The sequence below is a fragment of the Panicum hallii genome, chromosome 4, assembly GCF_002211085.1.
Source record: "Panicum hallii strain FIL2 chromosome 4, PHallii_v3.1, whole genome shotgun sequence".
In the NCBI taxonomy this organism is placed as follows: Eukaryota; Viridiplantae; Streptophyta; class Magnoliopsida; order Poales; family Poaceae; genus Panicum; species Panicum hallii.
This window is the reverse complement of record NC_038045.1, coordinates 26,650,486-26,722,574: the sequence shown is the minus strand read 5'-3', so window position 1 is coordinate 26,722,574 and position 72,089 is coordinate 26,650,486. Positions and strand designations below refer to the sequence as shown.

Sequence of the window (72,089 nt, the reverse complement as noted above, 5' to 3'; positions counted from 1 at the left end):
AACACGCCATTCATCTCACAAATATCTGAATGGACGAGTTCTAGAGGTGCCAAATGTCTCTTCTCTGCCACCTTGTGAGGTTTTCGAGGTTGCTTAGATTGCACACAACTATGGCACTTAGAACCTTTGATTATGGAAAAATTCAGAATTAAAGTCATGGTGGAAAGTTGAAACATATAGCCAAAATTCAGATGACATAAACGCGAGTGCCAAACAGATGCATCGCTCTCATTTATACCATCAGAAATTAAGTTCACGGACTTGTTACAATAATCTAAAACTGAAAAACGGAACAAGCCTCCGCACTCATAGCCTTTACCGATAAATTGTCCACACTTAGACACTACAAATTTATTGGACTCGATCACTACTTTAAAACCATCCCTACATAAAAGGGAGCCACTAACTAGATTCTTGCCGATAGTAGGAACATGCTACATGTTCTTCAGCTGCACGATCTTTCCCCAAGTAAGTTTCAGATCGACCGTGCCAACACCACGAACAGTAGCATGCGACCCATTACCCATCATCGCTGTAGAATCTCGAGCAGTCTGGTAAGAAGAAAACAAGGTAGAATTAGAACACACATGAACATTTGCACCAGTATCAAGCCACCAACTAGTAGATTGAAATATTAAAAAACCGAAGATAAAGAATTATACCCACTGGTTTCCACTCCAACCATGGTGACCGTGTTCGTAGTCTTCTGCTCAGGTGAAGGCTTCTTTCCTTTGCGGTGTGGGCACTTCTTTGCCTAATGATCGGTAGATCCACACAAAAAACAGCCTTGACCTTCCTTGAATTTCTTCTTCTTGAAAGTAGTGGTAGGCTGCGGCTTGGTCTTCTTTCCCTTGCCCTTGCCTTTGCCGTGAGACTTTTGCACCATGTTGGCACTAGTCTGGCCCTCAGCAGCCTTAGATCGCCCATCCTTAGCCTGAGCTTTTTCCTCAACATCAAGGGATGCTATCAGATCAGATACTGATATCTCCATCCTCTTATGTTTGAGAGTGGTGGCAAAAGTCCCTCCATGAAGGAGGCAACTTAGCAATAATGCCACCAGCCACAAACTTGTCGGGTAGGTTGATCTTGAGGTGCTCAAGCTCCTTAGCCATGCACTGTATCTCATGAGCCTGCTCGACTACAGATTTCCCATCGTTGTAGTCATGGTACTCCTCCATGATGTACAGCTCAGCGCTAGCATCTGTGCCGCCATAGTCGGCCTCCAGGGCGTCCCATAACTTTTTAGCGTCTGTGTGATGAAGGTACACATCCTGTAGGCGATCTACAAGTGCACCGATCATAGCGCCCACACAAAAGTGTGTTGGCCTCTGTAAAGGCCTTCTTCTGTTCAGGGGTAAGAGTCCCCTCAGGTTTGCCCTTAGACACCCACAGCATGTTCATGGCAGAGAGCCACAGAATCACTCTCGTTTGCCATCTCTTAAAGTGCTCGCCAAAGAACTTCTCGGGCCTCAGAGCATCAACAAATCCAGCCATGAAACTGAAGTTCCTACGATAAGGTTTTTGGATTGATGGAATAAATCAGAATTTCAGTTTTAAAATAATTTGAAAATAAATCATGACCATGACGATAATTGCGTACAGAAAATGAATAGATCTAAACATGCTCATAATGTAATTTAAGATTAAAATATTGTAGCAGCAAGATCAACCCTAACCAAATCATACTAGGTATTAAAGGCATTGTTAGGGATAGAAAACCGTACGTTTCTTGTCTGACCGGAATAACCAGGCAAAGAAGACGACGGCGACGATTAGCACCTCTACGCGCTTGACGATGCCGAGTCACGCCCCACTGACGAGGTAGACGAGCCGTGGTGACGAAAATGTAGAGGATGGTGATGTGGAAGCGTTTGAGCAGTCGCGCAGAGCGCTTCCCAATAACCTTATTCGCTCTCTCCCAGTGCAGGATCACTGAGGACGAGGTTCCGGAGACTTGCTCTCCCGATCGCCGGTGCACGCCGACAAACGGGATGAAGTAGCGTACGCGGCGGCGCAGCAGGCATGTTGAGGCGTGTTGTGCGTTGTAGGTTTTTCTATATCCCTCTTCTATTCTGTGCCGGCACCCATGCGTATTTATAAGGAGAACCGCTAGGGTTTTTGACATCCCAAAAACCTAGTCGGTTACGATTTCCAAAAATTCCACGTGTGATATCCGTAACAGATTCAAAGTGGCAAAAGGAAGCCGCCGGGAACAATCGGCTTTCTACAGCCGATTTCGGGACCTTTCACGCGCACGTCGCGCGCCCTTCGTCCGAGACCGGAGAGCCGATCATGGGGAACAATCGGCTCTTTCGCCCGAGACTGGATAGCCGATCATGGAGAACAATCGGCTCTTTATAGCCGCAATAGAATACAAATCTGCAAAAGAAAGCCGATTTCCCGCAAGAGTTGGACCCGGATTTTGGCAGACCATTCACTCGCGCGCCCGCGCCCTAAGCCCGAAGCCCGAGCCCGAGCCCGAGCCCAAGCCCAGCCCAGCGAGGCGAGCGAGCGCGCGCGTGTTCTTCCTTCTTCCTCTCACCCACACTTGCAAGAGCATGGAGAGCATCCAGCTATTTAAGTTAGGTTCCCTCCACCTCCATTAGCAAGGTGGGACTAACTTGTTACCATGCACCTATGCACTAATGGGCCTTTGAGATTTTATAGGAATTATTTGGATTTACATGGGCTAGGCCCAAATATTCCAACACAATGTGATCCCTTCTTGCATTGTTATTTGCCAAAGACCTAAGAAAGCAACAAGAAATCTAGAAACAATAATGTAGTTAGCTGACATCAACCAAAGACACAACAAAAGCACTCTAGCCTTTTGCAACTGCTACTTCGTACCAATCATTATCTCCTAATCAAGAACTGAGATCTAGGTCACATGTGTTGGAATTGTGGCCTATACTAGGCCCATACGTGGCTGGTGATTAGGTGGCCTAATTCCATATAGGAAGCCAAGGTGGTGTAGTAGAAGTGGCATGTGGGACTTTAGTCCCATATTGCTCACTTAGGTGGACATATACCAACATATGTGTGGGGCTTTGTGAGCCTCTACACATGTGAGACAAAGAGATGAAGGATGCTATGCTATGAACACACACAAGCCACACGCGCACGCGTTACGCGTTATTATCGTGTGACTTGTGACTTGTGATGATGCGCGATCGCGTCATGTCGTGTTATAGCAGCAGTTTAATTTTGCCTTTTGTTTTGTTGGTCAATTTCTACCACACCTAGACTGCCACGTCAACCGGGAGTAGTGGGCGCACGTTCCGTGCGTGGACTCCAGTCGGTTGCCGTAGAGAGGTCCTAGGGGGCGGTTCCTAGGATTTAGGCAGATCGAATCTGAGAGGCAGCTGACCCCCCTCTATATATGGGAGACGTCCTGTATACGGAGAGGTCACCGGTGACTCGCATTTGACTCTCTCTCTCTTTCTCTGCGCCGCCGCTTTCAGCCCTGCCGTCCCTTCGTCCGCCGTACAGCGGATCGAGGGAGAGCGGTGTCTCTGAACCGGCGCCAGGGATCTGAGGACCTGTACGGGTGCTGGCGAATCAGGTTTCTGGGAAGTGTGCTCGCACGTCCGCTCGCGTCCTTCCTCTTCATTGACAGTTTCTTCACTGCATCCACGCGGGATCCACTGTAAGTTAATCTGGTGTTCTGTGCAATTCTTTTATGATGACCTCGTGGCTATATCTCGTGTCTGTTTATGTTCGATGTATAGTTTTACATGAATTCATCCTGATCTGTGTAGTACTAGGGCTATTCATGTTAACCGCTAGTAGATGTATGTTCTCTCGTATGCTGCTTTGGTTGTACAAATTAACCTTAAACCCTATTAATTTTCTAACATTCCAGAAACTTGAGATAATTAACATGGCTGGGTTTTCGGATGCACTGAAACATGAGCGATTTGCTGGGGGTGACAACTTTAAAAGAAGGCAGACTAGGGTTAAGTTCTGGCTCATGAGCATGAAGATCTGGTGGGTGATCTCACCAGTTCTTCCTCTGTCTGAGGAGCAGAACCGCGCATTCGTGTTAGATAACTCAACTTGTGTTGGCTGCATCTTGTCTCTATTGTCTGATCAACTATGTGATATTTATATGAAATATGATGTGGCATGTGAAATATGGGAGGCCCTGGACCGCAAATATGCGAAATCAGATGCTGGAAGGGAACTCTATGTTAATGACCAGTACCATGAGTACAGAATGGTTGATGACCGTTCTGTAGTGGAACAAGCTCATGAGATCCAGCTTCTGGTGGGGGAACTTGCGCATTTTGATTGCGTCTTGCCTAACAAGTTCGTGGTTGGTGGCATCATTGCCAAACTTCCTCCATCTTGGAGGAGTTTTGCCACGAGCCTCAAGCACAAGAAGGAGGTCATGACTGTTGAAAGTCTGATCGCTTCTCTTGACGTTGAGGAGAAGGCAAGAGCAAAGGACATGCCTCATTCTATTCCATCGGATAGAGGCCTCTCTAATGCCAATGTAGTTGAAAGCAAATCTGGTGGTGGAAACAAAAACAAGAACTGGAAGCCAAAAGCCAAGCAGAATACTGACTTTAAGAAGAAGAAGAAGAAGAACCTTGCGGACCTCACTTGCTTTGTCTGTGGTGAGCCTGGGCACATTGCCAGGAAATGCCACAATAGAAAAGGCAAGAAAGGTGGTGGTCAGAAAACTGCAAACATGACTGTTGGCGAGGTTGGAAATTCTGGGTATGTTCTAGAAATTCTTCTAGCATGTCAAGCCACCGATTGGTGGTTAGACACAGGAGCTAATGTTCATGTCTGTTCTAACTTTAATTTGTTCTCTTCTTATCAGGCTACCGATAGTTCCTCCGTCGTGATGGGGAATGGTTCACGGGCTGCTGTACACGGAGTAGGAAGAGTCGATTTGAAGTTAACTTTCGGAAAGACTCTTTCTTTGAAGAATGTGCAGCATGTTCCAGGAATAAGCAGGAACCTCATCTGTGGTTCACTTTTATGTTGTGATGGTCATAAGTTGGTCTTTGAGTCGAACAAGTTTATTGTTTCAAAATTTGGTATGTTTATTGGCAAAGGTTATGACAGTGGCGGTCTGTTCCATCTTTCAGTGATTGAAGATTGTAATAATGTGACAAACTCTATTTCTATTTCTGACATGAATGTTGGGGAGGCTGCTGTTTGGCACTCTCGTTTGTGTCACATTAATTTCGATCGTATTATCCGTTTATCCAAACTTAATTTGATTCCTAAAATTCCTGTTGTTAGGAGATCAAAGTGCCATGCTTGTGTGCAAGCTAAGCAACCACGCAAACCTTTTAAAAGCATGGAAGAGAAGAGCTTAGCACCTCTTGATCTCATTCACACGGATCTGTGTGAAATGAATGGAATTTTAACTAGAGCAGGAAAGAAGTATTTCATATCGTTTATTGATGATGCTACTAGATTTTGTCAGCTCTATCTTGTTAAAATGAAATATGAGGCACTTAATTGTTTTAAAATCTATAAGGCAGAGTTAGAAAACCAACTAGAAAAGAAAATTAAACGGGTAAGGTCCGATAGAGGAGGAGAGTATCTTTCTAACGATTTCGGTGAATTTTGTGCGGAGCATGGCATCATCCATGAGACAACGGCACCCTATTCGCCCCCATGAAATGGAGTGGCTGAACGGAAAAACCGAACTTTGACGGACTTGGTTAATGCCATGTTGGATAGTTCAGGATTACCTAAGCCATGGTGGCGCGAAGCCATTTTGACCGCATGTTTTGTTCTAAACCGAGTTCCATCAGCTAAGGGTGAAGTAACCCCTTATGAAGGATGGAAAGGAAGAAAGCCTGCTCTTGGTTTTTTGCGTGCATGGGGCTGTTTAGCCAAAGTTAATGTGCCTGCATGCAAGAAACGAAAATTGGTACCAAAAACCGTTGATTGTGTCTTTCTAGGATATGCGCACAATAGTGCAGCCTATAGATTTTTGGTGATTAAATCTGAATTTCCAGATGTGCATGTTAACACCGTGACTGAATTTCGTGATGCCACATTTTTCGAGGATAGAGTAGAAACACGTAGCCAAACATCTACTGGTTTTTACTCCTAAACCTTTTCCAATTTCTGCACCTCCTGTTTACACCGAATAACCTATTGAGGATAACAGTACAGATGCTCCCCGGAGGAGCAAGAGACAAAGGACTGAGAAATCCTTTGGTGATGACTTCACTATCTATCTTGTCGATGATACACCTAAAACACTTGCAGAGGCATATGCATCACCAGATGCAGAGCACTAGAAGGAGGCAGTCCGTAGTGCAATGGAGTCCATTTTATCACCAGATGCAGAGCACTGGAAGGAGGAAGTCTGTTGGGTGTACGCCTGTGGGATGTAAGTGGATATTCAAGAAGAAAATGAAACCAGATGGTACTGTTGATAAATACAAGGCTAGGCTTGTTGCTAAGGGGTTTACCCAAAAGGAAGGTGAGGATTTTTACGATACCTACTCACCTGTTGCTAGGTTAACCACAATTCGTGTGCTAGTTGCACTTGCTGCGTGTCATGATCTACTCATCCATCAAATGGATGTAAAGACGGCTTTCCTTAATGGTGAGCTCGATGAAGAGATCTATATGAAGCAACCAGATGGATTTGTGGTACCTGGACATGAGAACAAGGTGTGTAGACTAAGAAAATTCTTGTATGGCGTTAAGCAGGCGCCAAAGCAATGGCATGAGAAGTTCGATAGAACTTTAACGTCAGCAGGCTTTGTGGTGAATGAAGGCGACACTTGTGTGTACTATCGGTTTAGTGGGGGTAAGGGAATATTGTGTTTGTATGTCGATGACATATTGATCTTTGGAACTAGTTTAGATGTGATAAATGATGTGAAATCATTTTTATCAAATAATTTTGACATGAAGGATTTGGGAGAGGCAGATGTTATTTTAAACATAAAATTGATTTAAGGGCAAGAATGAGATTACACTGAAACAATCTCATTATGTGGAGAACATTCTGAATCGCTTTGGATATTCATATTCTAAAGCCTCTCCAACACCATATGATCCTAGTCTAAAGCTTCGCAAGAACAGAGGACAAGGAATTGATCAGTTGAGATGCTCCCAAATTATCGGTTCCCTCATGTATCTCACGGGTGCAACCAGGCCTGATATCTCATTTGCTGTGAGCAAACTAAGCAAATTTACTTCCAACCCAGGAAGTGATCACTGGTATGCACTAGAACGTGTAATGAGATACTTGAAAGGGACCTCGACATATGGACTTCACTATACTAGGTACCCCGCCGTACTAGAAGGGTATAGTGATTCCAACTGGATCTCAGATGCAGATGAGATCAAGGCCACAAGTGGATATATATTCACTATTGGTGGGACTGCAGTTTCATGGAGGTCTCGCAAGCAGACTATTTTAACAAAGTCTACTATGGAGGCGGAACTTGTAGCGCTTGAGTCAGCCACTACTGAGGCAGAGTGGTTGAAAGAGCTCTTGATGGACTTGCCGATGGTCGCTAAACCGGTACCGGCCATTCTATTGCATTGTGATAATCAAAGCGTGATTACTATTGTTGGCAATGGAAAAGAAAATTTGAAGTTCTCAAGACATGTGAAACGACGAATCAAATCATTAAGACATTTGAGAAATACTGGTGAGATTGCCGTAAAGTATATTAATACTACTCGAAACCTGGCAAACCCTTTTACAAAGGGATTAGCACATGCTGTGATTGATGAATCATCAAGGGAAATGGGATTAAAACCCACATGATGTTATCATACAGTGGCAACCCAATCTATGTGATCGGAGATCTCGTGAAGTAGATTTTGGGAAAAACAAGCTGTTATGTATAACTGGAGAGTATATTTTATTTACTCATTTCCTCTAAAAGATGTGTACTCTCAGTACTGCATGGGAGGTTGATATTATATCTTAATGTATTCTGAGGCCTATAAAGGCAAGATACCGTCCTGCAGGGTATACTTGTAAGAATACACCTATATAAGTTTGACTATGAGGTCACAGTCAATGAGATTTGGGTAATCTCAAATAAGCTCATGAAAAGACACGGGAGCATGATTGTAATGCTCCAACCAGAGGCTTAGCTTTAGGCGGCCTAGTATCAGCGACGCTTATAGGTGAAGCGTACTTACACAAGACTAGCAATTCAAGGCTATGTCCATTGCAAAGTTGTGAGTATGTGAATCCTGTAATGCTAGGTGTAGCTCAACCCGTAACGGGTTTGCACTGAAAAGCTGGTATATGAAAGCGCAGAAATTGAGTTAATTGGAGACCTTGGCTTTGGTGGGGATTGTTGGAATTGTGGCCTATACTAGGCCCATACGTGGCTGGTGATTGGGTGGCCAATTCCATATAGGAAGCCAAGGTGGTGTAGTAGAAGTGGCATGTGGGACTTTAGTCCTACATTGCTCACTTAGGTGGACATATACCAATATATATATATGGGGCTTTGTGAGCCTCTACACATATGAGACAAAGGGATGAAGGATGCTATGCTATCAACACACACAAGCCACACACGTGCGCATTACGCGTTATTATCGCGTGACTTGTGACTTGTGACTTGGGACGATGCGCGATCGCATCGTGTCATGTTATACCAGCAGTTTAATTTTGCCTTTTGTTTTGTTGGTCAATTTCTACCACACTGTCACACCCGATTTATAAGAACATAAACCGAGCAATCATATATGCGCCAGGATCAAGTCACGCATATATACAACAGATTATCAAGATATCACAACACATGTCACGAATAAAAGCGTATAAATTATAAAATGAATATTTTTATTACAACTGAATCAAGAATCAGTTCAAGGAATACGGAAGCGTAAAATAAATACATGAAGAGTAGGGCGCCACAGGGACGTCAACTGGGAGACAACGCCTAGAAATTGTCGAGTCTGCCGATATAGTCCTCCACGTCGCCTGGTACTGAGCAGCAGTCGAAGATATCCCAAAGAGAACAGAAGAGAGGAAGAGGCAAGTGTGAGTACACAATTTGTACTCAACAAGTATAACACGAGTATGAGGCTCTAGGCTAGCTGACTCACCTGCATTAGCTTTTAGTCTTGGCAAATTTTATTAAAACTATTTACTATAAGTGGATGAATTACCATAAACCCATGTTGCATAAGAAATTAATCATTATTAATTAAGAACTACTGAGAACCATCCAAACCAAAACCACCCAGGGAATCTCCCTAATCAAAGGTTGATAACCCCACTAATCAGACGGAGGATCTGGGCCGCTCTTGACTGTGAGCACAGCTGATATATCAGTTTTACACTCTCGAGAGGTTGCACAACTTTACCCACAAGTCGTGAGCTATGCTAGTTGTTCATCACACTTCCTTAGGTGAGATGGCTAGCAAGCACACTACGAGACCGTTACAAAGGATCACATTAGTAAGGTGTAACCGCTAAGGTTTCTGGATCAGCAACGATGGGGCCCACCTCCGGGGGTACAAGACACACAGCACAGACCAAGCCGGAGGAGCAGGGACCATTGAAGCTTACCACCCCTCTTGCCCACGCAGGTAAGTTACTCCCGAACCAAAATGACCTAATTAGTAAGTCAAGACCGTCCCATTCCAGTCTTGTGGTTGCGCGGTTGTCCCAGGTTGTCGCTCTATGAACCGGTCCTTATGGAGAGTGGCCAACCAAGCACTAAGCACCGTGCTGGCCCCCTAAACCAAGTTTCTAACAAAACATCTTTTACGGAGACGTGAGCCACTCAAGCACACAGCACAGAGGGCCACGCTCAGGATTAAGTTGCATAAGACCATTAATCAAATTTAATTAAAAAGGACCAAGTTTGTTATAGCGCAGCAACCTAGCACAACTAACCAACAATGCAACCCAAGGATATAAATATAAGGATAAAGGTGGCTAGGAAATCCTTATAGGCATACAGAATTAAAATGCAGTATGAAATTGTATTTAAAAGTGATAGAATGTTCATATTATACTTGCCTTCCTCGTACTCTCCCGGCTACTGCTCGAACTACTCGGAAGATGGCTGCTCCTGGTACTCGTCCAAAGGCTTCGCATCTACTCACGATCATCAAGCATAGTCCACACATACACACATGCACAAACCATAGCAAACTATAAGAAAACAGTACACCAATATAGTAGAATAGCACACAAAACTGGTCTAGAACTATTCTACGCGTTACAACGATCGCGTGGACATAAAGAACACCTAAAACGGAGCTAATACGCGGAAACTATGCTTGAAACAAGATCCAGGGACCTATTTGTAAGAAAACTGGAGGTTCTAAGGGGTTCTGTGCAAAAACCGAGGGCCTAAACATAAATAAAGGGTAGACATAGGGGCTAGCACATGAAAACCCAAGGCTTGGACGGCGGGTTCAAAAACTGGAAAGCTCAGGGGTCTAAACGAGTAAAATAGGGCCTGATTGTAAATATCTTTGAACTACACAGGAGCGCGGGTTGATTCCCAGAAAACCCGAGGACTCTTTAGCAAAACGGCAAGGCCGAACCGGTATGCTCTGATTAGAGCCGTTGGATCGGGATCTGGCGGCTCGGGTCTAATCTGGATCTAGATCTAATCTCATTCGCTGGATTTGAAACCGACGGCTCGGATCTAATCTGATCCGTGAACCGGTACGCGTAACGCTCGGCCGCTGGATCGCGATCGAAGGGCTCTGATCGAAGGGTGCGCGGAGTGTAATCTTACGCGTCCATCACAGATCGGTGCCTCGCCGGCGCTTCGTCGTATCAGGTGATCTGGGCCGTCGGTGGGTCTTTTGGCCTGCGGTTTGGCCGTAGAGCACGAGCGCGGAATGGATAATCCATTGGTGGGCTCAGGAAGGGGCGACATAAGCCGGAGGGAAAGGCTCGCGGGGAGAGGCGGCTCGGGCGACGGACATCACCGGCGTGCGCGCGTTCCGGCCTCGGGTGGTGCCTATGATCTACGACATCTGGCGCATCGTGACCAGGGGGGCGCGTGGTGCTCACCTAGGGGTTGTGAAGGCCGGAGCTGTGGCGGACGGAGGAGAACGACGATGACCGGCGGCGGAAGGGCTCGGCTCTCGCGGAGGAAGGTGATGCCGGGGTGCCCCAGGCGTCTAGACCCCACGGTCGGGCTCGGGGTTGACCTGTGAAGCTGGCAGAGGGGTCAGGGAGGCGTGGGGCTCACCGGCGGTGAGTAATTTCGGCGGCGGTGGACTTACTCGCGGCGGTGTTCCAGGAAAAATTCGGACCGAGGAACGGGCCGAGGTCGCGGGTGAAAGGCACTGGAGCTCCTGGGTGGTGAGGCGGTGCTGATGCGCAAGCTCTCGCGGGCCGTGGCGCGGTGGAACGGCGTGCCCACGGTGGCGCCGAGGAGGTGGTGCGGCGGCCAAGCAGCTGCCGTGCTGGGGCGTCGGTGGTGGCTGCGGGGTTAGGGTTAGGGTTCAGAGAGGGTCGGAGCTGCTCTTTGTAGGGCGGCGACGGTCCCTTTGACTTGCGGGCCCAAGGCGAGGGAGCTCGCTGGAGATCTCGGGGCCGTTGCGCCGGAGAAGAAAGGGGAAGGGGGAAAGGGCGCTGACACGCGGGCCCGGCCTGGCAGAGAAAGAAAGGAGAGGAGAGCGCTTGGGGTGGCCGGCTGAGGGAGGGAGTGGGCCGGCGCGGCCCACGCGGGGGAAGGGAAAGGGAAAGGAGTGCTGGGCCTCGGGGGAAACTTGGGCCAGGGGAAGAGAGAGAGCCCGTGAGAGAGGGAGGGAGAGGGTTTTGGGCTGCCTTCTCTTATTCCTTCTCCTTTCCTTTTCTTTTTCTATACTCTAAGCATTCAAACAAATGTAGTTGAATTCAAATAAGTTTGAATTCAAACCCTACAACTCAACACAAATAAAATAATGCTCCAGCATGAATGCACAAGCAAGTTGATCCTATGATAAATTTTAATTACTTGCGTTATAAAATTACTTTAAATGCGAGATAAATTAGAGAAAACCCTGGAAATTTTATTTAAGCCCAAATAAATTCCTTAAAATTTGGGGAATTTACATTAGGGTGTTACACACACCTAGACTACCACGTCAACCGGGAGTGTGGGCGCACGTTCCGTGCATTGGCTCCAGTTGGTTGCAATAGAGAGGTCCCAGGGGGCGGTTCCTGGGATTTAGGCGGATCGAATCTGAGAGGCAGCTGAGCCGCCTCTATATATGGGATACGTCAATACGGAGAGGTCACCAATGACTCGCATCTGACTCTCTCTCTCTCTCTCTCTCTCTCTCTCTCTCTCTCTCTTTCTCTGCGCCACCGCTTTCAGCCCTGCCGTCCCTTCGTCGGCCGTACAGCGGATCGAGGGAGAGCGGTGTCTTCGAACCGGCGCCGGCGATCTAAGGACCTATATGGGTGCCGGCGAATCAGGTTTCTGGGAAGTGTGCTCGCACGTCCGCTCGCATCCTTCCTCTTCATCGACGGTTTCTTCGCAGCATCCACGCGGGATCCGGTGTTCCCTACAATTCTTTTATGATGATCTCGTGGCTAGATCTGGTGTTTGTTTATGTTAGATGTATAGTTTTACATAAATTCATCCAGATCTGTGTAGTACTAGGGCTATTCATGTTTCTCTCGTATGCTGCTCTGGTTGTACAAATTAATCTTAAACCCTGTTAATTTTCTAACAACATGCATAGTCATCAAGCCACCACATCGGGAATTACATAATCACAAGCAAAACCGAAAGTACATTTCTCTTTGGTGGAGAATTTTGGCCTAGACTATGCGATTCAACCGAGATCACCACGCTCTGTTCGGTGACAAGATAACTGCTCTAATGTGTATTTTTTAGGGTCAACGGGAGGGGAGAGGATCCCCCACCTGAATTTCATTGCATTTTGGCCCCTGACGACCGAACGATGAAAGTAGTTTTACATCCAGAGGTTTAACATAATTGTTACATTGCTGATAAAAACAGTGAGCACCACGAGTCGCTTATGTCAAATGCTACTTTTTACATTTCGCATCATGTCAAATTACATCCAACTATACGTACCATATCAATTATATCCATATGAAAGTTGAAGATCATACGAAGCAGGCAAGCTAAACTTACCCTTACCCCTTACAATGTGACTTATGTTCTAGTCATGGCTTCATCACTACCTGTCTTGCAGTGCTCTTCACTAATGGTCTAAGTAAGAAGCAGGAAAACTAGCAGAGAAACTTGTAGTTACTTGACACCAACCAAAGATACCACAAAGCACTAACTCAACATATGATAAACTTCAGAAATAAAAACCTATACTCTCAGATCTAGCCCACATAGATTTCATAGAAAAGACAACATACGGTAAACTTCAGAAATAAAAACCTATATATATATAGTCTTAGAAATTGGATTTAGACCACCTGTCTTTGTGTAACACCCTAATTTTGAAATTAGAAACTTAAATAAATTTTTCTAAGAATTCCCTTAGGACCCATAAGGTTTTATTTCCTCATTTCGATTTTAGTGCATTTACCGTGAATTAATAGCTATTTAATAAACTATAAAAAGAAATATAAGGGACTATAGATTTTGTGCATTTCATGCCCATTGCATTGTTTTATTGATTGTCTTCCATTTGAATTTAGGTTTCAAATTCAAATGCATTTGAAAAGCATTTCTTTTTCCCTCTCTTTTCCTAGTTGGGCGGGCCCACCTTTCTTTTTCTTTTTCTTCTTTCTTTTCCTCCTTGCGGCCAAGCCCAGCCAACTCTCTCTTCTCTCCCGCACGGCCCAACCAGGTGGCCTTTCTTTCCTTCTTTCCTTTCCTCCGCGCGGCTAGCAACGCTCCCCGGCCCAGGTCGCACCACGCGGCCCGCCTTCCTCTCCTCCCCCTCCTTCTCTCACTGACGGGCGGGGTCCACCCGTCAGGGTCATCCCCGACCTCAGGCGCGAGTCCAGCTCGGACTCGCACCCGAGTCTGGTGGACCTCCGCCGCGTGGGGCCACGGGCCCGCACGCCCAGGTGCCTGGCGCGCCCCTATTTAAACACCCCGTGCCCTAGCTCCTCGTCCCCAAGCCGCAACCGCCGCCTCTGCTCGGGAAAACCCTAGCATCCCGAGCCCTCCACCGCCGCCATTGCCGAGCTTTGGGAGCTCGACGCGCCGCCGTTCTGCCGCTTCCCACCGACGAATAAACGCTCCAGGAGCTTCGCATTGGGGTGAGGAAACTCGCCCGCCGCTTCTCCCACTCTCCCTTGCTTCCCCGCGGCCGCGCGACCCGTCGTCGATCCTGAGCTGCCGCGCCGCCCCTATGGCTGATCCCGCCGCCCCCAAAGCCACTAGATCGGTTACTTGTGACGCCCGTTATCTCCCAGTGCAAACCGCACTCAAAACCGAGGCCGGGAGCGCGTTTACGCGTTTTTCCTAGCGATGCGCCGCCGCTCATCGCCGCTTGCCGCCGCACCGACCTGCCGCCGGCGCTTAGTGCCGCCGCCCCGCGCCGACCTTGCGTTCCAGCCGTCAGATCTAGATCCAACGGGTTAGATCTAATCTAACCCGAGTCAATAGAGTCCGGTACCGATCAACCCAAGGTTAATTTGCGCTTTAGCCCCTGAATTTTGTTGAAATCAACCCGCAGCCCACAGTAATTCAAAAGTATTCACAATAGATCCTTTTTCTTCTGTTTAGGCCCCTGACTTATTCAAAAATAAAATCCGCAGTCCTAGATCCTTCTATTTTACAATCTAACCCCTAGGTCTAAGGTTTAATTATGATCTAGCCCTCGGTTTCTTCGGTCAGAGCCCTTTTAATTTCAAATCTTCTACAAATAAGCCCCTAGAATCATATTTTAGCCCTAATTTCTCCGTTTTGACTCCGTTTACATCGATTCTTGCGCTCACGTGATCCTTACGATATATGCAGTAGTTTTATCCCATTATTTTGCTCTGTTTACATTGATTGGTGTACTATTTCTTATTTATTGTATATGTTGCTTGTATGTACTCGTGTGTTACGATAGACGGTACGCAGTTCGACGGTCTGCAAGAGCCGAGCTTTGAAGATGTTCCCGAGCAGCAGCAGTTCGTTGATGAAGGCAAGTGGTCCTTGATCATACTTCAGTACCAATAACTTTATAAACACACACATTTACTTTATATGCATGCATGTGTTTAGAATATGATGTATCCCAAACTAAGGATGTGCCTAGTTTTTATTGAACTTCCTTGATTAAACCTGGGGTTATTATTTTTATGTTGTAGATACGCTAGTTGCTTTTACTTAGATTTTTGGTTGGATAACCTGGAAATCATGTTACATTGGTTTACAGATGTTATGGAATACATTATTGATGATAATTAAGATCATTGCATTAATTGGAACATGGAGAACCACCAGGAAAACAGTGCAACCACAATACTACATGGCTCTGGTCTTGGCTAACTAATTAGAAACTTTAGCTTATGATAATCTTACCGAAAGGGCAAGAGGGGTTGCATCGTCGAGGTCAAATGCTCGACAAGCCGCTAGATTAGCGGCGCATAAACCATGTTCGTCAACCAAGTTTGTAATGCGCCAGTCCCCGATTCCAAGAGTAAGAGTAGTCCCCTATGCTATGGTAATTCTGGACCCACAGCAGGAACAACAGCCTGTGGCTCGGTCCTCTTGAGGCATATTGATATATGTGGTCCTTGGCTAAGGCGTTACCTCATTAGGGAGGGTTATGACCGCTTTGCTTGAAATCTTAGCGGATTGTCATAAGTTAGAGAATCTTGATAAAGGCCTCGTAGTGAATCCCTGCCACTCACCTTGGAAGTGTTTAAGCGCCTTGCAAACCCAGGCATCAAGGGAAATACGAATTGTGGGTAATGTGTACAACCTCTGCAGAGTGAAAACTGATATATCAGCCGTGCTCACGGTTAAGAGCGGCTTGGACACTCACATGACAACTGAACTTAAAGATGATCTAAATTGATGTTCTTTATTTATACATGCTGTTGATTATTTATTATGGATATTTGTTTAAGGGATCACGAAAAGAGAACTAAAAGACTATAAAGACTATCAGAGTTATACAGCTTATCCTGAAAACGAAGACTCCAAACTCCACAGGCAATCGACCGGGGTTTGCATAGGCCTAGAACTCAGCATCATCTTCAAAAGATTTTCACATCACTTTCTCCTCTGAGTAGCAATTATAACAAGCGTGAGTACACTTATGTTTGGTACTCAGCAAGTGTTGGGAATTTATGACATGAAGGCCAAAATCAAGGAAAGGCTGACTGGCTTACTGCGATAAGCAATTTTAGTTGGTCAAATTTTATTAGCCCCTGATTACTAAGGTATAAGTTCATACCAAAACCCACATTAAAAGAGATAGGAGAGATACAGCATAATCATAACCATAACCATCAACATGGTCCACGATTTAATTCATCTTCAAGTTCAATTAATCATGTGAGGGTCCAAGCCGCTCGTAACCGTGAGCACGACTGATATATCAATTTTCACTCTGCAGAGGTTGTACACTTTACCTACAATTCGTGCTTCCCAATTTGCCCGAGGTAGCTAGCCTCTTGAACACTTCCGAGGCGAGTGGCAAGAGATTCACTATGAGACCTTTACAAAGATTCCCTAACTTGCAATGATCCGCTAAGGTTTCAGGACGCAGTGGTCATAACCCTCCCTAATGAGGCGGTACCTTAGCCAAGGACCATAAACAAAGCCTCCAAGAGGACCGGGCTATACCCCATCAACGCGCTCCCCTCTTACCCTTTCGGTAAGATCATCACAAGCTAAAGTTTCTAATTAATTAGTCAAGACCAGAGCCATATAGTATTGTGGTTGCACTATTTTCCTGGGTGGTTCTCCATGTTCCGATTAAAGTATATGATCTTATGATTAACAACACAAAGAGTATGAACATGGATAAAATAGGTGTAACATCATCATTGTTGTCATCATGGTTATATATTATTCCAAACCAGAACCAGTTATAGCAACTAAGCAATAGCTACCCAACATAAAGATAAAACCCAGGTTGACAAGGAATGATCATAAATATTAGGCATATCATTAATTAGGATCCATCAAAATTAGGAAACATGCATTCATATAAAGAAAAATTATATTTATTGTGATTATTAGGACAAAAGAATGATCAAGGAAACACTTACCTTTCTTTTAGAGAATAGCTGCTCAGTGTTTTCAACTCTTGTTCTTGAAACTCTAAATCTTCAAAGCTCTTGGATCACGCTCCTTCTAACGGCACACAAGCATCAGGCCAAAATCATACAAGCAAGCAAACAAACAAGAACAACTAAGAATGGGTACACCAAACAAAAGGAAAGCTTTAAAAGAGAGTACAAAAAGATAGGACTCATTGCTACGGTCACGAGAATGAAAGAAACGCGAAAAACAAAGCTAGAGTTGAAAAGAAAGAACCATCGGAAGATTTATGTTATAAAAGAGAACAAATAAACTATAAGCTTCATTTATTTTAATTTGGAAAACTAATGTAAAAGATATAAAATAGAAATATCCCTAATTATAATTAACTCATATTATATTTGTATTTATCAACATGAGTTACAACTTAGTCAAAATTTTATATATAATTGTCTATGTACAAATTATCCTAATTAAACAATTAATTAGAAAGGAAACCGGTGAGAGCATCTAAACATCGAACTTTATGGTTCGTTTTGAACTAAAAAATTAAATTGCATCCACATTTAAGTTGGTATTAATCAAATTAACATTAACTATGAAAATTGGAGTAAAGTTCTAATTTGATTTTATTTAGGAAAACTAGATGAGAGGACATTAATCAAATTAAATTGATATCTAATTTTAAAAATAGGAATTATGGTACAACAACACTACTAAACGATATCTTAGGGTTTTAGAAGATTAACACAAAAAGAATGGATCGAAACGGATTTAAAATGCGGAAACTATGCATGAAACAATGCTGTAGGGACCTACACGTAATTAACTATAGACTTCGGGGGTTAGCAGAAAAGAATTACAAGATAGGAAATAGTGCTTGCAAATTAGGAAAAGTCTAGGGTTAGATCTGAAAAATTCCACGGTGGGGCTGGATTGAGAAGATGTAATAGATCTAGGGGGTTTTCTGCAAATTTTGCAAGACATAGAAAATTACACAATAATTACAGAATTCTTCAGGGACTAAATTGCAAAAAGCTCGAAACGGGCAGCAATGGTGACCGGTGGCTACAATTCCTCAAATTCCCATCGTTCTAAGGCACGAGAGGTCGCAAGGAGTGGGGCAAATGAAAGAGGATGACGAGGGGATTCGATTCCATACCTTACTTACCGCGAGGACGCATCGTGGTCGTCAAATTTCGCGAGAGAAGGGGGCGGCCGCGGTTTGCTCATGTGTTCTTGGTGGCGGCCTGCAGGGAGGAGCGGGCAGGGGTAGAGGGTGGCGCATAGAGGAGGTAAAGGCGCGGCGCTGGGCGTGCGGGAGCGCGCACACGGCAGGGGCGGCGGCGTCCTGGTGGTGCGCACAGGCACAGGGGCGGCGGTGTTCCTGGTGGTGCGCACAGGGCAAGTGCGGCACAGCAGCGGGGGTGGGGGGGGCGACGCTCGGTACAGAGGCACGCGGGAGAGGGAGGGGGCGGCGCTGGGCAGGTCTGGGCGCACGGGATGTAGGAGGAAGGCGACGCAGGGGGCACGGCGTCCTGGTGGCGCACGGCGGTGGCGGCGCTGCAGGTCTAGGGCCGGGGTCGTGGGCAGCAGGGAGGCGATGCAGAGGCTACGAGGAAGGACAGGTGCAAGGCACATTTAAATAGATCTGGAGATATCGTGTTGGGCTCAAACTCGGACGAGGACAAGGACGCGGCGGCGCATCGGGCTGGGACTCATTCTTGAGTCCGGATTGCCCACGGGAGATGAGATTGGGCTGACCAGTAGATCCCACAATTTAGCGAGCAAAGAGAGGATAGAAGAGGTAACGGAAAGAGGAAACGAGAATGGCCGGGCGAGTTCGGTTATGGGCCAAAACAGGTTCGGGTGAGGGCCGAACATGAAAACGAGCTGACAGTGCTGGTTGAACACGAACGGTTTGTTCGGGAGCGCGAAAAGAGAAGAAAAGGATCAGGCCGAATCATTGGGGTTGACGGTGATTGAACATTGTCCGAAAAAAATACTGAAGACGAGCCACGAGGTGTCATTTTCAAGCATGACTTGATTGTGGGGAACGGTTAGAGGATTGGGAGCTTGATGGGACATCTTAAAGATTCGGAGAGGGCAAGGTTAAAAGGATGTACAACAAAGATATGGCTTGGTCCGACTACGATGAGAATCAAGATAGAAATATTTTCCAGAACATATTTTTAAGCTTAAAATAAATCTAGAAAAGTCCAGATAAATATTTTAACCCACTAAAACTATATCCAGAAGAATTCCAAAAATTCCAAGGAAAACTCGGGAGGTAATTTGGGATACGAGGATTCCAAATAAAATATTTAGGACTCATGAAAAAGAATTTTAGAGCTTTCCAATAGAAAATGGATCTAACTCTAGGATAAATAGAATAATTGCTAGAAAAATTCTGAAAATTTCTCCAAAAACGCTATTGATAGACGAACACATTCTAAAAGATATTCACGTCCTAAAATTAAATATTTTAGGGTGTGGCAATTGGTATATACTTACACTTAGTTAATGCTTGCTTAATAAAACTTGACCAACTAAAAATGCTTAACGCAGTCAAACCATATCAGCTTTTCCTTAATTTTAGCCTTGCATTTCATATAATTTACTCCACTTGCTGAGTACCAACCATAAGTGTACTCACACTTGCTTTATTAAAAACAATGCTGCTCAGAACAAGATAATTGTCCGGAGTTTTCTGAAGATTTTGAAGAGTACTAGGCGTATGTCTCCCAGTCATCTGCCTGTAAAGTCGAAGTCCGCTGCTAGTTATAAATATTTATTTACTCGCTTAAGATTAGGACTGTCCGTCATGTAATAAGGTACCATTATACTCTATCGCGTTAATGCATTTTTCGGGTATACACTTGTGAAGTCTACTGTATGTGCGGAACTTGATCCTGGTGCACATATGGGATGCATTCGGTTACCTTTTCCAAACTGGGTGTGACAGAAGTGGTAGCAGAGCAGTGTTGACTGTAGGACGTTAGCCTAGTTACTAATGGTCGAATTTTAAGGCTTATCTTGCTTAGTAGCCTAGCTTCTTGCTCGCTTTTGAAAACTACTTATTTCTTGATAATAACACTATTATTTCCTCCTTGACTTCATGCTTGTCTCTCAAGTGTGTAGGTATTTTTTTAAAAAAATGCAAGCTTGTTTAAGTCACCTATAGCATTTTCTAAATATCGTCTATCTTGCACTGCCCTCACTTTTGCTACAGATGGCCAAAAACAAGCAGACCACCCGCAAGAGAATCGTGGACCGCCGCATCCGATCCATCACCCGCAAGAAGTGTCCGACTAGGAAGAGTCCGAGCAGACGGAACCCAAGTATGTAATACTCGAGGACGACGATGACAACCACCACGGCCATCCTGAAGGGGGCTAGGTGGACACTAACACTGAGGAGGAGCCCATGGAGTTACCTGAGGACCCCCCTAAGGTCTCTAGTGGCAGCAATGAGAATCCAGCAGGGGGGACGGTGCCGATCCAGATGCCGTGAGCAGAGACGAGGATGAGGATGGTGATGGCGATGACCCAGATGATGATCCAGAGCCAGCCGTCGCCGCAAGCCCACCGCCACCTGAGCCCCATTATGAGAAGTAGATACATCACTTGGACTTTGCTGAAGGTCCATTCCCCGCGTTTCTCTGGAGGGCCATGCAGAGAATTGGCTTCCCGCTGATGCCACGCTATGAAGCTCACTTATTCAAGAATGCCTAGCAGGAGGAGGAGTGGCTGGTGGCTGTGGTGATCAGTGTTTCGGATGAGAGACATGGCAGCCGGGTGGAGTACTCCAAGCACATTGATGAGGTGCCCAGGAGAACCTTGGACGCAGGGACTAGTGAAGCCGCCAGGAGAGCACTCTACTATCTCTGCCATGCTTTCAGGGAGGAACTTCAGGGAACTGAGTTTCAGCTGTTTCCACGGCGCAAGAGGGGAGCCACCTGTGTGCGGATTCCTACCCCGCCCCCTGGGGAAGGAAGCTTGCTCATGGACATTACGCAGGAGTTTGTCGCCGCTCTCAGCACGGACTTGGATGCTGCCGGAGCCGAGATCCAGGAGGTCAAGAGAAAGCTCAGCTGAGGGGAGACCCGGGCCGGAGCCGAGATCCAGGAGGTCAAGAGAAAGCTCAGCTGAGGGGAGACCCGGAGTTACCCTCGGAGTACGACAGCGACGAGCCTAGGGAGTACCTACCAGAGTCAACTCTGTGCAAGCGCGTACTACGGAGAGCCCGGCTACCGCACCGATATCATTAGAGAGGATAGATCTAGGAGTTAAGATAGGAGTATTTTTTTTAGATAGAGTTTTTCTAAGAATCTTTTGTAATCGCTAGTTCGAAACGGTCTTGATAGTTGTTTAATTTAGATTAATGTGAAAGTATGCTTGGTTTTGTGAAAACAATATGATTTGGATCTTTGTAATGATTGTGATAAATTGTGGAGTAATGACCACAATTATATCAAATTTATAATACAAATAGATAGTTTAGTAAAGCCTGGGGTTGTCTATCTTCTTTATTATCTTTATCTTATCCTTACTCCTACCCTTTTTCCATGATTAATTTCATGAGTCTCATTTTTCTAACAATTTCATGAGTCTCATTTTTCTAACCGATCAGATGGTGAACACCAGGTCCGGATCAGTAGTTGATCAGCCTACAGTGCCGCGACAGGGAACGAGCAAAACTACCAACCCCGATCCTCAACAAAGTCAACCACACCAAGCGCCACCTGCAGGGATGGAGCAGTTTCTTGCCGCCCAGACTCAACTACTTACCAACATGGTGAACACTATCGCCAACATGCAGGCTCAGATGAATCAAGCTCCACCAGCTCCACCACCACCAGCAAGAGACAAGCACAGGGAGTTCATGAGCCACAAACCACCCTCGTTCTCTCACTCATCTGACCCTCGGCAAGCTGATGATTGGATCAAGACGGTGGAGAAAATGCTGAAAATCGTCCAGTGTACTGATAAGGAGAAGGTTCTTTATGCATCAGGCAGATTGGAAGGGACCGCTACAGATTGGTGGGATGCTTACACCGCAGCCCATGACACCCCCAACACCATTACCTAGTAGGAGTTCAAGAACCAGTTCAACCTTGCGCTGAAACAGAGATCCATGTTTGTGAGTGAGTACCGGGACAAGTTCATCCAATTGTCTTGCTATGCTCCCGTAGATGTAGCAGATGACGCATAGAAGCAGGATCACTTCAGGGATGGTCTAATTGGTCCTATCAAGTATCAGCTGATGGTGCATACTTTTGAGAATTTCCAGAAGATGGTGGACAATGCCATCCTGGTGGAGCATGCTCGCAAGGAGATGGGTGAGCAGAAGAGAAAGTTTGAGTTGTCAGGGCAGTTCAGTAGCAACTCCCGCCCCCATTTCAGGCCTCCGCAAGGAACACCTTTCCGCCCATGAGGACAGAGTGTCAACTACGGGCAGAATCAGTACCAGTGCTCCAACCAACAGGGTCAGCAGCAGCAGCAAGCTCAGCGTGCCGGTCAGTCAGTGCAGCGTCCCAACTTTCCGTAGAATCGCTAGGGCACTCCTACCAGAACACCGATGAGGAAAAATGCCCCTGCTCCCACCGGTGGTAATATTTGCTTCAGATGTGGTGAGGTGGGACACTATGCTAATGGTTGTCCCAAGAGGAACGTCCAGAACACTCCCGGGCAGTTCAACAACAGTGGATAGAGGTAGACTTCGTAGCAGCAGCAGCCCAGGAACAACTACCAAAAAGCGCAGAACAATAAGGGTCAGCAGAACTTCGTCCACGGGCGTGTGAATCATGTGGCCGTGGAGACCGCTCAGGAGGCTCTGGATGTTGTGTTCGGTATGTTTCTTGTCAACTCAGCCCTCGCATCCATTTTATTTGATTCTGGGGCATCGCATTCCTTTATTTCTGCTTAGTTTGTCGCAAAATATGGCATTCCCGTGCATTCCATGTCCAACCACATGCTAGTTAGTTCATCTGGGGGGAATATGAGAGCCATGTTTTAGTGCCTAGGCATCAGTTTCAAGATTGTGGGCAGGGAATTTCGTGCAAATTTCATGGTGCTGGATAGATATCATACTTAGGATGGGATGGCTGAGCAAGGTTGATGCAGTTATTCAATGTGCCAAAAGATCAGTGCTCCTCACAAGCCCAGAAGGTGAACGGTTTGAGTTCATTGCAACACTTCCGTCGGCAGCAGACTGTGCAGTGAATCAGTTGAAAGCAAATTCGATTGAAGACATCAGAGTTGTCTGCGAGTACCTGGACGTCTTTCCCGATGATTTGCCAGGTATGCCACCTGAACGCGATATTGAATTCGTCATAGATCTTTTACCTGGTATTGCACCTATTGCAAAAAGGCCATATAGAATGTCAGTTGGTGAAATAGAAGAACTTAAGAAACAGCTGAAAGAATTGTTAGATAAACAGTTCATTCGTCCTAGTCCTTCACCTTGGGGAGCCCCCGTGATATTCGTTGAAAAGAAAGATGGTACATAGAGGATGTGTGTTGATTATAGGGCCTTGAATGAGGTTACCATCAAGAACATGTACCCGTTGCCTCATATAGAAGACCTGTTTGATCAGTTGAAGGGAGCCAGAGTATTCTCCAAGATTGATTTGAGGTCAGGGTATCATCAACTAAGGATACGACCCTCCGATATTGCCAAGACAGCTTTCACTACTAGATACGGGCTGCATGAATACACAGTCATGTCATTTGTGTTGACTAATGCTCCAGCTTACTTCATGTATCTGATGAATAAGGTGTTCATGGAGTATCTTGACAAGTTCGTGGTGGTGTTCATTGATGATATTTTGGTGTACTCCAGGAATAAGGAGGAACACGAGGGACATCTGAGGCTTGTTCTGCAGAAACTTAGAGATAATCAGTTGTATGATAATCTCAGCAAGTGTGCATTCTGGTTGACGGAGGTCTCGTTCCTTGGTCATGTTATTACGGGCAGAGGTATTGCAATGGATCCAGAAAAGGTCAGAGATGTGTTGAATTGGGAACCGCCAACCACAGTGTCGGAGATCCAGAGTTTCTTAGGACTCGCGAGATATTACAGGAGATTTATAGAAGGCTTCTCTAAGATAGTGAAACCCCTTATATCACTATTAGAGAAAGACAAGAAGTTTATATGGTCAGAGGCATGTCAGAACAGCTTTGATGAGTTGAGAAAAAGTCTGACAACCGCACCAGTGTTGGCTATGCCTGACATTCACAAGAGTTTCGACATCTACTGTGATGCTTCCAAATAGGGTCTTGGCTGTGTGTTAATGCAAGAGGGACACGTGATTGCGTATGCGTCTCGTTAGTTGAGGAAACATAAGCAGAACTATCCTACACATGACTTGGAGTTAGCAGCAGTGATACATGCTCTGGAGATATGGAGGCACTATTTGTTGGGTCACAGATGTCAGATATACACCGACCACAAGAGTCTGAAGTATATTTTCACTCAGAACCTAAGATAGCGAAGGTGGCTAGAACTTATAAAGGATTATGATCTGGAGATACATTACCATCCAGGGAAGGCAAATGTGGTTGCCAATACCTTGAGTCACAAGATTTATGTGAACACGACAATGGTTAGCCAGATACCCCGGGAGTTGTATGAGGAGTTTGAGCGACTCAACCTTGGGTTCATTGCTCATTCGGAAGGAGTCACTATAGAGGTAGAGCCGACTCTTGAGCAAGAGATACGGAAGGGTTAGCTTGAGGATCCTAAGATTTAGGAGATAAAAGAGATGATAGAGGCAGGCAAGGCACCTGACTTCACAGAAGATGAACATGGAACGATGTGGTTCTGGAAGAGGATACGTGTGCCCGATGTGGATCATCTTCGTGAGAAGATTTTACAGGAAGCCCATGACTCCGCTTATTCTATCCATCCGGGCAGTACCAAGATGTATCAGGATCTGAAGGAGAGATATTGGTGGTATGGCATGAAGCGTGATGTTGCAGCTCATGCGGCACTGTGTGATGTGTGTCAGAGGGTCAAGGCAGAACATCAGAGACCCGCCGGTTTGTTATAGCCGTTGAAGGTGCCAGAATGGAAATGGGAAGAGATTGGTATAGATTTCATCGTGGGATTGCTACACACACGAGATGGATATGATTCCATATAGGTTATAGTGGATCGATTGACCAAGGTAGCTTACTTCATACCGGTGATGACTACTTACACAGGGGCACGATTAGTGGAGTTATACATCTCTCGGATTATGTGTTTGCATAGGGTACCTAAGAAGATAGTGCCAGACAGAGGTACTCAGTTCACATCCCGGTTTTGGCAGAAGTTGCATGAGTCAATGGATACGAAGTTGAATTTCAATTCCGCTTATCATCCATAGACTGATGGGCAGACAGAAAGGACCAACCAAGTGTTGGAAGATATGATTAGGGCTTGTGCCCTAAAACATGGAGGCAGTTGGGATAAGAGTTTGCCATTTGCAGAGTTCTCGTACAACAACAGTTATCAGGCCAGTTTGAAGATGGCACCGTTCGAGGCATTGTATGGCAGGAAGTGCAGAACCCTGTTGTATTGGAGTGAGACAGGAGAAAGTCAGTTGTTCGGGCCTGAGATCATTAAAGAGGCCGAAAGACAGGCGCAGGTTGTCCGTGAGAATTTGAAAGTGGCTCAGTCGAGGTAGAAAAGTTATGCAGATACTCGACGATGAGAGTTGACTTTTGAGGAAGGAGACTACGTGTATCTGAAAGTGTCACCTATGAGAGGTTTACACAGATTCAAGGTCAAAGGGAAGTTGTCACCTCGTTACATTGGCCCGTTCAGAATCTTGGAACGGAAAGGCAAGGTAGCTTACCAGCTAGAGCTACCTGCGCGACTGTGTGACATGCACAACGTGTTTCACATATCACAGTTGAAGAAGTGTCTGAGGGTACTAGAGGAACAGTTGCCCTTGGAGGAGTTGAATGTGCAGGATGATTTGACTTACACGGAGCACCCGGTCAAAATCCTGGAGAATCACCCGAAGTAAGAGGATACGGATGTGTAGGGTTCATTGGAGTCACCATTCAGAGGATGAGGCTACTTGGGAACGAGAGGATGAGTTACAGGCAGAATTTCCCCAGCTCTTTGCTAGCCCAACCAAATCTCGGGGACGAGATTACTTTTAAGGGGGTTGGTTTTGTAACACCCTAATTTTGAAATTAGAAACTTAAATAAATTTTTCTAAGAATTCCCTTAGGACCCATAAGGTTTTATTTCCTCATTTTGATTTTAGAGCATTTACCGTGAATTAGTAGCAATTTAATAAACTATAAAAATAAATATAAGGGACTATAGGTTTTGTGCATTTCATGCCCATTGCATTATTTTATTGATTGCCTTCCATTTGAATTTAGGTTTCAAATTCAAATTCAAATGCATTTGAAAAGCATTTCTTTTTTCCTCTCTTTTCCTAGTTGGACGGGCCCACCTTCCTTTTTCCTTTTCTTCTTTCTTTTCCTCTTTGCGGCCCAACCTAGCCAGCTCTCTCTTCTCTCCCGCGCGGCCCAACCAGGCAGCCTTTCTTTCCCTCTTTCCTTTCCTCCGCGCGGCCCATCGACGCTCCCCGGCCTAGGTCGCACCGCGCTGCCCGCCTTCCTTTCCTCCCCCTCCTTCTCTCGCTTACGGGCGGGGTCCACCTGTTAGGGTCGCCCCCGACCTCAGGCGCGAGTCTGGCTCGAACTCACACCCGAGTCCGGTGGACCTCCGCCACACGGGGCCACGGGCCTGCACGCCCAGGTACCTGGCATGCCCCTATTTAAACACCCCGTGCCCTAGCTCCTCGTCCCCAAGCCGCAGCCGCCACCTCCACCCGGGAAAACCCTAGCATCCCGAGCCCTCCACCACCGCCATTACCGAGCTTCAGGAGCTCACCGCGCCGCCGTTCCACCACTTCCCGCCGACGCACAAGCACTCCAGGAGCTTTGCATTGGGGTGAGGATACTCGCCCACCGCTTCTCCCACTCTCCCTTGCTTCCCCGCGGCCGCGCGACCTCGCCGTCGATCCCGAGCCGCCGCTCGCCGCCACGCCGCTGCTATGGCCGATCCCGCCGCCCCCAAAGCCTCTAGATCGGTTACCTGTGACGCTCGCTATCTCCTAGTGCAAACCGCACTCAAAACCGAGGCCGGGAGCGCGTTTACACGTTTTTCCCGGCGATGAGCCGCCGCTCACCGCCGCACCGACCCGCCATCGGCGCTTAGCGCCGCCGCCCCGCGCCGCCCTCGCATTCCAGCCGTCAGATCTAGATCCAATGGGTTAGATTAGATCTAACCCGAGTCAATAGAGTCGGGTACCGGTCAACCCAAGGTCAATTTGCACTTTAGCCTTGAGTTTTGTTGAAATCAACCCGCAGTCCACGGTAGTTCAAAAGTATTCATGAATAGAGCCTTTTTCTTCTATTTAGGCCCCTGACTTATTCAAAAATAGAACCTGCGGTCCTAGATCCTTCTATTTTAGAATCTAACCCCTAGGTCTAAGGTTTAATTATGATCTAGCCCTCGATTTCTTCGGTCAGAGCCCTTTTCATTTCAAATCTTCTACAAATAAGCCCCTAGAATCATGTTTTAGCCCTAATTTCTCCATTTTAACTCTGTTTTCATCGATTCTTGCGCTCACGCGATCCTTATGATATATGCAGTAGTTTTATCCTATTATTTTGCTCTATTTACATTGATTGGTGTACTATTTCTTATTTATTGTATATTTTACTTTTATGTACTTGTGTGTTACAATAGACGGTACGCAGTTTGAGGATCCGCAAGAGCCAAGCTTTGAAGATTTTCCCGAGTAGCAGCAGTCCATTGACGAAGGCAAGTGGTCCTTGATCATACTTCAATCCCAATAACTTTATAAACACACATATTTACTTTATATGCATGAATGTGTTTAGAATATGATGGATCCCAAACTAAGGATGTACCTAATTTTTATTGAACTTCCTTGATTAAACCTAGGATTATTATATTTATGTTGTAGATACGCTAGTTCCTTTTACTTAGATTTTTGGTAGGATAATCTGAAAATCATGTTACATTGGTTTACACATGTTATAGAATATATTATTGATGATAATTAAGATCATTGCATTAATTGGAACATGGAGAACCACCCAGGAAAACAGTGCAACCACAATACTACATGGCTCTGGTCTTGGCTAACTAATTAGAAACTTTAGCTTATGATAATCTTACCGAAAGGGCAAGAGGGGTTGCATCGTCGGGGTATAGCTCGATTCTCTTGAGGCATATTGATATATATGGTCCTTAGCTAAGGCATTATCTCGTTAGGGAGGGTTATGACCGCTTTGACTTGAAACCTTAGCGGATTTTCATAAGTTAGGGAATCTTTGTAAAGGCCTCGTAGTAAATCTCTGTCACTCACCTTGGAAGTGATTAAGGGCCTTGCAAACCCGAGCATCAAGGGAAACACGGATTTTGGGTAAAGTGTACAACCTCTGCAGAGTGAAAACTGATATATCAGCCATGCTCACAGTTAAGAGCGGTTTGGACACTCACATGATAACTGAACTTAAAATATTGTTTATTTATTCATGCTGTTGATTATTTATTACGGATATTTGTTTAAGGGATTGGTATATACTTACACTTAGTTAATACTTGCTTAATAAAATTTGACCAACTAAAAATGCTTAACGCAGTCAAACCATGTTAGCTTTTCCTTAATTATAGCCTTGCATGTCATATAATTTACTCCACTTGCTGAGTACCAACCATAAGTGTACTCACACTTGCTTTATTAAAAATAATGTTGCTCAGAACAAGATAATTATCCGGAGTTTCCTGAAGATTTCGAAGATTACTGGGCGTATGTCTCTCAGTCGTCTGCCTGTGAAGTCGAAGTCCGCCGCTAGATATAAATGTTTATGCTGCTAGATATAAATGTTTATTTATTCGCTTAAGATTAAGACTGTCCGTCATGTAATAAGGTACCATTATACTCTATTTCGTTAATGCATTGTTTCGGGTATACACTTGTGAAGTTTACTGTATGTGCGGAACTTGATCCTGGCGCATATATGGGATGCATTCGGTTACGTTTACCAAATCGGGTGTGACACTTTGTTAATAGAAATATAAGCTACAAATATTCTCTTCAGGGTGCAGCTATTAGTAGGTAAGCAGGTCTTTGGAAACACATTATTACCATTGTTCTTGCCCTAATTCTATTTTCACTTTGATCCATATGGCCATATTGGCTTGCGAGAGACCTACCTAAGTGCACAACATGAAGCAAAGCACCACCAGGTAATTTGAAAGCCCAGTTTAGCCTAGCGGCCTAGCCTCGTCAAACATTCCCAGTAGCCCAACCTATCTTTTCACTCTAGAGCCGGTGCATTCCGGCTAGTTTGGTTGGACCACGTCAGCAAAATAATTTTTGGCCGTTCGATTAAGAATGGACGATGTGAACATCATGTACAAGTGCGCTAGCTAGACTTGCGTTTCGCGAGACTCAAGCCAGCCGGGAAAATTCCAGACGACGCGAGACTCAAGCCAGTCGAGAAAAATCCAGACGGCAGCCATCGCTTCTACCTGCCCGTGCGTTGCGGCCTGGAGAGCGCACGCGGCGCGGCTGAGCCCCTGCGGCCGCGGCCGCCGGCGGAGGAGCGGGCGGGCGGGCGACGTGGCCGTGAAGCCCCTACGGTGCGGCGCGCATGGGCCGGGTCGGCCCGTCGGAGGGCTTGCCGCCGTCCGCCGCGACGCCGGCCGATCCGCGCCGCCTCCTGCGCGTTAGGCATGGGGTCAGGCGGCCGAGCAGCTAGGCGCGAGTCGGGCTCTGGAGCGGGGCGACGGCCGAGAAGCGCCGGCGTGCCGCCGCTTGCCGTGCTGGGCGAAGAGCCGAGGGGCGCTGGCGCTCTGCGCCACCGCCTGCCGTGCTGGGCGAGCCGGCATGGAGCCGAGACCGCGAGGAGTGCAGCCGCGCTAGGCAATGGCGGCGAGGGGCGCGGCCGGCTCGCCACACAGCCGCACACGCCTGCGGCAGCTACTGTACCAATCTGCCATGCATGGTTGTTTAGACTCTGTTTGGTTTCAGGAATTTAAAAATAAATTCCCATCGCATCGGATATTTGGTCACCAATTAGAAGTATTAAATATAAATTAATTATAAAATCAATTGCATAAATAGAGACTAATTCGCGAAACGAATCTATTAAATCTAATATTTTATAATTTGATAATATTATATTACAGTAAACATGTGCTAATGATAGATTAGTTAGGCTTAATAGATTTATATCGTGAATTAATCTCTATTTATACAATTAGTTTTACGGTTAGATTATATTTAGCTAAACAACTGATGTGACGCGGACTAAAAATAAATCGCTGAATCTAAACATTCCCTTAGACCTTCTGCACACGGCGCATGCGAGGGCAAAATGGGTATCATCAATCAGTGTCCTGGAGACAGCATCAACCGGTGGCGAGGTCAATTCCTGCAAACAGTAGCGTTTGAAAAACAGTATGAACGCACCCAAAGGCCAAAGCAGAACACTGCAGTCCGCAGTGGCACTTAAGTATCCCCTTAATTACCTCGAGCCGACACTGACAGCGCGTATTAGTAGCAGCACCGACCACGCGGTAGTTACTGCGTTGCGTCCCACCAGCTCGATCGGAGCGTGCAGTGCCTGGGAGCGTGGTGGTCCAAAGCTTTGACACGTCACGCCACGTCGGCTTGTACGAGCACGACGTGAGCAGGTGACGAGGAAGCCGCCGAGCCGGCCGCCGTTTGCACGCGGCCTCTCCCAGCCCGGCCGGCCTCGCTTGGTCCGTCGCGGTTTCGTACTTGTCCGGCCGGGCTGGCCAGCCGGCGGCGACATCGCTAGCGCCGCCGGTTGCCACCGGAGCGTTTGAGAAACCGGATCGGAGTAGCTAGCGTGCAAGCCGTTGTGAGTTGACAAGACGAGGAGGACGTACGGCCTACGGGCGGTGGTTCGTTAGCGTGCTAACGTACCGATCGGCTGGTATGGCGGTTCCTCCCTGGCTCTTGTTCGTGCTGTACTTGATTTTGATGAGTGAAGTGAATTCGCAATTCAGCATGGCCTGTAGACTTGTGGTTGCCACATTCTTCAAGAGCTTTGTGGTACTGCAGTTAGGTGGCAGTGGAATGTGAGGCGTGGAGTTCTTATTTATCGTCCACATTTATAGCAAGATGTTACTTGCAAGAAATGAAGAAGAGCTCAAGATTTTCGAGCTACTCAAGCGCGGCTTACTCTAGGAGCTGAGCTCGATCTCGTGTTAGAAAAGGTTTGAATTTGTATAATTCTGGAATGACTTATATTTAAAAATCTTAGGGAGCACAATTCTATCTTTTTTGTAATCTTAAAGTGGCCAAGTTTAGATGATTTATGGTCAAATTTATTTTTAAGCGTAGTGTTTTGATTGTCTATGCATAAAATAATTAGCATTAAAAGTCTAGACATTTCTTTGACGACTCCAAACAATATGCGACTCGAGCCTAAATAGTCTCTTCAGTTCTGCTTATTTACGGTGTTGCTCGTAAAGAGGTATATATTACCTTTCGAGGGTAATGGCAGCTGTTCCATTTTTATAACCAATTTCTTTATAATATTGTGAATTGGATACCTGAGAAAAATGAATAGATTTTATTTGTCCCTAAATAGATCCCTTTACTCATACTGATGATAGCTAGAAATGCCACTACTCTCTCGACAGAGCAATCTAGCTAGAGATAAGATATGGATGTGAATGAAATTTTATATGCATAACACCTCGATCCCACTTGCATTACCCAGTTAACCCACTCATAAGAAGTGGCCCAGCGCTGCCCTCTTTACCAAAAGCCGCGGCATCTTCATTTGTTCTTCCGGCAAGCCTCCTCTTCAAGCTTCGTAGAAAAGCAAGCAACCGGCCGGCCCGGTCGGAACCCGAGCCCAACGTCTCGGAAAGCCTTAAACCCCCGACCCGAGCCACTCTCTCTCTCTCTCCATCCACTCCCAATTTCCCATTCCATCCAAGCCGTTTCCACCCCAATTCCATTCCGTTCCATTTCATTTCCACCCCCCATTCGCTCGTTCTCCTCCCCCGATTCCGATTCGATTCGAAACGGGCCACGGAATGCACGACCGATCCCAGCCGGCGGAGGCCGGCAACGGTGGCGGGGGCGGGGCGGCCGGCGAGGGCGGCGGCGGGAACGTGGATCGGGTGCTGTTCAAGAACCTCGTCGAGATGGTGCCGCTCGTCGAGTCGCTCATGGTGAGTGGGTGGCGTGCAGATCTCGCCGGGGTCGGGGGCATGTGCCGAGGCTCTTTTGCTTGGGCTCGTGCGCCGTTTGACCGCTGTCCCGTGCTGGTTGTTCTTGGCCGCAGGACCGGAGGGTGAACCCGTCCTACTCGCGCCGCGCCTCGCTCGTCTACACGCCGGCGCCGGCCAAGAAGGTTTGCTGCGGGCCTTCATGCCTTCTCCTCCTTCTCCCTTAATTAATTCTGCCCTGTGCTTCTTTCTTGGACACCGTGGATTGGTCAATTCTGTTCTGGTCCTGGTTGCTTATGTTTGAATCTAATACTTTTTTACCTTAAATTGCGGATTTCCTTCGACTGTCCCCCTCCGCTGTTTAGTTACGATTGGAAGAAATTAATGCGGCGAAAGGCTGATTCCCCCCCTTTCAGATTAGGCGTTCTCACAATGATAGTTTCCCTAGATCTTGTAAGCTTCGCAGCTTTCGTATGTTTTGTAGCCTAGCTGGGGATGATTGATACAACTGAATCTTCAATGCATGCGATTCTCCTGTGAAACTATCGTGATAATTGTTCTTTGGCTTTGGTAGCGATGTTACTTAGAACCTGAGGATGGATGATGGTTCATTCTTACAGGCGAGCGATTTGAAGAGCGTTAAGTCACCACAGAGTGTGTCGGCGAAAAAGCGGAGAGACCCTGGTGATGCAGCCAAGAAGAGCACCCCAGATTCCAACGGCGAGAATGGCTCGGTCGTGCCATTGTCTCTGTCGGGGGCTGAAAATAAACCCAAGGATGAGGTTGCCGTGCTGCGCGAGCAGATCGATGACCTGCAAAAGAAACTGCTCGAGAAGGAGGAGGCGCTGAGGTGTGCTCAGAGCTCGGTGAATGAGATGAACGCGGCATATGCGACCATTGATGAGCTGAGGCGCCAGGTAGCTGAGAAAGAGGCTTTGATCAGATCTACCAATTCTCAGTTGCATGATGCAAAGGTAAACTGCTGCCAATTGCTCATAGAAAGTGATTTACTAGTACTCTGAAAGTCTGAATCAATGAGCATGGTAATACCTATAAATCTGTAGAAATTCGATATTTTCCTTGTAACTATGATGTAAAAAGAGTGGCATACCACCATCAAAGTTGGCACTATGTCATTACTCATTACCCTCCAAATGAGAAACCATGTTCTGAATAGCAGTGCACAAGTAATGAATGGTCACCCACCTTACAGCCTTTATGCATATGTGTTCATTTACCTGATTTTACGAACAATTTAGATAGATATGTGAACACTTATAGAGTAACAAAATAAGCGTACTATACATATTTCCTGAACATAAAAGGGACTTCCTAGCAATTATGCACGGCAGCAGCTTTTAACTAAAGATTTGACAAATTTCTTGCTGTTACTAGATTTTCTGAGTACCAGAAAAATGGCCCAACTAAGCAACATCGATATCAAACCATATAATCGGGCTCTATTTAGTTTGACATAATGGATAAAGGCTATAACAACATCTATTTAAAACAGTGGTAGGATTTTAAGAACATCGGTCACAATGACTCGTGCACAAATCCACCGCCACAAGTAGTTGCATAGCATTCAGCCATTCACACTTCACACATACATAGTTCTGGCGGTGCTTTACAATGTCAGTTCATGTTCGAAACCTGGGTTATTGTTTAATGCTGTTTGTGAAAAGTTTCTTATCCTTATTTTGAGTAAACTGCAAATCAGCTACGCCTGCTGTTCTGCACAGAATCGCATCACACTTTGTACAACTCGAGCTGATTTGATTGAGACATTGGGTAAAGTGTAGTTGTTCTTTTGCACAAATAAATCATTTCGTGGGTTGTAAGTATTCCTCTTTCAGATGACTTATATATAGTGATTTTCTACTCACACATGCTATGCATAAATTTTAAATATTTTTTTGTTTAAGATGCTAAAATAAAATGTTTGTTGATTTAAGTGATTGGAAAAGCCTTTATTCTCATCTTTTCTCTGTCCTTCCACAGATTATGCTTGCAGACAAACAAGCTTCTTTAGAGAAATTGGAATGGGAGGTACAGATGTCGAATAAAAAAGTAGAAGATCTTCAAGGAGATATGTCCAATATGGAATTTGAGATAAGCTCATTGATGGCATTATTCGAGAAAATTTCAGAGAATGTTTCAGGTGACTCTTATGATGGCAGTATGCCATCATCATATGAATTAGAGGCACTTCAATCAATGGTAACCACACATCCTTGAAGCACCATTGACCTACTTGAACCATTAAAATTAGCGATAGAATGTTAGATAGTGTTATGGGTTTTATAGTTACTCATTGCTTGTTGCCGACAGTCTAATTGCATTTTCTGGAATGTGCCCTGCTTTTAGAAACACTCTGGCGTTTGCCACTGATACTTTTTTACTATCAATCAATGTGACAGGTTCTTCGGCTGGAAATTTGTATAATGGAATAACATTTTTCATCTTGCAATATTGTTGTTGATGCTGAATATGGAAATATTAGCACAAAGAAAACTGAGTAGATGCTTTTCCCAAGCATTGACTATATCAAGCTAACAATTATTAATTTCTTCTCAGACTGAAATTGACAAGATTGAGGTTGACAAGATAGAGCAGGAACAGATAACATATGCTGAAGCTCTCGCCGCTGCGAGAGAGAACCCTAATGAGGAGCGCTTGAATTTAGCTGCGGAGGCACGGTCAAGGCTGCAGGTCCTTGTACTATAATGCCCCCTTCTGATTGTAAGTGTATGTATGATAATGTTGAACTGCTGATGTAATTGCAAGTGCTGGCTTGAGTTTAGTTGAGGTGCTTGTGGAATTGCTCTGGTGGTGATGGATTAAGCACTGTAAACTGGCTGTTGTTTCATTTTGTAATCATATTTATTCAGTCCTGAGCCCTGCATTGTGTATCAGGAAACTTCACCTATACTTCAGATGCACCTGTGATAGAATTTAAAGATGTAATGCCAATAGCTGATGCTGCTTATGCAGTTTGTTCCTCAGCTTAAGAGAACTTGAGATGTGACTACCCCCGTGATATAGCTTGTGCTTACTAGCAGAGCGCGATGTTGTCCCATAAACTGCACGTATCAAAGATAAAGCTAACACCATAGCCACTAGCAACACTGTGGGAGTTGTGAACAGTAAAGCCTTGGTACACTCGGCATAATTAAAATATCACCATCCGATGGAACAAGCCTGCAGGCCCACCAATAACTAGGCCGAATGTAGGCCCATCTGACACACCAACCATAATAACGGGACAGGCCCCACAAGCCAGTGGATCACTAACCGTTTGAAACAACAATGGCGCGCAACACCTGGGCAGCCTTCATCCCCACCCGTGAGTTCCTCCCATCCTCTCAACCTTACCAGCATGACCCCTATAACAATTCATCCCCATCTTCCTTTGCAACTCACCCCACAAAGCAAGAAACGAATCTTGCAACCCTCCCTCCTTCGCCACATCCAGCCAATAAACATGTCGCGCATCACCGTGGCGATCCTCTTCTACATCCTCGCCGTCGCTGCCCTCAGCGCGGCGAAGGCGCCAGCGGAGTCACCAAAAGCATCCAAGGCTCCTACTCCTGCCAAGACACCTGAGGCTGCCAAGAAAGCTGCGCTAGCTAAGGCTCCCGAAGCCGCCCCCACCCCCTCATCGTCTAGGAAGTCTGGTCCAGCTGCTGCGACGCCAACCACTACCTCTTCATCACCTTCTTCCACTGACGGGGATGCATCAAGCCCTCCCCCACCATCCACCCCTGCGGCATCCTCTGCCGCCAAGGGACCTGCCGAGGGACCGGTTGATGCTAGTCAATCCAGCGTTGCTACCCTCAGGAGTGGGGCTTCCATAGTCGGCGCTGTGGGTGTGGTTGCTACCATGATCTTCTACTAAATTCGTTGGGCGCCATGTCATGGTGAGCCATTAGGGTGGTCACGTATGGCAAGAGATGGAAAGATTGGCTGTAATTTCTCATTTGGTTGGGAGGGACCAAGTTTCTTTGCTTTGCACACATCGTTTGCGCTTGCGCGATATTATTATGGGGTCAACCGTATATATAACTGAATGGATATGATTACTTGGTACAGCTTGTCTCTGTCATGAATTATGATGGCTTGTTCTATTTTTGGTTTTATATACTATAGTTAACTCAACTCTTAAATTGTAAATATGTTAAGGTTCTTGAAAAATACTTAAATACATCTCTTGGAGAATAATATATTTTCACAGCTGGGCAAATAAAAGTGGGATCACACATTTATGATTGATGACCTGCGGAAATGTTGCTAAGTGTGAGAATCATATGTGAAAATTCTAAAAACTACCAGACCAATACACAATTTTGGTTTGGTTAACAAGTATTAAATTTCTTTTGTACCGCATAAATGCATTGTAGTTTAATTTGATCCCAAAATTTACATGTCTCTAGAACATCTTCTCTTTGTTTTTCTTTTTCCTTTGGGGATTTTTTTTACAATTTTCAAATTTGAATCCAGTTTTCGCTGGAATGAACTCCCGATTCTATTTTCAATAGTAGTCAATTAGTCATTAACAAGGCCCTCTTGTCAATGTTACAAAGCTATTGATATTACTGTGACTCCTGGTAATCTCATAATAATGATGGGACCCATATACTCCTAACCACTACTGATCCGTGAAACGTAATCAGTGGAAAGATCAACACTTATCATATCACAAATGGGTCAAGAAGAAATCACAAAACAAAACTGCAGCTTTCCAAACAAATTCTTGTGCTTTCTTCCATGTGGTGAGGCGGAAAACGTCCAGTGGGCTAGGTAAATTACGATTAAATCAATGGTACATAAATTCCGTCAAAGCTGCCAATAAAACGCCAACATCACTCATGTGAATAAGTCCTCAGTATACTATTAGTCAGAATTCCACCAACCAACCTTTTCCAGTAGTGTATCCTCTGGATGAATTTTTGTCCATGTACATGTACATCTGTATCACAACGTCTTAAAGGCAACCATTTTTGTCATACGTGCTGGCAAACATGGCCCCAACTCACATGTAGCTGACGCATTGGTTGTAATACAAACATAGCTACATCTCACATTTTTCACTCCCCCTAGCACCAACATTTCCTCACCTTGCATTTCCAGTTTGCTCCACTGTCAACCTGCCAAGATATGGAGATAAAATGGGGAACTGTACGCCAGCTAAACATCAAGGTGTAGCACAAAAACATCGATTCTGGCTTTTGAAAACATGGTTAATTTGGTACAACTTTACTCTTTAAGGATCCTAAAACTTGCCAGGTTATTATTACTAGCTTTTATAAATCGCAATACAACTTGAGTGTTTAAAAGAAGATATATTATATATTTGGATAAAACTCTTTGCAAACAAGGCAAGTGATCGCGACTCTTATGTGTAATATATAGATCGTGAAAATGTGTGAAATATCATGAAAAAGTGTGCTAAATCTGCAAAACCATAGATGCTAATGGGAAAACCCCATCAATGGGCTTAGCTATGATGGAAGTCAGCATTAATTTCTCACCTTATTTTGCATTTTCAGCTGTTTTCTCCACAAGGTGGCCAAAAAAAAAAAGAAAAACCTGGTGACTACCTAAACATCAGGTAACACAAATAGCATATCTTAAATGCAATACGGCACTTTATTGTGTACATTTATGACATGATATTTATCTGGCGACATGGTCAAACTATTGTATATACGATGGAGTGAGCTTGGTCTGTTGGATCTTTCGGTATGGGCAGATGATTGCGAAGACGCGAAAGGATCTGTAGCCTAGTGTAGCCTAGTGGTTACAAGAGTCTCACTAGCACCTCAGGTCTTAAGTTTGACTCCCTGTGGGAGCGAATTTTCTAGAATTTAATGGCGTTGTGCTTTCAGTGGTAGGCGACGTTCCCGTCGACAGCGAGACACCTATGGTGATTTCATCAATCTCGAGGATTTGCCGGCTCAGTCTTTGAAGATGCTCATAGGGGTAACGTTTGCGTATGTATGTTCATATGGGTGAGTGTGTGTGCGTTGTGAGTGTCTGAATTGTACTGTACAATCTAATAAAAAAAGATGGTTGTGGAGACAAATTCCTATTTCAAATTATCAGACGAGTTGTGAGATCACACCTTTTTCTTTTTCTCTTGATCGTTGATATCAATTTCAGAGGCGTGGATCTAATCATTTTGATGCTATTTGAATGGCTTGATAGTTTATGCTTATCGATCATGTGGGATTTGGTCATTAATTGATACACTTCTCTGTCATGGATCCAAATAGCTTGTCCGATTACTACTTTTGGCTACTACAAACGCTTTAGCAAGTGAAATGACTTATCAAAAGGTATATAGTGTAAAATTTAAACAACCTATGCAAGACGAGGCATCCGCGGACCACATTTATATGTAAATAAGTTCTAAATATGCTAAATGTTACAAAAGTATAAAAAAGCACAAATATTGTTAATGTATAATTAGGGGTTGCCCTAGGAACTTTTGGAAACAATGTCTTAGGATTTAATTTATATCCAAATACCTAACTGATGGGCTATGGTATATGATGAATAGGCAGGCAGAGACTTAAAGTCCCTCGATGCCCATGAAGCACCAGCAACGCTCATGTGAAAACTACTATAGATGGACTAGTTGAAACTGCACCCAACCTTTCCAGCATTGTATTCTGCAGCAAATTTGTCCATCTCAACAAACGTCCTACACAGCCAACCATTTTTGTCATTCATAGTAGTAAAGATGGTCACATGCCAGCAGAACACAGAATTGCAATACAAACAACGGCACATCTCACATTTATTACTATGGCTTGCACTACCATCCCCCTCAAGGCCTCAACCTAGCATTTCCAGTTGTTTGCTCCACTGGCATCCTTCCAAGATGATGAGAAAGAGGAATTACAAGACACCAGCTAAACATTAGGAGGAGCACAAATGGCATCCACTCATCCTAAACATATATAGAACTCATTGACGCGGCTTTGAAGTGCGGTGTTTGTGCATCCACGCGAAACTATCGTAGATGTGATGCGGTGATCTTGGACCGTTGGATGGTCTAGATCTAGGTGAAAGGGAAATGCTCATCTTCTCCCCTTTATTTGCGACAAAATGACTGTTGGGTGAGTTGTGAGATCACATCTTGTTTTTTTTCATTTGCATCACTGGATCTCGATTCTGGAGGTATGGACCTTGTGATTTTAATTTGATACCATTTGAGCTGCATGTTTGGTTTGGCACGCTGGGGGTTTACATATAGATGGGGGCTAAACCTTTCCTTTCCTCAGCCAAACCAAATACACACTCAGGGACGCAAGAAACCTTCCTGTTCCCCAAGCACAATGCGTCTCGCCGGAGTCGCCGCCGCCTCCGCCGTCCTCCTCCTCGTCCTCGCCACGTCCCCGTCGTGCCATGGCGCCTCAAGCCACAAGATCACGGACATCCTCGCGCTCCACCCGTACTTCACCGAGTTCAGCGCCGCGCTGACAAGCACCGGCGCCGCGGCGGAGATCGACCGCCGCAACACCATCACCGTCCTCGCCGTCGACAACGCCGTGATGGCGCAGCTCAAGGCGCAGAAACTCCAGCCGAAGGACCTCGAGCACGTGATCTACCTCCATGTCCTCTTGGACTACTTCGATGCCACCAAGCTCGGTAGCATCCAAGGCGGTTTCGCTCAGGCTACTAGCCTCTACCAGGCCACCGGCAAGGCGCAGGCAAGCGAAGGAATCGTGAACATCACCGTGTTCCGCGGTGGGCGTGTGGCGTTCGCACTGTCCGGTCCCTCGAACGCGCTGCCAGCCGCGTTCTACCAGAAATCCATCCAGGAAGCGCCCTACGACATCGCCGTCCTGCAGGTGAGCGCCCTGATCTGGTCTCCAGCGCCGCTGGCCGGGGCGCCGGCGCCGGCGGCGGTACCGCCACCCGACGCGGCGCCGAGGTTGGCGGATCTCCTGTTCAAGAACGGGTGCGGGGGCTTCGCCGGTCTCCTTGACTCGACGGCCGATGCGGCCGCGACGTTCGAGCGCAGCGCAGGCGGCGCCGGTGGGCTCACCATTTTCTGCCCGGGCGACAAGGCGGTGGCGGCCTTCAACCCCAGCTTCAGGAACCTCAGCGCCGACGACCAGGTCGCCCTCCTGCTGTACCACGTCGTGGCGGCGCACTACTCCGCGCAGTCTCTCAAAGCGATCAATGGCGACGTGAACACACTTGCCACTGACGGATCCAAGGGCTACAAGTACAACCTCACCGTCCATGCCGACGGGAACACGGTGAAACTGTCGTCGGCGTCCACGAGCGCGGCCAAGGTGACCAAGACTCTGGTCGACAAGGCGCCCCTCGCCGTCTACCTCATCGACGCCGTGTTGCTGCCGAGGGAGCTGTTCAACAACGGCCAGGGCCGCACCTCCCCCGCTCCTGCGCCGGCCTCGTCGCCTGCACATCCACCCCCGCCTGCCATTGCGCCGGCCTCGCCGCCTGCACATGCACATACACCGCCAGACCTTGCGCCGGTCGTGGCGCCGGCGATTCCACCTACACCCAGGCGTCGCCCCGCGCCGACACCAGAGGACACCCCTGCGGCTTCGCCAGACGCCGAGGACAGCCAGCCGCCTGCAGATCAGAAGAACAACGGAGCGAGGGACACGGCGTCTTGGAGTCTTGGCACGGCAGTGGCCGCCGCGGTGCCGGTGATCGTGCTGCTGGTGCTGCTGTGAAGGGTTTATGCTGATTAGATATGATCATTTCGATTTGGGGTTCCGATGATCAATCATCTTGCTTACCAGTGGAAACAATGTTTGTGGGCATGTTTTGGCCAGAATAATATGAACCTGATTATCGTGCCTGCTTAGCTATGGTTGTGACATTTTGCAAGCAGTGTTTTGTTCGTGGTTCAATTGGCATTTCCCTTTTGAATTTTCTTCTAATTTTCTCTTTGTTTGTCCCGCGATTGCTAATTGAGCTATTTGAACATCAACACCCCAATGCCCAATGCTCAGTTTTTAAAAGCATAAATAAAAGAAAATAAAAAATAGACCAAAAATTCCACGAATTTCAGACCGGAGCACTAAATGCAGGAGCAAACACAATTTTAGGACTTTACTGGCGACCAACCAAAACGAGTTTATGCACTAGGTAAAATTGGCTGCTCGATGCTGAAAAAAGATGGTTTTTTGCCATAAGCCATTAAGAAAAGAATCTTTACCATGACACACTGTAAATCTGTGGTGTAAATCTATAATAATTAGGTGTAGAACACCGTATCTATTATTAAACTCATTTTTAATAGGAAGCCACGCGAGTATATCCTATCTTCGTCGCTGGACCCAACACCCCCCAAAATCCATCCTCGGCGCTCTTCTCCTGGCTCCGGTGACCCTCGGCGGCCGCCCTTCTCCTGCTCCGGCGACCATCCCCGGCCACAGGGGGCCGCGCCGCACGAGGAGCCTCTCGGCACGGGGGGGCCGCGTTCGTCTGCGCGGCACCAGAGCCGCGTCGCACGGGGGCCGCGCCGGAGGCTAGAGCCACGATACGCGGGGGCCTGCGCCGGAAGGGGGCGGCGGCCAGAGCCGCGCCGCACGGGGGCACGGACCGGTGCCCAGTGCCGCGCCCGTCCGCGGCGCCCGGGCCACTTGCCGAGCAGTTCGCCGGGCCGGCGCTGCAGCCTACTCCCGAAGAAGAAGATGCAAATGGAGTCTCCACGATTCTTGAGCAAGAGTGCGCTGGAGAGGGCGGTGACGGTCAGGGGCAGCGCGCCGCCCGGGAAGCTCTGATTGGCGCAGCCCTTGTGGACGAGCGCGTCGAGGTCGGCACACGACACGGGCATCGGCGTGTGGAGGAGGAGGAAGGCGGCGGCGGCGGCTAGCAGTTGAAACCGGTGCGCCCTGCCCATCGAGAATCGCAGGTTCCGCTGGTCCTTGGATCTATCGCCCCCCTCTGTCTGCTCTCCACCGCTCTGCCTCGCCGCGGTGGTGGTGGTGGTGTTGTGGAATGTACTGGCTTATATTGATCTGCTACTTATTTGGTTATATTGCTCAAATATTAATTTGAAGGGGTAAGAGTATACATGTCTTTTATAAGTGTATTTATACCTGTTTGATAAGGATATATTATTATAATAGTTACAATATCCAGCAGCAAATTGATATTGAATTATATCCAGCAGCAAATTGACATTGAATTATAGTGTACTAGCAAAGACATCTTTTTTTTATGGCTTATGGCAAAAACTATATTTTTTTTTTGTCCAGCAGTCAATTTTACCTATGCACTAAGTTTCCTAAGCTTCTTTTTTTTCCAAGTGTCTGGCAGCCAATTTTGCCTATGCACTAAGTTTCCTAAGCTTCTTTTTTTTTGAAAATTCCTAAACTCATAGAAAGATAATTCTTTCCAAATATCTCATCTGACAACCTGGTGGCGTCCGTTAGAAATATTGGTCACAAGACAAGAAACCTTTGACTGGAGAGCTGTCAAGGATTTATTTCTTTTTTCCTAACCTCATGATATCAAGGAAATGCGTCCACTAAAGTTAATGCACTGTCTTTGGTCACAGGTACGATCAGGTTCCATACATCTGCCAACGAGATGAAAAGAGCAAATTGAATAAAATGAGAAAGCAAAGGTATCGAGGTGGAAATTATTAACCAGAATTTGCATAAGCCACGTTATACTGTATACTTCGGTCTACACATCCAATTTACATCTAATGCGCCTATGATACACCATCTCATTGTCGCGGATACATTGCTTATCATTGAAGAAAAATATCACCAGCTAATTTTTGAAATAAATCTAGGAAACTAGCACCAGCGTCGAGTTGACGACTCAAATTCAGGTGGTCAAGTTTCACCAAAAAAAACCTTACCAGATGAGATCCATGCTCAGTTCGTTTTTTTCTTCTCTTCATACTTGATCTATATAAAGGAATTAGAACAGGCTATAATTTGATGACAAAATTAGGTATAAGTAGCGAAACTTGTTTACAATTTCTGGAACGAGGAGAGTAACAACTGATCGAGCATATCAATTGCTTTGCATTCGCTGTTATGGACTCCTTTGTCGGCTAAACATACCAGTGGAAAGCGGCGTAACAGTATGCAGGGCTAGAGAGATTTAGTTAGTTTGCAGCAGGGATTATTTTCAGAAGAGTTTGTTGCTTTTGTTTGTTAGGTTCGGCAGTATATAAGCCGTAGCAGTTTAGGAGTCATTTATGCAGAAATTGAGCTAGGAGTCCTTCCTCAAGGAGGTAGGGGCGGAGCCAGGATTTCGACTTAGGGGGGCCAAGTGAAGACGTCCTAGCATATCTGACTATCGTTCACGATCTGGCTGGTCTAGCAAGCTTGCAGTATTAGATGGATGCGAAATGAAATGTTGTGGGACTCAGAGGCTACAGCTCACAAAGTGAGCCCACTAGAAAGCGTTGAGTAATTAGACATTCACTAGATTTTTTTCCCTTCACTGAAAATTGCTAGATATTTTTTCATCAAAAAAATTGCTAGATATTTGCTGCAAATTTGCAGCCTTGGGAGGGGCCATGGCCCCTGCTGGCCACCCCCTGGAGGACAGGCCTCTGCTCGATCTGCCATTGTTATCTCTAATCTTTTCTAATAAAGCTTGAGTTCCCTGCCCCAATCTTGGTATTTAGAGCTAAAATTCTTTTCCCCTGCGCACACCCACCCATCCCACCCTTGTCCTCGGTTAATGGCCGATCCACTGATGGACGACATCAAGAAAACCACTGATAAACTCATGAACAAGATCACCAACCTCGACACCAAGCTGACGCCCGTCGAGGGCGATCTGTCCATGTACAAGGTGGATCAGGGCCGCCTCCGCCTCAATCGAAGAAGAGCCTAGAAATCGGTGACTGCATCCAAACCAACAAAGATGTCCCGCCCGGCACAGGCCCCCCTCCATTCACCTTGGAAATTATATATGATGATTTATTTCTTGAGTACGGAATACCAACTTAGTGAATATGGAGTGAGATTGTGATACCAACGTTATGAACCTCTGCAATTTCATATGTAGAAATAAGCAAAGCAATGTTGGCATTTCTTAAGCCTTTAAAACAATTCCTCAAGCGCACGGAACACCATTGTTGCATTTCACTCAGAGTATTCCGGAGTATCGTATTTTCCATTGGAAGCAGTTGAGCAATGGATACCATATTACCAATCATCTAAATGTTGTCAACTATTCCACACAAATGATATGGAAGGAAGGGAAAGATAACGGCACGCATCCTTACCACAAGGATAACGATAGCTGAGAGGTAGAGATAGGAGCATGATTCCTATGATGGGTCATTCTCATGCCAAGTTGCAGGAAATGTAGGCTAAGGTAGCACTGCTCAAGAGGTATAGTAGCAGCGAGGGAGACGGCTCACTGTAGAACCCGAAGGCAGTGGGAATGTAAACTAGCATCACCTTTCATTCACTTCGGTGGCCGGAAGAGGAAGGACTGCAGAAAGGGGTGAGAGGGGAGTCCACTGGCAACCTACTACTACTACTATGAAAGCACCCGAACGTGGTGAACTACAAAGGACGGACAGGGCTGTCACCACCTGCCGCTTACCACACTGTTCCGTGGGGTGGAACACAATCCAAGGTAACTATCAAGCCTAAGCACCATGCATCGGCAATCTAGTTACTTACTCCTACCGTGATCTGCGGTAGAAAGCACTCGCAAATAGGTATGACTTGCTACGTACGCCGACAAGGGATCCCGTGAAAGAAAAGGAAAACTAGATAACAACCTAGCTACTTAGTTCTACAACTATTCTGGTACTAATCTAGACATTAGAAAGTACCACAGAACGAAAGTTGACATGGTATAAATGCAAAAAGACCACTATATTAAATAGGAAAAATCTTACAAGAATGTAAAGATACACTGAAACTCATACCCAGACTCCTGAAGACGACTCCGGAACCGAAGAGAGCTCCTGACTCTAACTCTCGAACTAACCTTTGAATTACACAGGGAAGCGCCGTCTAGAGGGGCGCCTCCCCAAGTGGGAGAGAAGTGGTGGAAGAAAGTACAAGTGAGAATGAGGGAGAGGGGTCCTATTTATAGCTTGGAGGTACCTTGGGAGAGTGGAGATGCTCTTGGAATCCAAGGGGAATCTCCCCCCCAAACGCTCTCCCGCTGCCACCTAGCATGAAGTGCTACCGCCTCCATGCTCCCCACGTCAGTTACTTGCCACCAGAGCAAGACGAGGCAGTTTCGTCAAAAAGCTAGGCCGGTCGGTGTGTTGATGCACATGGGTTTAGCTCCTGGAGGCCGTCAACTTACTGCCCGAACATGATTAATTGATTTCACCGACATAGTAGGCCGGCCGGCCTAGGTGAGGCTGGCCGGCCTGAGATTTCCATCAAATACATCCAACCAACTTCCATTGTGTGGTGGATGGTCATCATGGATCAGCCACACCTGATTTCACTTAATTTGATTGATTTTGCTCCGAGTTGTGGTCGTTTGATCCTTGGTGGAAGCCTTCCGCTCGTTTCCTTTGTATTTTCTTGTTCCTTCGGTGCATACGTATCCATTAGGGGGTCCCTATTGGTCTTGTGGCAATGTATGATGTGCTTGGCAAAGGTGTGGGGTTGGCCGGCCAAGGTGAGGCCTGCCGGCCTACTACCTCTGCACGACACAAGTCCGGAACTTCCGATTTGCATAACTTTTCCATTCGGACTCCAAATTGGGTGAACCAAATATCCAATTCGAGCATCTCGATGAGCTCTTCGACATGGTAATGGCAAATTTGGCATTTGGCAATGTTTCCAATGGTATCATCTTATGTCCATGTTTCACCACCCTTGCATATGCTCCATCTAGTGTTGTTTCTTGCATATTCTGAGCATAATCCTGCGAAAAATCTCAAACCAACAAAATTTGTGGAATTTGTTAGTACAAAGCTAATAATGCATAGAAATATATTTGTACCCACTTTATTCACCAAGATGTTGGTGGTCGATGTGGTAATTAACGACTACCAACAAGCAACATGACCTCTTGTTGTTTAAAATTTTTCCTTGCAATAGAATCATCAAATTTATGAATTGTCCGGTCACTGGAAACCAGTGAATAATAAGAAAGTGTGTATGTGCTGTTCGATCTACACTCATTTATCTCCTCCCTTTTATTTTTGCATTGATGTCAATTATGTTTATCATTCAAACGATCACATATGCTGTCATAAACCCTATGAATTACTACTAAAACTCTCCGGTTTCCCTAGAGGTTAAATTCCTAGGGAAAGAGAGGAAAACAATAGGGAAACAGTTTCCCTACGAATATTTCCTAGGGACGTATTCCTAGGTATCAAATTGACGGGAATGGTGGGCGTGCCCTACGGTGCTGATGGAAAACCGTAGGGGATTGCGGTTTCCCTAGGAAATGGTTTTGTAGGAAAGTTGCTGGTATGGCATACTACATCCTACGTGTAAAGATAGTTTCCCTAGGAGTTTGGTTTTGTAGGTAAGTTACTGAGATCACAGATTGCAACCTTTTTGTAAGCATTCAAATTTCAAAATTATTTTTGAATTCAATATAAATTTATATTTAAATTTACATTCATGTACAGGTTTAAATCCAAAGCAAATTATATTTGAATTCGAATTTGAAACATGAACAGTAAATAAGAATGGATTCGCATACAGGAAGCGTCCATTTATCCACACATTTATCACAGCAATAGAAGGATGGATGGTTTTCAAATATCAACTATAATTCCATAATATTCATTGTCACAACAAAAGACCTTCAACCAAATGTTTGGTCATAAGCTACAGACAACACAGTTCCAAAATAAACAACCACGGATGCTGCTCCTTTAGGTGATAAACCTTGCTGTAACCCTCCTGACATGGATTGCTTACTTAAGCAAAACGTGCAACAAGCAGTAGCCCCTCCCAGTCATATCTAAGCTACAACCAAGACAGTTCCAAAAGAATCATTCCTGACAACGGTGACTTCAATACAATGGAAAATCATCATCTTGAGGAGAGTAGTTGCCGCCACCACTTGTAGTTGCATTGACATGGCTCCGAAACACTCCATTAGCAATCCTACTAATTGTTTCATCCGGCATTTCCTCTCGAACAGCAGAGCCAAGCGTAGCAGCCTAAGCAATTGAACATGTGGAATATTTAGAAAAAAACTGATTGTGCTACTATATTAAGTGTTACTATAGTACTTGTAGAAAAGACAATAGGTTATGATTACAGTCAAACTGCAGAACAGATTACCAATCATAATGTATAAAGAATGATCTATATCCTAGCTGCTACTTGTTCCTGCATGCATGATGACAATTTCTTTAATAGAAACTAGCTAGCTAGCCATGCTGATTGTTCAGTGCCACCAATGGAAAAAAATAAAGCCTCATTTTCAAATGCTTGCTTGTGTTCAGTTATGGACTAAAATCACATTTTAGAATGGCAGGATGTTAACTAAATTGACAATCTATCACAGGCATGTCACATTCAGCTTGAAAAGCACCATGCCGATTCAAAAAATACATAAATAAAGAAATAGATATTGCAATCAGCATAAATACATTTTCAGGAGACTCAGCGTCGGTGTTTTTACCGCCAGCCTACCTAGGGATACCCTAAGATAGGAGATTATTTGGTGAGGGATCTCCAGGTGTGGAACTTGAAGGTAAAAGCGAGGACACAAGACACAGATTTAACAGGTTCGGACCGCCAGAGTAGTGTAATACCCTACATCCTGTTTGAGGTATTGTATATTGCGCCCTGCGCTTGGATGTTGAGTTGCCTGCTGGCTGCTCTGCCGATCTAGGTATCCCTACCCTCCTTTATATATCCCAGGGGCGGGTTACTAGTTGGTTACAATGTAGGAGTTCTAATAGGATTACAGGGTAGAGTCCTAGTAGGATCACAGATGAATCCTAGTAGGAGTTCGACTTCATTTTCCCTACGGGTAGCTTCCTTGTGGGTACCTGAGGATCTATCCTTGACAAGACCCCGAGCTCTTCGTAGCCGAGTGGTGCAGACTCTCAAGTACTTCTGGAGTCATCTTCCAGTTCTTCTGAACTTCATCTAGAATGTATCTTCCCGAATACTTTCTTGGCTGTTTTAAGGCTACGAGGTGCTCTTGCCCGATTAGATTTCAAGTCTTTAAAATTATCTTCTGTATGTAGTGTGTATGTAGTGCATGAAAATCGCACTCCATATGGAGTAGCCCTCGAGCTTTAGGTTGAATCGAAGAATCAGGCTGAGGGTCCAATTAGTCTTGAATCTTCTTTCCTTTATCTTTCAAATAGATTTGAAAATTAAGTCGCTGATGACACGTATCCTGCAGTCCCGATCCTTGAATCCAAATCCAAAATTTGGAAAAAGAATCCAAAAGAACGTGGCATGCGTTGTAGAATTTTGTAGAATCTGAATTGATGGTTAAAGTACCGCTCAAAACAGGACCCTTAGGTCACCGCCGGTTTTTTAACCACGCAGTAACCGAGGGTTAACTGTTTTGCCTTCAGTCTTTACATGAGTCAGCATCCGAGTAGTTTTGCGGCATCCAGCCACAAGCTTACAAGCTAGGCGAAGCCGTCGAAGCCACGCAGAGTAGTTATTAGTGTCCAGCCCCCGAGCCTGGGAGCTAGCGAAGCCGTGATGGGGCGCCGAGCGGCCTGGAGAGTTGTCGCTTGAAAAAAGACAATGCAAACATTATGTAGCATAATGTTTGGTATTGAATATACTAAAATCTATTCGATGTAAAAACAAATTTGCTGTGTCGAGCTCTTGTTTAGGCCATGTAAATCTCCCATGTAGTCCGCCTGTTACGTTTAAGCACCTGGTCCTGTTTTAGCCGTTGCTCATAGCATGTATGAGATCTTTGTCCCGTGTACGCGTAGAGACGTTAGGCGTGACAAAAGAGCCGAGGTTTCACTGATTAAGGAATGTGCTACCCAAGAAGATTAGCGACCGTTAAGAGAAAACAACATGCAGAAATAAGAAGTCGGCATTGCGATAAAGAGAATGCTCGTTGGCATAAAGTCATCGACGAGAGCGCGTGTTGCAGCCCGTATGTCCGTAGGGTGTAGCCGTTGTGAACCCGACACAATTCAGTTACCAAGCGCGTGGGCGGTGCCCTACGAACTCGATGTACCGAGCGTGTGGGCTGTTAGTCAGCAAACCCCAGAACTAGTCGATCATGGTGTAGCCCCTAGGGTAATTCCCGTCAAGAGGCGTACCCAAAATAGTAGCTGATCCTGTGAATAACAAGTCGGAAAAGGTATAAGTGACTTAGCTTGATTCGTGGGTGTTGACACCTTTTTTTGGCACAAGTCTGGCCTATGATGAGGCAAAGGAAGTAGCCGATGGAAGTTGGCCCATGTTGAAACGAAGTTGGCCGATTGTCCAATGTGGTGTCGCAGCTGATGGAGAGGAATTGGTGCCGATGGATTGCGTCAGCAAAAATGTTGTGTGGAGTCTAAGTCTTGTGCGAGTCGTTTTATTTTAGAAAGTTTGTTTTCTTTTTAGTCAAGTCATATGGTGCCGTGATCGACTAGGGTTTGTTAGATTGGACTATAAATGTTGGTCTACGAGCTTGTAATCAGACATCTAATCAAATACAACAATTACTTCTTCTTTGTCGGCGACTTCGCCAAACCCTAGCTTCGTAGCCTTTTCTTTTCTTCAACGAGTTCTCCTGGTCGACAGGGATGCATTGCTTTGATCTCCGGCTTGCTCGTAAGTTCCGTATTTTACTGAGTAAATTAGGTCTTTGATTGACGGTGCATCCCTTCTTTCTCGATCTATTTATTTTCTAGTTATTGATATTAGCTTTTCTTCGTGAGATTAATTTGTGTAGTCTCATTTAGTTCAGCTCTTCTCAAGGTTATCCAGCTTGGATTTTAGTTATCTATCGGCTTTTACTGCAGTTTTGTTATTTCAATCTATTTGACCAAGCATAGCCGATCAGATATAGATTTAGGTGTTGTTTTTGAGGCATTATTAAGTAAAATTAATACTGTTTCTACAGTTGAATCGGCTGACCCTAGCCGATTGCTTTTTGACCCATATCGGATCTCTAGGCAATATCCCCTGTGGAACGGTTCAAAACACCAGCCGATACATTCCAGAATTTGATGTTGCTTCATCCCTTATCAATTTCAGGTCAAATTGACTGGCACGCCTCGCATCTACGTGAAGCTAATTGGAGCCTGCGCCGGAGGAAAACAAATCTCCCAGATCCTCATGTGGGGTCATGCAGGAAGCCGATTGCCGATTTTTTTTTGCATCAACATACTTTTTGCATGCCTGGTGGGACACGCAATGACTTCAACATGACCATCCCGAAGCTTGGTGAAGTGGACCCAGACAACGTCAACAACGTCACCATGGAAGACCTTAACGATACCTAGAAACAGCTGTTGTAGAAGGCCATGGATGATTACCAGCAAGGATGCCTCAAAACTTTTTGCTCTAACAGAAAAGGAGAGGCTATACAGAAGACCGCTTTCCTAAAGCCGAGAGAGATCACGGTCACTAAAGACTCGGCTAAGTTTCAAGAGGTGTTTGACAGGGCCATGCACCACGCAATGATCAATCAGTCAAGCGTCTTGATGAACTCAGTTCAGAATGTTGTCAGAGAGACAATCGCTAGCGGTATGCAGATGGGCTATAAAGGGCCATGCTACTCTCAACCGGAGTCATCGGCTACAGCAGGAGCTAGACCTTGAAGCGCTGTTGTATCGAGTGCCGGCATTCAGCCTCAACCCAACCCAGCACAAACCAGCGCAGGGGGATATCCGATGCCGCATTATCTGCTCCAGACACAGGCGTATTAGCCAACGACAACTCCCATCTCGACAGCCCCGGTGTTCACTCCTAGCTCACGTTGAAGGTGTCATTGGCACATGGAGGCCTCTTCAGCACCCCGACTGGTTACGTCCCCAATACATCTTTAGGGATGCCTCCTGAATATATGATCTCTACTAGTACAGAGGCGCCCGCCTAGGCTCAAAACGCTATAGGTGCAGGGAGATCAGCTCAGGGCGCGTGATTCATGCCACAGGGGTCATAGCCACTAATGCCATACACCCATCTACCGACTTTGGCAGCAGCCAAGTGGTCCCCAGACGCATACATCGGCTCCTCAGCCGATGGTACTGTATCAGTAGTTGATTGATGGTTATCAACTAGGGGCATCGGCTCCTCAGCCGACGACCAATCATTTAATGCAACACATGGGTTATTAGCCACAGGCGGTGGCTCATCATCCTGTTGCTTATCAGCCTCAGCTTCCATTGCAACAACTACACCCGGCAGCACATCAATAAGGCAATGTCTTCCAGAACATTTATTAGGCCAGCCGGATAGCCGATGTGATGAAGAGTCAGTTTGACTTAAAGCCTAAGGAGACAACTTACATGTATCGCAGGCCCTATCCTGAGGCCTACGATCAGGTTGCCATGCCTCACCGGTACAGGGTGCCGGATTTTACCAAATTCTCTGGACAGGACAATATAACAACAATTGAACATATCAGTTGATTCTTAGTCTAGTGCGGGGAAGCTTTCGGAAGTGATGCCTTGAAAATTTGTTTATTCCTGTTGTCTCTTTCTGGATTGGCCTTGCCTGGTTTTCTTCTCTTCCAGCAAACTCCATTATCACATGGGCTGATCTTGAAAAGTAGTTCCGCAAATACTTCTTCGCTGGTGTTTATGAAATGAAGCTTACGGATCTGACGGCTGTGAAGTAGAGGAATGATGAACCAGTCTCCAATTTTATTCAGAGATTCAAGGACATCAGAAGCCAATGGTACAACTTATCTCTCAGTGATAGCCAGTTAGCTAAATTGGCTTTTCAAGTACTTTTGCCTCACATCAAGGAAAGATTTTCTTCGCAAGAATTTGAGAGCTTAAGTCACCTCGTTCAAAGGCTGTCACATGTTGACATCCATGTCTAGGATCCTAGGAGGAACCCGTTTCAAATGAAGGTTGCTTTTATTGAAGACTCCTGCGATTCTAAAGATGAGGCTGAAATCGGCTTGGCAAAATGGACCAGGAACAATGAGCCGGTTTCGTGCTTGTTTGCCAAGAAGGTAGAGAGAAGTACAGGTTTGACGTCACCAAGGCTGATAGGATCTTTGATTTGCTGTTGCAGGAAGCGAAAATCAAGTGGTCTCCTAATCATACGATCCCATCGGCCGAGGAGCTAAAAAATCGCAAGTATTGAAAGTGGCACAATGCTGTATCCCACGATACCAACGAATGCAAGACCTTCCGTCAGCAGATCCGGTCAGCTATTGAGCAAGGGAGGATCAAATTCAAAAATCCTACGAAGCTGATGAAGATAGATGGGCATCCCCTCCCTTCAGCAAATATGGTGGAAATCAATGATCCAGGCAATAAAGGGAAAGCTAAGGTGTTGACTTCAGAACGGGCCAAGCAGACAGGAGCTGTGGATCCCAAGGTGCAGGTATCGGTTGATGGGTTAAAGAGTCAGAGTCGATACGACCAAGGGCAGAGTTCCAGAGGGCCTCACAGGACTGGCACATCCCAGATGTTACTGAGTAAATATCAGCATCGGCAAGATAGAGAAAGACTTCACCAGGATGAAAGAAGCCGACGCGATGAGTACCACTGGCGGTGCCCCTTCTTTGCTTTCTGCTGGAACGAAGGGTTAAGACTGCCATCTGCTGACAATTGTTCCGAATGCAACGGACCGCATGAGGATTTCCGCTTGTTAAGAGACAGTGTCATGATTACAGAGGCTGTCGGCCGATCGGCAGAGACAGACTTGAGGTGAAATGTGTTCTTGTTCACTATCGGCTGGGAGGCAGGGTTAAGGTACAAGATCTGCTGGAGGATGAGGCCAATGATCTGGTACCAGATGAAGAACCTGTGAACCATGAAATTGAGCATCAACGCACCTATCGTTACGATTCTGAGATGTAACCCCAATGGTGCCCCGGAGGGTTGACTAAGTCTTAGAAAAGGAGGGTTCAGAGGTTGCGCCACAGGGAGCCAGAGGAAGAACGTACTCAAGAAAGGAAGCAAGTAAGGTCCCAAGTGTGGTGTGTCAAGCAAAAGACCAATGAAACTGCTCCATCAGCATCAATTAATATGGTCTTCATCTTGCCAATGGAATTCAAGGCTCCGACCGATGACGAAGAAGCAGAGGAGCAGGCAATGGCTGAGCTAACTCTGGATCCTATGCCGGCTACGTTCGACAAGCCGAAGGAAAAGGAGCATCGACACCTGAGGCCCTTGTACATCAAGGGACACGTGGATGGCCGGCCGATGACCAAGATGCTAGTCAATGGTGGGGCCGCCGTCAATGTGATGCCATATACCACGTATCGGAAGCTGGGAAAAGGCAAAGAGGATCTGATCAAGACCAACATGATGCTCAAGGACTTCGAAGGAAAAGCCTCACCAGCTCAGGGGGCAATCAATGTTGAATTGATGATCGGAAGTAAGACTCTCCTAACTACCTTCTTCATCATTAATGGCAAGAATTCATATAATTTGCTCTTGGATCGGGATTGGATTCATGCCAACTGCTGTATTCCATCTACCATGCATCAATATCTTATTGAGTGGTTGAAGGATACTATTGAGATTATCTACGCTGATTCATTCGCTCAGTGTTGCGATAGCCGATCCTCAGGTGTGGGGGTATGATGGTGTAGAGTGTATATCGGGCAAGGTCTGGGAAAGTGATTTTCTGAAGATGTCCAATTCCGGACTAAAGCCGATCCAAGTAGTCGGCTCTGAAGAATCATCCTGATGCATGATTTCCTGGTAGATGATGAAGGCAAGCTGGGGCATGGGTTTACATCGTCCGATGAGTTAGAGCAAGTTGATATTGGAGATGGTAGCAAGCCTAGGCTGACATTTATCAATGCTAAGTTAGACCCTGAGTATAAACAAGAATTAGTTGAATTGTTAAAGGAGTTCAGGGATTGTTTCGCTTGGGAATATTATGAGATGCATGGATTAAACCGATCGATTGTTGAAAATCGGTTACCAATTAAGCCAGGATATCGGCCATATCAACAAGGTGGTAGAAGATCCAAACCAGAAGTGTTGCCAGGCATAAAAGCTGAGATTACTAGATTAATTGAAGCAAAGTTTATTCGATAGTGGTGATATGCTGAGTGGATTTCTAATGTGGTTCCTGTGTATAAGAAAAACAGTAAACTTCAAGTGTGCATTGACTTCAGGAACTTAAACAAAGCCACGCCAATGAATGGTTATCCGATGCCTGTGGCTGACTTGTTGATTGATGCTGCTTCGAGACATAAAGTTATTAGTTTCATGGATGGAAATGCAGGATATAATCAGATTTTCATGACAGAAGAAGATATTCCAAAGACTACGTTTAGATGCCTTGGACATGTTGGGTTATATGAATGGGTTGTCATGAATTTTGGCTTGAAGAATGCTGGTGCCACGTATCAAAGTGCAATGAATTATATATTTCATGATCTCATCGACAGAATTGTGGAAATTTATATTGATGATGTTGTGGTCAAATCGAATGGATTCCGGGAGCATCTAGCCGATTTGCGCAAGACTCAAGAGTGAACCTGAAGGCATGGGTTGAAAATGAATCCAAAGAAGTGTGCTTTTGGCGTATCGGCTGGACAGTTCTTGGGTTTCATGGTGCATGAAAGAAGAATTGAAATTGGGTAGAAGATTTTCGGTGCAATTAATGAGGTGGTTGCTCCAGAAATCAAGAAACAGCTTCAGTCGTTGATCGGCAAGATCAATTTTATCCGGAGGTTCATATCAAATTTATCTAGGAAGATACAACCGTTCAGTCCATTGTTGAAGCTGAAGTCCGATCAGGAGTTTACTTGGGGAGAAGAGCAGAAGAAATCTCTTGATGATATAAAACAATACTTGGTGACTCCACCAGTATTAGCTCCACCCTAGAAGCACAAGCCGTTCAAATTATATTTATCGGCTGATGAGTGTGCCATTGCATCGGCCCTTATTCAAGAGTTTGAGGGAAAGGAACGTGTGATTTATTACGTTAGTGGAAAACTCTTAGATGCAGAGATAAGGTATTCTCCAGTTGAAAGACTATGTTTATGCTTATATTTTTCATGTACTAAGCTTAGACATTATTTATTATCGGCTGAGTGCATCGTTGTGTGTAAAGACGATGTTGTTAAATACATGTTATCGTTGCCGATTTTAAATGGGAGATTGAAAAATGGATTCTAGCTCTATCAGAGTTTGATTTGCATTATGAATCAGCTAAAGCGGTTAAAGGACAAGTTATGGCCGATTTTGTTACCCATCATTGTGGTCCGAATATTGTGGTTGTGGAGCCTGCTCCATGGACTTTATTTTTTGATGGATCATCATGTGGAAAAGGCTGTGGCATCGGCGTTGTTCTTATATTGCCTCGGGGGGCAAGCTTTAAGTTCTCGCTGCTGATTCCTGCTACATCAACCAATAATCAGGAAGAGTATGAAGTTGTGCTCAAGGGGATAAAGTTACTAAGAGAGATCAAAGCCGATGCTGTTGAGATATTTGGAGATTCTATGCTTGTTGTCAATCAGCTGATTGGAAAATATGATTGCAACAATGATATTCTAAGGGTTTATCATGAAGAATGTATTGAGTTGTTGAGGGAGTTCAAGATGGTTTCTACGAGCATATTCCAAAGATGCATAATGAAGAGGCTAATAGGCTTGCGCAAAGTGCTTCTGGTTATCGGCCGATGTGCGATGTCTCCATTTTAGAGCTATCGGCTGATGACTGGAGAAGGGAAATCATTGATTACTTGAGAAATCCGTCACAGAAAGTCTCCAGACAGCTGAGATTTTGGGCTACTAAATTTATTTTGCTTGAAGATGATTTATATTATCGGACGATTGATAGTGTTTTGCTCAAATGCCTCGGTGTTGAAGAGTCTAAATGTTTAATGGGTGAAATACATGAGGGCGTGTGTGGAGCACATCAATCGGCCTTCAAGATGAAGTGGATGATAAGGAGAAATGGGTATTTTTGTCCAACAATCCTGGATGATTGCTTTGAATATTATAAAGGATGTCAGGTTTGCTAGAAGTTTGGTAAGGTCCGGAGAGCTCCCGCATCCGCTATGAATCCTATTATAAAGCCGTGGTCTTTTAGATGAAGGGGCATTGATTTGATCGGCTAGATTTATCCGTCATCAAGTAAGAATCACAAATTTATATTGGTGGCGACTGATTATTTCACCAAGTGGGTCGAAGCAGTTCCTTTGAAAACTGTTACATCCAAGAATATGATTGATTTTGACAAAGAACATATAATCTATCGGTTTGGTATTCCTCAGACTATCACGATAGATCAGGGGACTATGATCACTTCAGGGGAATTTGAAGAGTTTGCTACCAGTATGGGGATTAAATTGTTAAGTTCTTCTCTTTATTATGCTCAAGCCAATGGGCAAGCAGAGGTGTTTAATAAAGGGATTATCAAATTAATTAAAAGGAAGATTGATGTGCAACCGAGGCAATGGCATACTACTCTAAATGAAGCTTTATGGGCGTATCGGATGACTTGTCATGGCGATACTAAGGTATCTCCTTATCAGTTGGTTTATGGGCATGAGGCAGTTCTTCCTTGGGAGTTAAAAACTGGCTCGAGGTGTACATCCCTGAAAGATGAGCTAACAGCCAATGAATATACGGGCTTGATGAAGGATGGATTGTAAGACTTGGCTCATCATCGGCTTAGAGCTTTGATTAATGATGAGGCAAATAAAGTGCGGGTGGCCAGATGGTATGTCAAAAAGGATAAAGTCAAAGAATTTTCCCAAGGAGATTTGTTGTGGAAATTGATTCTACCGATAGGATCTAGAGATCAAAAGTATGGCAAGTGGGAGGGTCCTTATCGGATAAATCGGTGTGTTCCTGTAATGCTTATATTTTGGAAACACTTGAAGGAGAAGAGTTTCCCCGGGCTTTGAACAACAAAGATCTGAAGAAATACTATCCTAGTGTATGGATAGATGCGTGAGATGCAAGCTGATTGCTCGAAAGAAAGATCGGTTGAAGGTTAACTCATGAAAGCCGATGGTTAGACGAAAGGCATCGATTAAGAAGTAGCTGACACGATACATGCCGCCTTGAAGGCAAAAAATTACACAAATAATTACACCGTCATTTGTTTAAAGCATCATTTTGGGTATCGGCTACGGAGAAGTATGGGTAAAGAGGTATTGATCATCCAAATAGCTGATATAATTCGAAAGAATAGAAGCTAATGCAGAACACATACGTGTAAGAGTTCTGGGAGACAGGTACATTCATATAGGCAAAATATTGTACATTCGTTGTCTTTCAGATTTAATCTAATCATCAAAGAAAACCCTATTAACTACACCCTCGACGTCGACTTTGTCGCCAATGGCCCGGGCAACTTCATCAAGCTCATCAACGAGCTCTTCGAAGTCTGCTCTGTCGTCTCCCTCAGAAAAAACGGGCTGCAGAGTGGTGTCTGCGCTGTGGCTAGAGCAGTTGCGGCTCCCTGGCGGACTCCATGGCTAGCAATCTCCCTAGCTCGATTGGGGATGTCTTGCAGGCAGTCGGCGAGCAGGGCACCCCTGGCATTCACCGTGGTGGTAGCGTGGTTCGCCGCTTGGTGCAGGACCTGGAGTTGGGCCTCCAGTGCTTCCAGATAGAAAAAGAATGCAATCAAGACATGGAGGCTGTCAAGGGGAAGAGGTTATGTTCGAAGAAACTCTACTGCAACTCTGGCGTCGGCATCAGCCAGCATTGCACGGGCATTGGAAGTTTCTCCCTCAGTGTCCAACAATGCTGCCTGGGTAGCCTCTAAACAGAACTCCAGGTGTCCGACCTCGTGAGTGGCCTCGGAGTAGAGGTCGCGGGCCTCGTTTCTCTGACGGAGGAAGCGTCGGGCATCATTTCCATTGTAGGAGTTGGCAGAGCCGGTGGAGGAGCTCGCTGGGGCCATGGATGGTGCACTGCGGGCAGCGCTGGAAGCTTCACCAGCCTTGGAGATAGCTCTACATAGTTGAAAAGATCAGCAACATGAACATGAGGATATGCAAAGACAAAGGTCCTCTTACCCTTGGCGGCGGAGACGAACACGGAGTGGCTGCTTGGCTTCGGAAGGTCCCTCTGCTGGTCGCTTATTGCTCGCCATCGTTTCAATCTGAGGATGATTGGAAGAGTTGGGGAAGATAGTGCAACAGCAAATGTGGCTTGATTCTTTTTGCCTTGCCCAAGGCCCATATTTATAGCCACAGGAAGGATACGGATCGAGCACTGCTTGGAGAACTCAAAGCATCGCGCTGCTACAGTTGATGGGGAAGTGGAAGGGTCAGACGCACGCGTTGGGGCTCATTCCAAGAATTGGAGAGATGTGAAGTAATTTTAAAAGACTGATCGGTATGGCGAGGATCGAGGGTCATTCGCGTTTGGCTCAAGGAAGGGCATCATCATTCTGGTTTGAGCACTGTGTGCGCACTTACGGGATCAGAGAGGCAATCATGTCTGGAGAGAATTTTGGAATAAAAATATTTATTCCGAAATTTGGGGGCATGTGTTGACACCGCTTTTTGGCACAAGTCTTGCCTATGATGAGGCAAGGGAAGTAGCTGATGGAAGCCGGCCGATGTTGAAATGAAGTTGGCCGATTGGCCAATGAGGCATCGTAGCCGATGGAGAGGAATTGGTGCTGATAGATTACGTTAGCAAAAATGTTTTGTGGAGTCCGAGTCTTGTGTGAGCCGTTTTATTTTTGAAAAAGTTTGTTTTCTTTTTAGTCAAGTCATATGGTGTCATGATCGACTAGGGTTTGTTTGCTTGGACTATAAATATTGGTCTACAGGCTTGTAATCAAACATCCAATCAAATACAACAATTGCTTCTTTTTTGTCGGCGACTTCACCAAACCCTAGCTTCGTATCTTTTTCTTTTCTTCAACGAGTTCTTCTGGTCGGTAGGGCTGTATCGCTTCGATCTCCGGCTTGCTACTAAGTTCCATGTTTTACTGAGTAAATTAGGTCTTTGATTGACGGTGCTGTCAGATCCGGGGCTGTGGGGCTGTGTTCATAACGTAGTTTAAACAGGGTTAAGAGATAAAGCCTGTCTTATCTCTTATTTAAGTTGTTTTCTACTCGTTTGAGTAGGAGATAAAGCTAGTCGATACAGAAGAAATCTACTCAAGATATATTCTGGTACGATTCCTTGGCTAGTGTCGGTTAGGATTCATGTAACCCTGACCTCCCGGATATATAAGGGGATCAGGGATCCCCTCAAAACAGATTATTCTACACCCAAGGGAATACAAACCATCATACAGTACGTAGGGTATTACGCACCTCGCGGCCCGAACGTGTCTAAATCTTATGTTCCTTGCACCTTCGAGTTCCTGATCTCGGCGTCTCCTCACCTAAATTTACCACCTTGGGTATACCCTTCGGTGGACAGCCGGTAAAACACCGACAGCTGGCGCGCCAGGTAGGGGTGCGCGTCGAAGATGCACCGGCGAACTCGATGGCATCTTTCCAGTTCATCAGGTCAGTTCCTTCTCAGGGCACGACATTTATTTTTGGCTCGTGGGTCTGCATCATAGATGGTGCGGGCAGTTTTCGTCGATTCCTCGTCGACATGAAGCTGAAAACTCCCGCGGCGGATCCTCGCGGTGACCTTGACAAGCTCGTTGATGATCTCGACAACTTGTCAATCCATGCATCCGCCGCAAGGATCGAGGTGGAGTCTGCTTCCAGCGCGACTTCATCCGGCGCTGTAGCAACTTTCCTTGGGTTGGACTCGTTCCAATCTAAGGACTCGCGTAGCCAATCGCGACTCGGTCTACGCAATTTGGCCACTGATCTCCAGGAGGCCGACATCTTGGATTCTCTGCTCCAACTTGGAGGGCCCGAAGCCACCGCACGTCGGGGGGCTTTGGGTTGTTTTGGTGCCGGCGACCTAATGATCACCTCCACCCCGGAGGGACGTCTCGTGCATTGGAAGGGCATGAAACCTTCTGATCTACTCGAGGCTGAGGATCGACTTGTGGCCCACCTCGAGCCTTTGCCTTTTCAGGAGGGCAGGCCGTTAGCCACCATGGTGGAGGGGTCGACCGAATTCGTCGACGAGAGCTCTGAGGAGCTCATCTCACGCCAGGTGCTGATGGCCGAAGAAGGCGAGGACGATGGCGACTTGCCCATCGTCGAATTTGATGCGGTCTCCAAAGATGAGGCTACAGCCAATGCCGGTGATGAGAATGACGCCGATCGTGAGGCACGGAGGACCCGGAACAAAGCTCGCGCAGCCCGCCGAAGGAGGGTCAATGAGCGCATGCGATCTATGCATCGCGAGCTTGACGCCGAATTCATTGCCATAAGCGAGCGGGGTTTCAGGACTCCGGTGGCCAACATCGCTAGGGTTACGGCCATACTCGAGCGCAGTAACGATCCGAACGTGCGTCAGGCACTTCGTTACGCGCAGAGAGCCTGGATCCAGCTGGATCAACAAAACCTGGCGTCTACCATCAGGGAAGAGCGCGTGGGCGAGAGCCGAAGCCAGGCTCATAGTCGAACGGCAGGCGGCCATCCTCGACCTTAGCACAGCAACAACAACAACGCTCGCGGGAGTCAGTGTGGCACAACCAACCTGAATTACACCGGCTCAAATACGCAAGTCCTCTCTCAAGGGCTCCAACGTACTTCAAACGGTGAAACCCCTTGGCCTGTCGGGTAGAGTCCCGATGAAACCACCTAACTTCCGGGATCGAATAAGGTTACCTCACACAAAGGTGAGTCTAGAGATACAGCCACCATCATATTTTACATCACAGGGAATTACATTACAAGAGTTTCCAAAATTAGTAGTAAGTTCCACAGTTAGTAAAATTATTACAAACTGTTAAAATTAAGATTCTTGGCAGCGGAAAACAAACATGACGATTTACAACACGTCGTCAAGATGGATGTCATGCTAAGCCCGGGCACGACATTATTCGGTATCATCAGTGTTGGCCGGGGACGGATCCCATTCCACGGACCAACCATTTGGAAGAGCATAGGGCCAAGACAGGGGAAGAGTAGGGTCTTCAAAGACTTTACCTGAAAAATATATAACTAGCAAGAATGAGTATACTAATACTCAGCAAGACTTACCCGTTTCATGGTATACTTAGCCATGTAACTAGACTTGTGAAGGCTCATAATGGTTCGGGGTTTAGTTTCAGCTGAAAAGCAACAAAGAGTAGATCTTTAATTTCAACTTTTAGCTTTCAGGTTCTAGTTGATTATCCATTCTAGGTAAGCACCTATAACTACTCAAGCAAGGTAGAGCCTTTTTACAGCATACCTCAGTATTACTCATCATAAGATTGCTCTTGTTACTCTATGTGGCAGAAGAATTAAGCAGTCTCAATCTCCGCGAGAAACGGACAATTCTGAATCGAATTTCAACCCTTGCAAAGTAAACCTAACTCACACGCTTGGAACATCCCAAGATCGTTCCGAAGAAACCGTTTCCCTCATATTCCGGGTTATGGATCAGGGCCACCACAAGCGACTGCAGGACCGTACGCACACCAATTGTGCAGGACATACGTCTGTAGCGCGACTACATGATCGTACTCCTGTCTGCTATGCAGAACGTACTCTCACACGTCGGTGCGTGTGTACAACAGAAATTAAAATAATCGAGTGGTGGAGACATGTCCATTTGCCGGGCCATTCAGGTACGCTTTACCATATTTCGCGGCATGTGGCTGGTACTTTCAAACGCTTAGCCACCACTACCACACACTGTGACCTTATCAACTTTTAACAAAACAGACAGGGTAAACCTTCAAGTCATGATACAGCACATGTCCCTATCCATTATCCTTATAGTCATTGCAGAATAGTAAACATGCAATTACTATATCGCGCGAGTGACAGGAAATCACTCGACTTTTACCGGTCCTATTTAGCAGAGCATCTATGCGATAAGGACTTGGGTACAATACATTGGATTCCTAGGATTTATGAAACTAGGGTTTCATTTCAACTCCTAGACGTAATGCAAGATATATAATATATAAGTGAAATGGTAATAAATTAAAATATTGGGGTATGCATCGGGGCTTGCCTTTACTGGTGGGGCTGGAGTCAGAGATGTTAGTATTATTATCTTCTGAACCGGGGTTCGGGGCTTCAGATAATCCCTTGGTGACATTCACTTGGTCTTCAGAAACATCCTTTGCAGACTCCTGGGATATCTCGTAGGTACCGTCTACGGAAGTAGTCGTATCTACATGCAATGCAACGTTACATTTAAAGTGTGCACACGAGACTATTTTACCTTACGATAAAGTTGCAATCCAACACTCATTCAACATATCACTCATATACCAACAAAAAAGATCTGAACTAAACTTAAATAGAGTTTTAGGTGGACAACTAATTAAAATCAGCTATTTTGCTGAAGGTTACAAAAGAGCTGATTGGAAACAACAGGGTTCAGCCGATGGAATCGGCAAAGGAGTGAGCTGTCTACTTTGCCTTAGGAAATAGGCTGGTTTCCGTTTGAAAGAGAAATCGGCAGGAGCGGTCTCTGTGTATGATCAGAGGGGATTAGCCGATTTAGGTTCACCTGAGGTCAAATTGGCTGATATGGAGAGGAACGTTGAAGGTACAGTGCTTCAAGGATAGAACAAGGAAGGATCTTGCTGATTAGATCTAGCTATCAGCATATTTTTACCTAACTGATGGTTGGTGTATCGGCTTGCCTTATTCGACGAGGGTGCATCAGGTTTAGCCGATTGATGTGCTTAGGTCGTGCCTAACAGAGGCGTGTCTACTGTGCTATCTTACTGATCTAGGGTTGTGTACTTTGGCCTGTGTAGCCGATTGAAAGGTGCATCGGTTTCCTAATTGATCGATGAAAGCATCAATTACTTTAGCAGAGGGGTGTTTCCTAAAGCAGCTGTGTCTTAACTGATCTGTGTGAGTATCGGCGTACTTAGCCGATCGCGTGCGTATCGGCATAGCCGATCTATGCTTTAACAAAACTAGCTGATTGGTGAACATCGGCTGAGCCGATTTGTGTACGTGTACTAGTCGATCGGTGAATTGGCCTACTAGCCGATTTAATGCATCGGCACATTAGCCAATTTACACATCTGGTAGAACTAGTCGAGTGATGTATCGACATAGCTAGTTGACTAGTGCGAGTAACTAGCCAATGGTGTATTAGTAGACTAGTCGAACTATGTATCCGTACGATCTGGACCTCGGCGTGTTCAGCCGATCGGTGGGTCAGCTGTGTAGCCGGTTTTCATCCTTAATGTTCTCCTATATCTAATGGGGCATATCAGCCGTGTAGCTGATTGTCCTACTCTGCACTGACTGTGCCTAACTGAGATGTGCTTAAGTGTTATCCTAGGTAACTAGGTATGGTTGCATCAGCTTGATTACGTCAGTACAACAATTGAGTGACGTACAGCCGATGGGGTTATCTAAGTCAGACCTGTTACAAGAACTAGGTGGAACAGAACACTAAACTTGGTCTAGGCAGATGGAACCATAAGTGCGGAACTAGACTGAAGAGGATATGGTTGATAGGCTTGTGCCGATAGATGTGCAGCTAAAGAAGGCGTGTGGTGGGTAGGCATATAGCCGATGGGTGTCTTACAGACGCGTACCCAAAAGGCATATGGACGATAGGGTCATGCTTAACAAAAATCGGCTGAGCTAGCAGCCGATTGCTGAAGCATAGCACAAAGGTGTATTGACTAAGCAGTCGATACACAAGGCATAACTAGAATCTTTATATAGAAAGGGGCTCTAACAAGATTGCAATCAAGACAAGGGCAAAGGCATGAGCACTCGTGTGAAAGGGGTTACTAACATCATACAGATCTACCACAAAAATATTTTGCATCACATCAGTATGGCATACAAGTTATAACGCATACTTTTAGGTAAATTGGTTTAACACCACTAAATTATAAGCTAATACTACCAAACTTATCAACAATGCAAAATAAACAACATTCTATTTACCAATCTTATCATTCATTCTTCTACGGGGCAATCATTTATCGGGTATTATCTAAATTGTTTAGTTACATTAGGTAACAGGGTTGATTACCCTATGTATCTAAACTAAATACATTAGGTAGTATACTTGGTTATCTTAAGCAAACAAACTAATTACACTTAACATCTTTATGCAATAGATTAATCAAAATAAATGATTTAAATAAACAACATATAAAACTTAAATAAATTTTATAGAGCAATGCACTTTAAAACTAAGGCTATAAAAATTACTAAACATTGCTTTAGTCTAATTACATTTACTGTAAATTTATAAGGATTTTATTTAAACAGGAACTATGCCACAAAATTAAACAAGAACACACATTAAATGATTAAGATATATTTATAACTATAGTTCTATACTAGATCTGGGGTTCAAAATTTATGGACATGTTGTACTGTATAAGAGTAACATTCCAGCATATTATAATAATTATTCATGAACCAGAATTATTATTCATGAATTTCCTTTGAATCTAAGCCTGTATTCATAACTTTAGTTACACTAGGTTTCTAACTCTCAAAATTTTATCATGAACTAAACATGTTGAAAGAATGCTAAGGTTAAATTTTAAGCTACAAACATGAATAGGTGCATCTGGAATTAATTTATGAGGTTTTCATGAACATACATAAAAAATACTCAAACATCATAGCTAAACAATAGATCTGGCCCTGCCAATTTTACATAGAGCTATTCAAGACATGCACAACTTATGTTCCAAAGTTCAGCTATAGCACAGCTGTGAATTAAAAGATCTAATTAAAGCATCCATTTTCTACTAATTAAATCATGGCACAAAATACACAGATTCATCTCATGATCATAACACAAAAGTTACAGTATTTAACCCAAGGATTCAAACCCAACTAGTTTGACATTTTGCTGATTTCTCTATGATTTACTATGATTTTCCAAAATTTCAGCCAGAAATTTCAAGAAGGTCCAGTGCGACACTATTCATCTGAGTCATGGGTTGTGCAGATAGGCCCCTAGAATTCTTCCTATGGTTGTGTGGAGTCCCTAGTCACGATTTTTGGAACAGAGAAAGTTCAGGGAGCTCGATTCCGATGATGGGGTGCTTTCCGGCGGCGAGGGAGAGGTGGGGGAGCATGAGGAACACGAGAGCTACCTTTGGATTGGCTCGGTTGAAGCCAGGGTGGCTGGAGGAGGGCCGGCGGCGGTCGGGCTTGGTCACGGCGGCGATGTTCTGGCATGCTGGGGATTGAAGAGGCTCGGTGAGGTTGTCCAGGAGCTTCCTCGAGATGATATGGTCCTGCTGGAGTGATCGGCGAGGGGTGGGAGCTGCTGGACGGCCGGTTCGACGGGGAGGCCGAAGAGGCGGCGGAGGAAGGTCGACGGCAAACGTCAGTGGGACGGTCTGGTGAGGGTTTGCGCTGGGGTGGGGTCGGGGAGCACCGGTAGGAAGTGGAGAAGCTTGGCAGGGGGTCGAGGAGAGCGGGGAGGGGCTGATGATGGCTGCCCACGGCGAACAGGGGCGACGGCGGCCATGGCACGCGGTGGTTCGGTTCGAAGAAGCAGAAGAAGGAAGGAAGGAAGAGGAGGACGAGAGCAAGAGAGCAAGGGAGTGTGCGGGCTTAAATAGGAGGAGGAGGAGGGCAGGGGCACGGCACGGCAAGCGGCAAGCGGTGGCAGGGGCGGCGCCGAGCTCGCAGAAAAGAAACAGAAGAGGAAGCAAAGTGGGATGCATTCAGGGACTTTTCTGCAATTACAGAAAATACAGGGACCTCATTGTAAACCAAGTTTTCCCACTATTCTAGAGTTCAAATGAAAAAGTGTTTAAAATGAAAGTTGTGCAACTTTTCAAATCCTACAACTTTGTTTTAGAGTTTAAATTCAAAAACTCAAAGAATGAAGTGTTAATTTAAAACCTTGGACTAAAATTAAGATTATAAGGTTTTTGTCCTAAAGGGTGTAAATTTCATAATATTTAGGACCTAAATGCAAGTATTTATGACATGCCATGATGACTTGACCTATTTATGACATGTCATGATGACTGGACAGACATATCATGATGACTTGCACCTTTTTACACTTTAGCCCTTAGTAACTTTGAAAGTTACTTTTATAATTCCACTTCTTGCATAAAAGGACTTGTACTTTTGTAAAATTACATAAATACCCTTATTTCCACAACTTTACTCAAATTTTTACACAATTCAACACATACATTTCAAATGAAACTTTTGGATAAATAAATATTATTTATTATTTTATTATTTTATTATTATTATTTTTTTACAGGGATAAAGTAAGAAAAACGTGTTTACAAAACCACCCTTCACTTATTTTGAAGTTACCTCTTATCCAAATACATTTTGCAAAAACAACCCTAGTTTTTCCATAATTTCAAAAACACCCTTTTTACTTGCGTTTAAGTTTTTAAAAGCTTCACATAAACACACACAAGTTTTACACTAACAAATAATGTACCTAGCTTACCAGTACATGAACTGTCACAGTCAGGCCCCTGGCGGGAGGCAACAGCCACCTCCAGGGGGTAACCCGCGACAGGCCAATCATCGGCCTCCTCCAGAAGATCTGCGCCAGCACATCAATGAAGGCCACGATGCGCGGTCCGTGATCGATTCCAGGCGCAAAGTGCGTGAAGAAGTCGAGACGGAAGGTACTGACTACAGTGACCATTTCGTAGCTTTCTCCGCACGGTTCAGCAGTTACAAGTACCCTGAGGGCTTCAAGCCGATCGGCATCACCAAGTACGATGGCAAGCAAGCTCCTCAGCAATGGCTATGTTGCTACTCCACTGCCATTGAAGTCGCAGGGGGCTCCAACATCACCAAGGTCGTCTACTTCCTGATGGCTTTGGACCCTGCGCCGCTCACGTGGTTGGAGAGCCTCAGCAACAACTCGATCGACTCCTGGGAGCGGCTAAAGAAGGTCTTCATCGACAACTTCCAGGGGGCGATCGCTCGCGCAGGTACTCGTCACGATCTTGCTCAATGTAAACAGGAATGTAACGAGCTCCTACGGTCCTACACACACCGTTTCTTCGATGTTCGTGCTACCATTGCGAACATCTCAGAGGAAGACATCATCGACTATTTTTACAACGGCATCACCGACCCAAGCATCTACAGAGACTTTGGGCGGAACAGGCCAAAAATTGTTGCGGGCCTTCGTGACATGATGCACGACTGGTCCGAGCAGGAAGAGAAGATGCGGGAGTGGTTCCCGAGGCGCCAAGATAGCAACCTAAGGCACCCTAATGACAACCACAACGACAAGAGCCAGCGGGACTATTCGGGTCTATCCCGAAAACGCAAGCCAGATGATCTCATCGTGGCTGTGGATCATCCCTCGCGAGGTAAGAAGTCGACGATGCAGGAGGAGTTCGAGAAGCTCCTGCAGAAGAAATGCCCATGGCATCCAGGTGCCAATCACGCGGCAATCGATTGTTACTACCTTCGAAGGATATTCAGCAACTCCGGTGGTGGCAAAAAGAACAAGAAGCCAGTGGACAAAGAACCCGAAGATGACGACCAAGGGACCAAGGGCGCAACGCGAAGTTCAAGGATGCTTCAAAAACTGTCAATGTCATCTTCGGGGGAGATGGAGACTTCGGCTCCAGACGGGACCATAAACTGCTTCTCCGGGAGATCATGTCCATCGAGCCGGCGGTACCACGACCACTTCATTGGTCGGAGGTCCCCATCTTGTTCTCTCGCGATGACCGGTGGACAAGCTTCTCGGAGCCCGGTAAGTTCCCCCTGGTCCTGGATCCAGTGGTGGCAGAAGTCAGGCTCACCAAGGTGCTCATCGACGGTGGGAGTGGTCTCAATCTCATCTTCGCCAGCACTTTGAGAAAGATGGGCCTGGACTTCATGGACATGCTGGTTCCGAGCAAGTCCCCTTTCTACAGCATCATCCCAGGTAATACGGTGCACCCACTCGGTACGGTAGTTCTTCCAGTCACCTTCGGCACGAGGGAGAACTACTGCACTGAGTTCATTAAATTCGAAATGGCTAACTTCGAATCTTCTTATCATGCCATACTGGGTCGTCCGGCACTAGCCAAATTCATGATAGTTTCGCATTATGTTTATCTGCTTCTCAAGATGCCAGGACAAGGTGGAGTATTCACTCTCCGAGGTGACTTGAAGAAGTCATATGATTGCAATCAGGAGGCGATCCAGTATGCTTCGACTACTCGTGTGCCAGACGCTTTAGGGGAAGTACTTGCATCCGCGCAGCAGCTCTCCCATGCTGGGCTGGAGATCCCTTCAAGAAAGGCCAGCAAGTCGAGCATCCAGTCGACTGGTGACGTGGCCCTCAAGTCGATCCAGCTCCAGGAGGGTGACTCAGCTAAGACCACCGTCATCGGCGCGGGCTTAGGTGAGAAATAGGAACTCGCGCTCGTCAGTTTCCTTCGGGCTAACTGAGATATATACACGTGGAAACCAGCGGATATGCTAGGGGTGCCCAGGGAACTGATCGAGCATAGTCTGAATGTACACCCACAGGCTGTGCCCAAAAAGCAACGCCTTTGAAGATTTGCTCACGACAAGTGTGAGGCAATTAAACGGGAAATAGCTAAACTCCTCGCGGCTGGCTTCATTAAAGAAGTGATTCATCCAGAGTGGGTAGCTAATCCCGTCCTTGTAAGGAAAAAGAATAATGAATGGAGAATGTGTGTTGACTACACCGATCTCAACAAGCATTGCCCAAAGGATCACTTCGGGCTACTGCGCATTGATCAAGTCATCGACTCGATGGCGGGTTGTGTACTCCTTTATTTCCTTGATTGTTATTTAGGATATCACCAGATTGCGCTCAAGGAGGAGGATCAAATCAAGACCGCGTTCGTCACTCCGTTCGGGACTTACGCCTACAAAACTATGTCTTTCGGTTTGAAAAATGCTGGAGCAACCTATCAGCGCGCCATTCAGATGTGCTTCGCCGATCAGCTGCATCGGAACATTGAAGCCTACGTGGATGACATGGTCATCAAGACCAGGAATCCCGATGGCCTAATTGCAGACTTGGAAGAGACGTTCAGCAGCCTACGTAGGTTTCGGTGGAAGCTCAACCCAACTAAATGCATTTTCGGAGTACCATCAGGGAAATTGCTCGGGTTCATCGTCAGCAACCGGGGAATTGAAGCCAACCCTGTGAAGATTTTGGCCATCACTGATATGGGGGCTCCAGCCACAATCAAAGATGTGCAGAAGCTAATAAGATGTATGGCAGCCCTGAATAGGTTCATCTCCCGGCTCGGGGAGAGAGGACTGCCCTTCTTCAAGCTCCTAAAGCGTCAAGACAAGTTCCAAAGGACAGAGGAGGCCGAGCGAGCCTTGCAAGACCTGAAGCATCACCTTCAGTCTCCTCCAGTCCTTACAGCACCATTGCCGGGAGAAGATCTACTACTCTATATTGCGGCAACAACTCATGTTGTCAGCAGTGCTATTGTAGTCGAGCGAGGCGAGGAAGGCCATTCATTTGGAGTGCAGAGGCCTGTATATTTTATCAGTGAGGTACTCTCCAAATCCAAGGTACGATACCTGACAGTTCAGAAACTCTTATATACAATTCTGATTACATTAAGAAAGTTGCGCCATTATTTCGACGAGTACAAGATCACTATGATTATGGATTTCCAGTTGGTGGATATTCTCCATAATCAAGATGTCACGGGGCGTATATCAAAGTGGGCAGTGGAACTGGGGGCTTTGTCTATCGACTTCAAGCCAAGCACTGCAATCAAGTCTCAAGCTCTAGTCGATTTTATGGCTGAGTGGAGAGAGAATCAAATTCCAACTCCAGTAGATAAGCCAGAGCATTGGACTATGTACTTTGATGGGTCTCTTAAGCTCGACGGTGGCGGTGCTGGAGTCTTGTTTATTTCTCCACGGGGCGAATAGCTGAAGTATGTTCTCCAGATCCTTTGGGAGGTATCAAATAATGAAGCCGAGTATGAAGCCTTGCTTCACGAGCTACGTTTGGCGATATCACTAGGCATCAAGCGACTACTTGTATATGGCGATTCACTTCTTGTGGTTCAGCAAGTCAACAAAGAGTGGGACTGCAACAAGAAGACAATGGACGCTTATGTACAAGAAATGAGCAAGCTGGAAAACAAGTTCTCCGGTCTGGAGGTTCATCATGTGGTATGGGAGCATAATATTGGCGCAGATGTGTTATCCAAGCTAGGATCCTCCCGAGAGCAAGTTCCAGCAGGAGTTTTCATCCAGGAGCTGAAACAGCCATCCATCAAGCTCTCACCTCAGGTAATCACTGATGCTGGCATTCAACAGCCTGATCGGGAAGTTATGATGCTGGGAGAGGACTGGAGAGAGGCTTATATCGACTTCGTCCGGGATCAAAGACTACCAGCGGGGGTGAACGCAAGAAGCGCAGAGGCAGCTCGTGTCATGCGCAGAAGTAAGGGCTTCGTCCTAGTGGACAGTAAGCTCTACCGGCGTGGCGCACGATCAGGTGTGCTCATGAAATGCGTCACAAAAGAGGATGGCTGCGACATATTGCGGGAAATACATGAAGGCGTTTGTGGCAACCATGCAGCTTCAGGAACGCTGGTGGGAAAAGCATACAGAGCTGGTTTCTGGTGGCCCACTGCAGTGTCTGATGCTGAGGACCTCGTGCGGAGATGCCAAAACTGCCAATTCTTTAGCAAGCAATCTCATGTCCCGGCTCGCAGTTAGAGCCAGTTAGAGCTTGATTCTGTCGAAGAGGCTCGCTGCACCGCTCTTGTTCAGTCAGCTCGATACCTGCAGGGGATCCAGCGATATCACGATCGCAACATGAGGGAATGATCGTTCAATATAGCCAATCTGGTCCTACGCCGCATCCAAGACGAGTCCGGCTTACACAAGCTCAACTCAAGGTGGGAAGGTCCGTTCGTCGTCAAGCAGGTTACAAGACCGGGGTCGTATCGACTACAATATCCCGAGGGCCAAGATGTCCCGAATTCCTGGAACATTTAGAACCTGCGCAAGTTCTACCCATGAGGAAGCACGCGTGGATAGCTGTTCTCCGGATGCCTAGGCGGCCTTTTTCTTCCGAATCAATTTGGAGGCTACGTGCCACAAAATCCGGAATGTAAATTTTTCTGTTAACATACGGAGGCTCCGGCCACGTTCATGTTTTATAAATCAACTTCTTATCATGAGTTGGGATGGAAGCTATGGCCACATTCATGTTTTATTGACTTCTTGTCATGAGTTGGGATGGAGGCTACGGCCACATTCATATTTTATCGACTTCTTGTCATAAGTTTTGACGGATGCTTCGGCCACGTTCATGCTTTATATGAATCGACTTCCACCGTGACTTTTGGTGGTCACTTGCGACGATGATCACATTTTTCCCAACAAATTCGATCCGTTCGATTGGTTTATACCTAGCTTGTTGGACGGGCTTGCATGAGGAGCTATTTCGACTACGTCTAGAGTCGTTGCACTCGGGGTAGTTTTGATTTCTTGCCATAATCTCGGCAGTCACGCGATGATGCTCGCGTTCTTTCCCAACGAGTTCGATCCGTTCGATCGGTCTATACCTAACTCGTTGGACGCGCTCACACGAGGTGCGATTTCGACTACACCCAGAGTCGTTGCACTCGGGGTAGCTTCGTTTTGCCATAAGCATGGCAGTCTCACGACG

The 72,089-nt window shown here is 45.8% G+C and overlaps 3 protein-coding genes across 3 annotated transcripts; all 3 read left to right on the top strand.

The window, feature by feature from the left end:
* Positions 1-31,994: 31,994 nt before the first annotated feature.
* LOC112891184 (protein MICROTUBULE BINDING PROTEIN 2C) lies at positions 31,995-35,374 on the top strand. The gene is made up of 5 exons (XM_025958115.1): positions 31,995-32,384; positions 32,498-32,566; positions 33,002-33,355; positions 34,383-34,601; positions 34,959-35,374. Exons 1-5 carry the CDS (start codon positions 32,247-32,249, stop codon positions 35,106-35,108), a joined length of 930 nt encoding a protein of 309 aa, XP_025813900.1. The 5' UTR covers positions 31,995-32,246; the 3' UTR covers positions 35,109-35,374.
* Positions 35,375-35,865: 491 nt separating this feature from the next.
* Positions 35,866-36,279, top strand: LOC112890416 (classical arabinogalactan protein 6-like). The gene has a single exon (XM_025957310.1). The coding sequence runs from the start codon at positions 35,866-35,868 to the stop codon at positions 36,277-36,279; it is 414 nt and encodes a 137-aa protein (XP_025813095.1).
* A 3,445-nt stretch (positions 36,280-39,724) lies between these two features.
* LOC112890415 (fasciclin-like arabinogalactan protein 1) lies at positions 39,725-41,098 on the top strand. Its single transcript, XM_025957308.1, has one exon. The coding sequence runs from the start codon at positions 39,725-39,727 to the stop codon at positions 41,096-41,098; it is 1,374 nt and encodes a 457-aa protein (XP_025813093.1).
* The last annotated feature ends 30,991 nt before the right edge of the window (positions 41,099-72,089 follow it).

Coding starts and splice junctions, on each gene's coding strand:
- LOC112891184 (XM_025958115.1), top strand. CDS start 32,247: ATGCACGACCGATCCCAGCCGGCGGAGGCCGGCAACGGTGGCGGGGGC. Junction 32,567..33,001: donor CGCCGGCGCCGGCCAAGAAG/GTTTGCTGCGGG, acceptor TCATTCTTACAG/GCGAGCGATTTGAAGAGCGT. Junction 34,602..34,958: donor TAGAGGCACTTCAATCAATG/GTAACCACACAT, acceptor ATTTCTTCTCAG/ACTGAAATTGACAAGATTGA.
- LOC112890416 (XM_025957310.1), top strand. CDS start 35,866: ATGTCGCGCATCACCGTGGCGATCCTCTTCTACATCCTCGCCGTCGCT.
- LOC112890415 (XM_025957308.1), top strand. CDS start 39,725: ATGCGTCTCGCCGGAGTCGCCGCCGCCTCCGCCGTCCTCCTCCTCGTC.